A 72,089-nucleotide genomic window follows, 5' to 3' on the forward strand; every position below is an offset into this window, starting at 1 on the left:
GTTATGTATCCAACTTCTAGCTTTCAAAAGGGGATAAATAGTGATAAGAGTGTAGATAGTGGAAGACTAAGTTTAGCATTTCATAACATGATTCGTTATTCGATTGTATAAGACTCTAGTATGAAAGTATTTGATTGTCGTGACCTGACCCTGTATACTATAATGTTAATAGTTAGCTTGAATTTTTAATTATGATTGATTAATTGTTTTGATTTGTTACTAATGCCCATGACCCTAATCTGATGACGGAAAGGGGTTAGGGGTGTTACAATAAAAACTTACTAAAACATAATAAAAAATGCTTGTATTCAAGCTCCCCAAGTATGAAAACTAGTTTAATTTGCTACACAGAATCACGATAGATCATTAGAGTTGTACCAGCAACAAATTTACTCGTATTTTTTGTGAATATAATAGGGATTATAAACCCAATATTGCTAGTCTTCTAAAGATGAAAGTAAGTAGATGTAAAGCAGATAAAATCATTGCCAGTTTGGGTTTTCAGCATTCGCATAAAGTAGAGGTTGTTGGTTATTCGAAGGGTATTTGGCTTGGCTTGAAAGAGATTTTTTCAGTTGAGGTTATTCATAATCACCCCTAATTTATTGTCATTTGGATCTTTAAAGGGACTCAATCCCAGGCTATCATTATTTTTTTGTTTATGGGAGTCTAGACAGACAGAAAATTAGGAGTATCTAGGAGGGACTTAGTACGGTCATTCCATCTAGAGGTGTTCTTTGGGCCGCTATCAGTGATTTTAATGCCTTACTTTCATCTAGCAATAAAAAATGAGGTAGAAGAGTTAGAATATGGTGTCCTTTATTTGGAGAATTTCTTAAATTGAATAATTTGCAAGATTCAGGCTTTAGGGGACCAGCATTCACATGGCATCGAGGGGGAATTTCTGAGAGGCTTAATAGGGCGATTGGCAATGAAAATTGGGTTAGAGCTTTCCCCAGTTGCTCCGTCACGTATCTCCCTAGACTTAAATCTGACCATAAACCGTTGCTCCTTTCTCTCAAGTCTGTGGTTAATTTACTTAGTGGGTGCCCCTTTAGATTTCTGGTAGGTTGGGTGGAACATCCAAACTTTTCAAATTTTGTCAAAGATAATTGGGTTTTTAATGGTAACATGGTAGTGTCTTTTCATCAGTTTACTTTGAGTATTAAAAATTGGAATAAGGTTGTTTATGGTCTTATTGGCACCCGTTAAAGGTTTTTGACGCAGAAACTAGTTAGGATTCAAAAGGAAATGGACAGGTCGGCATCCAATGCCTTAAGCCAGTTAGAATTGAAGGTTAGGTAAGAGTTGGAAAATATACTATATCATGATGAGCTACTTTGGAAACAAAAAGCTTGTTGTGATCGGATGTAACTTGGGGACTTTAGTACTAAAATTTTCCATTCTCACACGATTTAGAGGATGAAACATAACCAAATTTCTACATTGAAGAATGAGAGAGGTGAATGGATTTATGATGAGGAGGAATTTCAATATGAGGCGTTTAATTTGTTCCAGAATTTGTATGGTTATCAATAAGTTAATTTGAAGAAGTTACCTCCTAGTTCCTTTTCGATTCTTGATTAGAATGATAACCTATTTTTGAAAAGAGAGGTTTCAACAAAAAAAATTAAGGTTTCCCTTTTTGACATGGCTCCTTTGAAAGCACCAAAGAGTGACGATTTTCACGCCCTCTTTTTCCAGAGTAAATGGGATTAGATTGGGGAAGACGTTTGCTATTGGGTTTGAAAAGTCTTTGATGTTCAACCTACAGACCAAGAACTCAATAATACCTTGATCATTCTTGTCCCTAAGATCCCAAATCCAAAAAGTTTTGCACAATTTCATCCTATTAGCTTATGTTTGATCTTTTATAAGATAGTCATGAAAAGTATTGCTAACGGTTTTAAACTGGTTTTTCCTAGAATTATTGGACATAAGCAAGCTGGATTCATCGCTGGGAGGAATATCACGAATGACATCATTCTAGCTCAAAAAGTGATACATTCCATGAGGAGCAAACATAATGGTAAGAGGTCGATGGCAATCAAGATTGATTTGGAGAAGGCATATGATAGAGTGCATTGGTATTTTATTAAAGCCTCAATTCAGACAGTTGGTATTCTTGAATTCTTTATGAAGGTTATTATGTCAACTATCACAAATATGTCTATGTAGATCTAGTGGAATGGAGTCCCGACTTAGAAGTTCAACCCAGTAAGGGGTATTAGACAAGGTTTTCCTTTATCACCATATCTATTTGTCCTTTTCATGGAAAGGGTTGGTCAGTGCATTCATTCTTCCATCAAATACAAGTAAGTGGAGTCTTATTCATTTGTTTAAGACAGGACCTGCACTTTCACATTTGTTTTTTGCATATGACCTAGTTATTGTTGACAAAGCTGACATGAAACAGGTGATATTGATCAAGAAGATTTTGGAAAAATTTCTGTGTTTTCTTTGGGCACTGGATTAATGCAAACAAGACAACAATCTATTTTTCAAAAGGAGTTGATGAAGATTATGAGAGGCATTTACGTGAAACTCGTAAATTCTGAAAGGTCTAAAATCTTGGATCCTATCTCAGTGTCCCACTTTTTCATAAGAGGATCACCAATAGTTCTTTGAGGTTTTTGGTTGAAAAGGTTAAGGCTAGACTACAACAATAAGATGTAAGGAAGTTGTCTGTTGCTGTCAGAGTTACTTTGGCTTAGTCGTTCTCCTCATAGTTCCTAACTATTTTACGCAAACCATGATGATTCCACAAAGTATATATGAGGAGATTGAACGTATTGTCAGATAATTCATTTGGGGGTATTCTGGGGGTATTAGAAAGATGACCCTTGTTAATTGGCAATTTGTTTGTCAACCCAAGGCATCTGGAGGATTAAGGATTCGGTAGTTGAAAGACCAAAACATTTCTTTCATGTTAAAATTGGGGTTTAACATTTTGACTAATACTGACTCCTTATGGGTTCGTGTTCTTAGGTTAAAGTATAAGGTAGAGGAAAGCTTACCTGCTAATATTAAGCAAGGGAAATGTTCTTTTCTTTAGAGAGCTCTTTCAAAGATCTAGCCCCTCCTTTGAGAAAATATTATTTGGACAGAGGCAATGACATCATAATATGTTGGAAGGATAGTTGGATTCCTAGGGTTGGCCTTTTATTGAATCATATTCCAGCACAAAACAACCTTGATGAAGGGTGTCTACTTTGTGATTTATTTCGTGTTTGTCTTCTGGATGAGGTCTTAAATCGTATTGTTAGTATTCCTTCCCCACACCCTTCTTTTGGAGTGGATAGAGTTTCTTGGATGGGTACCTCAACAGGTTCTTTCTCTATCAAGAGTGCTTACAAGACGATCAAGGAAAACTTGTGGAACTTGGGAGATGAAACTTGGAAAATATCATGGAAGTATTAAGTGTCATGCCTTTTAGGTTAACCAATGCTCTCGCGGTATTTATGGATTTAATGAACAGAATATTTCGGCCTTATCTGGATAAATTTGTTATAGTGTTTATTGATGACATATTGATTTATTCTCGTGATAAGACTGAACATGTTGAGCATTTAACGACGGTTTTGCAAACTTTGAGAGATAAGCTGTTATATGCTAAGTTTAGTAAAAGTGAATTTTGGCTTCGTGAAGTTGGGTTTTCAGGACATATTGTTTCAGGAGACGGTATTAGAGTTGACCCAAGTAAAATTTTATCCATTATTGATTGGAAATCATCGAGGAATGTGACAGAGGTCAGAAGCTTTTTAGGCTTGGCCGATTATTACAAATGGTTTGTCAAAGGGCTTTCAATGATTGCTACTCCAATGATGAAGCTATTACAAAAGGATGTTAAGTTCGAGTGGACAGAGAAGTGCCAACAGAGTTTTGAGAAACTAAAAGCGTTGTTAACTGAGGCTCCAATACTAGTTCAACCTGAGCCGGGAAAGGAGTTTGTGATTTTTAGTGATGCATCCTTGAATGGATTAAGGTGTGTACTTATGCAAGAAGGCAAAGTGATAGCCTATGCATCTAGACAATAGAAATTGCATGAGAAAAATTACCCGACACATGATTTGGAACTAGCTGCCATTGTGTTTGCATTGAAGATTTGGAGACACCATTTGTATGGTGAGACATGTCGAGTATTCACTAATCACAAGAGTTTGAAATATTTGATGACTCAAAGGGACTTAAATCTAAGGCAACGAAGATGGTTAGAGTTGATAAAAGATTATGAGTTAGTAATCGACTATCATCTGGGACAGGTGAATGTGATCGTCGATGCCCTAATTAGAAAATCCTTATTTGCTTTGAGAGCCATGGGTGCGCGGTTAGCTTTATTAGATGATGGTATGGTTGTAGCAGAGTTGAGAGCTAGGCTGATATTTCCCCAAGAGATTCGTGAAACTCAGAATAGTGATGAGGATTTACAAGCTAAAAGAGCCCAGTGCGAGTCAGGCACTGGATCTGATTTTCGGATTGGTTCCGATGGTTGCTTGATGTTCCGAGATAGGATTTTTGTTCTGAGGATACCGAGTTGATTCATAAGATTTTTCATGAGGCACACAATGGTCGTCTATCAGTACACCTCGGTAGTACTAAAATGTATAAATACTTGAAGAAAATATATTGATGGGATGGTATGAAAAGAGATATTTTCGAGTTTGTTGTGAGATGCCTAATTTGTTAGTAAGTGAAAGCTGAATACCAAGTACCTTCAGGATTGCTACAGCCTATCATGGTTCCCAAGTGGAAATGGGACCGAATTACCATGGATTTTATAACAGGTTTACCCTTGACGTTGAGTAAGAAAGATATGGTGTAGATCATTGTTGATTGATTGACGAATTTCGCTCATTTTATCTCGGTACATACTGACTACTTGCTAGATAGATTGGCTGAGTTGTATATTTCTGAAATTGTGAGACTTCATGAAGTACCATTGTCGATTATATCAGATAGATATCCGAGGTTTACCTCGCGATTTTGGAGAAATTTGAAGAAGCTTTGGGCACAAGACTAAATTTTAGTAACGCCTTTCACCCACAGACCGACGGTCAATCCGAGAGAGTGATTCAAACTTTAGAAGACATGTTGTGATGTTGTGTTTTAGAATTCCAAGGTAGTTGGGAAAAGTACTTACCTTGTATGGCCAGAAGTGTCGAACTCCCTTGTATTGGACAGAGCTCAAGGAAAATCAGATTCACGGGGTTGACTTGGTCAAAGAAATCGAAGACAAGGTAAAAGTAATTAGAGATTGTTTGAGGGCGGCATCGGATAGGTAAAGGTCTTACGCAAACTCAAAAAGAAAAGAAATTGAGTATCAAGTCGGCGATAAGGTATTTTTGAAAGTAACCCCATGGAAAAAAGTTCTGAGATTCGCCAGGAAAGGCAAGTTGAGTCCTCGTTTCATAGGACCTTATGAAATCACCGAAAGGATAGGACCGGTAGCTTATCGGTTGGCTTTGTCGTCTGAGTTGGAGAAGATCCGTGATGTATTCCATGTGTCTATGTTGTGCCATTATAGATCGGACCCCTCACATGTGATTTCACCGACAGAGGTTGAGATCCAACCGGATATGACTTATGGTGAAGAGCCGATCAAGATTTTGACTCGGGAAGTCAAACTGTTGAGAAAAAAGAATATTGCCTTAGTGAAAGTGTTATGGCATAGACATGGGTTAGAAGAGGCTACATGGGAGCCCGAGGAGGCCATGAGAAACCAATACCCGTACTTCTTTCCCAGTAAGATTTTCGAGGATGAAAATCCCTAAAGGGGAGAATAAGGAACTCATAACGACCATACCTCGTCTGAAATGCAGTTTTTGGTACATCTGACTCTTTAACCCGTAACTGATAGTAACCGGACCTCACGTCTATCTTTGAAAATACTGTGGGTCCCTTCAACTAATCAAATAGATCATCAATCCTTGGCAAAGGATACTTGTTCTTCACCTTGTTGAGTTTTCAATAATCTATACATAGCCTCATCGAACCATCTTTCTTCTTCACAAATAACACGGGAGCACCCCAAGGTGAAAAGCTCGATCTCGTAAAACCCTTATCATTCAATTCCTGTAACTGAACTTTCAACTCTTTTAATTCCGTCAGGGCCATCCTATACAGGGTAATCGAAATAGGTGCAGTGCCAGGAAGCAAATCAATGCCAAACTCTACTTCTCTAATAGGAGGTAACCTAGGCAATTCTTCCTGAAACACATCCGGATACTCACATACTACCGGTACCAACTCAATCTTTGATTCAGACTCTTCAGTGTTCAATACAAAAGCAAGGTAAGCTTCATTACCCTTCGTTATGCATCTCTGAGTAGACATGGAAAAAATCACTATAGGCATGCTAATTAATTCACCTGGTTCAACCCGAATAACATTACCATTCTCACATTTTAGTTCGATAATTTTTCTTCCACAATTCACTACGACATCATGAGCAGTCAACCAATCCATACCAAGAATTACATCAAATTCATCAAATGGTAATAGCATGAGATTAGCTGGAAAATAATGAGCCCTAATCATCAAAGGGCAATTTTTACACACTTTATCAACTAACACATACTTGCCTAATGGGTTTAACACTTTTATCATGAATTCAGTAGATTCAACAAGCTAGTTCATACCAAACACCAATTCATGCAAACACACGAATGGGTAGACCCCGGATCAATCAAAGAAACAATAGTAGTATCATAGATAGAAAATGTACCCATAATCACATCATAAAACGAGGCCTTTTCGCAAGCACGAATGGCATAAGTCATTGCAGGTGCCCTACCCTCGGGTCTCACAGTAGACTCCCTAGGTGCATCCTTACTACTCGTTCCACTACTCAGATTCTTCTAATGTCTCCCCTTATTAGTACTGCTATCTGATCTTATTCCTTGAAAATTTCCTCTTTTTGTCCTCTCGGGACAATCCCTAATAAAGTGGTCAGGGGAACCGCAATCCTATCACCCCTTCGGCACTCACCGGGGTGACGTCTCCCGCAGTTGGGACAATTAGGTCTATTGGGTCGGCCATTCCCAACACTAGCTATTAAAGTGGTTTAAGCTTTCGAAACTGTGCACTGTTTACCTCGATTCTTACTCGAATACCCAACAAAAGCATTAGATCAAGTACTGAACTCTCTCGACTTTTTGGATGAAGATTGAAAAGATTTACCCAGTTGCCTCTTCCTCGAGTCTCGGGACTCTAAATCAGCTTTTCGCTCTTCTTTAGTCAATTCTTCGGCCTTGCATGCTCTCTCAACCAACACCACAAACTCCTTTAACTTAAGGATACCAACCAACAATCGGACATCTTCGTTTAATAGATCTTCAAATATTTTACACATGATGGCCTTAGTAGGTACACATTCCTGAAGTATTTTCTAAGCCTCACAAACTCACACTCATATTCGGTAACTATCATCTTACCCTGCTTCAACTCAAGGAACTCCTTTCTCTTTTGGTCCATAAAACTTTGACTGATGTACTTCTTGCGAAATTCTTCTTGGAAAAACTCCCAAGTCACTTTCTCCTTTGGTACAACCAACACGAGGGTGTTCCACCATTGATAAGCTGAGTTCTTAAAAGTGATACAACATACTTCATACACTCTTTCGAGGTGCATGACAGCTCATTAAAGACCCAGATTGTATTATCGAGCCAAAACTCCACTCTTTTTGGATCATCATCTATATTAGCTCAGAACTCTTCAGCTCATTGCTTTCTAATTCGGTCAACCGGAGGCCTTTCCCTTCTCACCATTTCAACAACTTGGGGAGCTACAAGGGTAGGCTGAGGAATAGGCGGGGGTGGGGGAGGTTGAACACCCGGGTTCGTTCGAACAAACTCGATGTACTAGTCATTCATCATCTTTAGAAAGGCTTCTCTAGCCTCTCCTCCCAGACTAACAGTTTAAGGTCTACTATCGGAGGGTGTCACTCCTTGAACAGGAGCTGGCGCGTTACTCTCTACATCGTCAGCAATTGCTCGTTCGGGATACATTTACTATATATAAAACACAATTTGAATTGTCAAGAGTTGTCACACTATTATAATATACGTATGGCATGTATACCTAGACTCTTATACTCGCTATGTAATCCTAGAATTGACTAAACCGTAGCTTTGATACCAATAAATGTAACACCCCTTACCTGTATCCTACACCGGGACAAGATACGAGGCATTATCGATCTATAACATACACTTTAACGCAAACCGAACCATAAAAATTTTATCTGATCTTAAAAACATTCAAACATAAACACAATGTCCCATCTACCGGTCCACATAGCCCTTAACATACTTCAGGGATGGTTCGGAACTAAGTTGAGAGCTTCTAAAAAAAATTTACAACACTTAAAGAAATTTTCCAAGTTTGGAGAGTCACATGATACGTGATATTCATGACAGGTTTTAAAGATTTATGAAAGAATCGTTCTTGAGACTAACTTATTATCACGATTAAGGCAAGTGTACCTATCAAATAGTATTATAGTTGTAACACCCCGAATTTTGGGCCTAGATAAAATGGGCTTTGGGTCTCATAAAATTTTTAAGTGAGCAAGAAAAGGACAAATGACATGTTGGCTTTAAGGGTTTAAGGAATTTGAAATGTCTAGGTATGTTGGAGAAGTTCTGGGTTCGAGTTTTGTGGTGGAGGAATTTTAATTTGATTATTAAAGGAATTAGGGTTGAAGTAGTTGGGCTTTTAAATAAAGATAGGGGAAAATGGAACCAAAAAGGCCTTGTGGAGGAGTGGCTAAGTGACGCCACTTAGGGTGTCGGGAGGTGGCGTTAGTGGCTAGCAAAGGATCCAAGGTTCGAATCCTATCTTATTATTTTTAGGAGTTTAATTTTGGGCCTTCTAGAAAGTTGGAAGTGGTGTGAAGATGGACTCTAAGGGGAGTGTTCAGAAGAGAAAAGTTAGGAAATAGATTGGGGAGTTATTAGAGAGAAAAATAAAGAGATGAGAATAGGGAAGTGATGGAGTCGAAATGGGAATTTAACCATGAGGAATTCGGCTATAGGGGCTATAAATAGGTGCCAAATGCAAGGTTGTCAGGCTAATGCCGAAATCTTTGTCACCCTGTTACCGGAAACCCTTTTCTCTTCAAGATCCAAAAAAAGCCTAAAACCCTTGCTTCTTTCTTTCTCTTCTTGTGCCGATTTTCTATTCTTCTACTACTCAGGTTTTTTATTCATATTTTTTAGTTTAGCCTACTTCTGCTTTCTTGAAGCCGAATAACTCTCTTTTTCCATACAAATCGCAAGGGCAGAAACTTTCTTGGCTGAATACTCTTGGTGCCGCCAGTGCCCTTTCTAATCAGTCAAGCCTAGTGTAAATGCTTTGTTCTCATAATCGGTTTTGATAAGAATCTATTACGCTGTTCTTCCCTCACTCTTTCTAATCAACTTTGGTAGGAAATAAGTATCGAATCTCGGGTTTTAACTCTTTGCCGAATTGCTCCTTAGGTATTTTGCGGTTTTGGTAAGTATTCCTCTCTTCTTGACTAAGGTTGGCCGAATGATTTTAAGTGAGATAAGGGGGTGAATTATGTTGGATGCTAGTCCCCTACTATTTGGTTTTAATGAGTAAGATTAATGCAGATCTAAGGATTACGTGATCAAGGTAAAGCTATTAAGGATTGGTGTTCAAGGTAAGGTTAAGGTGAGGTTTCGATTTTTTGGGTAAAATATGTATTAAACATACGATTAATGGAAGGGTGATATCATTGTAGGTTGGTGACTAAGGGAATTGTTGCACGCTTGCGTACCAGGTTTGTACATACACTGCACACACACTATGAATCGGCAAAAGCTGAAATGCCGAAATGCCGAAATGCCACGCCGAAATGCCGAAAAGCTGAAAGTTTGGCTACGGTAGTCTTGCGAGTGCGCGAACACTTGTAAGGGGGAGACCAATAGGTTGCCTGAGACCCACGGGCGATTCCGTGGACTTGGGTTGTGATTTGGCCATACGAGCCAGAATGGGCTAAATGGGCCCAATGGGCTGTTGGGGCCATAATAGGCAAAAACTGAATATTGATGCTATGTGATAGGAATTTGTATGTGAGCATGAGTATGAATGTGACTGGGCCTAACGGGCCATATAAATGTGATTTGGGCCTAATGGGCCATATATAGGTGGTTTGGGCCTAATGGGCCATATGAATATGATTGGGCTTAATGGGCCAGATACAGGTATGTGAATTTGTTTGGGCATTGTAAGGGTTTTTGGGCCTAGTATATGATAACTACATAAGACTTAATTAATATATTGCGACCGTGGACAAGTTAAAGGGTTAAGGTATGGCAACGGGTATATGCATGTCTAGGACTAGATCTAGGGAGAGCTTGGTACTTAAGTGGTCTTAATGACCCACCTCCTCTTCTCTGGTATCCTACTTGGTGCATAGTATCTGTTCATCTTAGCTCGCGGGACTTGTTAACGGGTCCAAGTAAGTGAAAACCATAATTAAGGAAAAATTATCGAAATTCCCCTAAGGGTGAAAATGACCAAAATACCCCTAGATGTTGAATGTAAGTTTTATGGATGTGACATGCATACATATGATGTTCTGCTTAGGTTGCATATGGGGTGGGAACTATGGAACGGAGAAAGTATATGAGGATCACATGGTTTCCTGACAATCGTGGATCCACCAACGACTTTTAAAGCCCAATATGTAAATGAAGGTAGTTCTGCACCCGGGCTACCATTGATGTGTGGGCTGGGTGGGTCGATATTTATATCCTCACATAGTGTGATGGGGGACGGAGTTGGTATGTAACGGATGGATTATCGGGATGGGATTGCATTGCACGTTTGATGTATGATGATTTTTTAATGCTTGATTTTCATCGAGGGTTGTACACACTGAGTTTGTGAAAACACACCCCCTCTTTTATTTTATTTTCAGGTGATGCTCAGTAGAAGGTTCGATGTTTGGAGGAACTCTGGGTGGCCCGCTAGAAAGATAATGTGGACTTGTTTTCTTTCTAAAGCATATAAGTTTCTATGTTATTAAGTACTTTTCAAATCAGATTGTAATAGAGCTTCCATTTTATTATTATTTGGATTATTATTTTTATGTGGTGTAATTATAAGTAGTTGAACATGGTTTCTTAAACTATAGTATGTATTTTCTACATTTCTGCAACTAAATTTTAAAAAGTGACATATTGTCATCAAATCCTATGTTTTGAGCAAGTGATTGAAAAGAGTTTTTTTTTTGTTAATTAGGATTTTCTTTTATTTTAAGAAGGGTTTTCAATGAAAACACAACTTTCACTAAAACACTTCAATGTGACACGCTGAATTCAGCCTTAACGTCTGGGTCGGGTTTGGGGTGTTACAATAGTTTAGCAAGACCGGGTTGTCAAACCCAAAGGAACTATGAGTGCTAGTATTTACTTCCTTTTTATTATCTAGCCTAAAAATTAAGAGGTTTGGTTATCTAAACTAATTATTAACTAAGAATGCACAGAAAGAAAATTTGGAAAATACTTTTGGGAAAATTCGATTGATTAAGACAATACATAAGGAAAAATCCACCTAGACTTCACTTGTTATTTGACTCTGAATCAGACGATTTATTCATTTGAATTGATCCGTAGAAATCCCTAAGTTATATTATTATCTCTCTCGAGACTAATAATGTCTAACCCTAGGTTGAATAATTGAAATCTCTTTCTAATTAACACCCTAGAATTGCATTAACTCGATCTATGGATTCTCTTATTAGGTTTCACCCTAATCCGGCAAAATCTTATCAGCCTATCTCTAGGCATGCAATCAACTCCACTTAATTATAACAAATTTACTCTTAGACAGGGTCTATTCCTCTTCTGAATAAGAGCTTAACTTGAATCAATATCCTGGAATATCAAAACAAGAATTAAGAACACATAATTAAGAACAAGTCAAATATTTATCATACAATTCAGATAATAATAACAAGATCCGTCTTAGGTTTCATTCCCCTTAGCTATTTAGGGGGTTTAGTTCATACTTATGAAAGAAAACATCTCAAAAGCATAAAGATAACAAAACATAAGAAAACCCAAAACTCCTGAAGGAACTTGAAGGGAGATCTTCAGTCTTGATGATGAATCCGGCTTCTGAGATGGATCAATTGGCTTCCCTTGAGTAATTCATTGCTTCCTACTCTGTGTTCTCCTTCTAAGTGCCTCCTCAGGTGTTTAAATAGGCTTTAGAATGCCAAAGAGCCCCCAAAATTGGCCTTTTCCAAATAGGGTTATACTTGGGCTCGGCAGGGACACATCCATGTGCGATTACTCCAGCTCGTGGCCAAGGCTGTTGAACAGGCACGGGCATGTAGTATACCCGTGTAAGTCGTACTTCAATCCTGCCAAAGGGACATGACCATGTGACACGCCTGTGTGAGAAAGTCCAGGCCGTGTTGATTTCCCACGTGGGTCCATTTTTTCCGTTTTCGGCCCGTTTCTCACTCTTTTTACTCTCCTATGATCACCTAAGTATAAAACATGAAATTAAAGGATTAGGAGCATCAAATTCACCAATTTTAAGGAGAAACCATCCATTAATGTGCTAAGCATGGGATAAAAATATGTATAAATTACGGTTTATCAAATACCCCCACACTTAAGCATTTGCTTGTCCTCAAGCAAAAATCCTCAACTCATAATCAAAATAAATTCTTCTCAATTTATAATCCCTATCAATAATATCTCAAAATAATCCATAAGTACTCATACATTGAAAATTCAACTAAAACTACATCAAAGTTTCAAACGTTCCAAGTTGAGCATTTTATCACGAAAATATAGGTGTCTCCCCTCATCTAAGTGATTACCTTTGATCAAAATATCACAGAGTTTAACATCCTCACTAAAGATTCACTCAAATCACTCAAGGTGTTTAAAGACCTCAATACAAGCACTCATTAGTCAATATTAAAAGTTATTACCATAGGCTTGCTTGAATATCAAATCTCCACCACTATATATTGAGCTGATACATCAATCAAAAAGGTCTTTTTAGAGGGTTGTAACGTGGCTTTGGTTAGGGGGTGTGGCCACAAGCTGAAAGAAGATGTTAGAATCGAGATTAAATTGAAAAATTACCTAGCTAGAAAAATAACTAGTCATCAGTTGAATACAAGTGAGCTTCTTCTCAGAATATGGAAACTCAAGCTCAAAAACAACGAATTATTACTAATATGTATTGAAGTATCATTTTTTTTGAACAATTCAAATACATAGAAGAACAAAACATAGCTAAGAAATTATTTCAAATCAAATCTCGACAAAAATAGGGATCAAATTAGGTGATTTTAACAATAATGGGTTATGGGTTAATATTGAGGGTAAATCAATTAATGGTTTGTTAGACTCAAATGGGTTCACTAATGGTTAATTACGAAGGTAAGCTTTTATAGAGTGAGTGGGTTAAACCTAAGTGCCTTTATCATCTTGACATATCAAATCAAATGGTGTGGTCTTGACATGCATAATCAAACAAGTTCTAGAATAACAAATCAAAACTAACGCACTCATAATGAAAGTGAGCATGAAAGGAATAAAATATGCTCTAAAGGCTCAAGATCTCACAAAAATTATGGCTTTTTGATGTTCAAACTTGTGAATTTCAACTCAAGATAATGCCCAAGCTTAGGGAAACAACCTAAAAGTTTTTAATTCTTCAAAAATCAACTTATCATGCTTGATTCCCTAATGTCCTAAAGTTTAAACAATCAATGCATAAATACCTATGTTTTAATTCAAGACATATCAATAAAAATCATAAATTAATCAAAATTCATTCTAATAGTGATATGAGTGATTCACGTGAGAATAAGACAAAATTCAGGGATTTCTAATGATGATATGAAAGACCCCCACACTTAAGATGTACATTGCCCTCAAGGTACATTGCCCTCAATGTACAAAGAAAGATATATTGAAAAAGATAGATTTATAATCATAAGATAGGGAGAGAAGTGAAACTTCCTGAATGATGAATGGACTCTTTGAATTGGAGTTATGGAGAATAATCGACCAAGGCAATGATGAGAGTGGAGGAGGATACTCTGGCGGTGGTAGAGGTTTATTAGTCCATAAGTCCTGCACCGTTGGGGTTTTTAATTCCTGTTTGATGATGAGCTTTGGAGCTCTTTATGACTGTGATAAAATCAGGAACTCTTTATGAAATATAATGAAGCATTTTTACTTGTAATGAAATAGCCGAAAATAAAAATTGTAAAAACTCAAGATAAAATAGTATTATCAGGAAATAAAAAGTAATTTCAAAATATAAAGATAAAGCTAAAATAGATAATAGTTGTTTATAGAGAAATTGGGGCACACGAGCGTGCCCCACGATCGTATGCCTTCATTTCAACCCGTGCGTTTCATGATTTTCAAAATTGGGCGTATTGGTGTACACGGCCATGTTGCACGGCCGTGTCAATCTTCGATCGCTTCTCCCATGCCCGTTTTATTATGATAGTGTCGTCCACGGGGCTAGGCACGAGCTTGTCGAACGCCAGTGCTAAATTGACAGGTTTGCCCACGATTTCAAAACACGGGGTGTGTCGCACCCCTGTGTTATTTTGGCAGTTTCGCTCACGGCCATGTCACACAGTCGTGGCAACTTATCGCATCCCGTGTTGCGGAAAAATTTTTACCCTGTTTTCACACGAACGCAGAGCATGGCCGTGTTTCATCCCGTGGTATGTGCATGGCCTACGGCACGCCCATGTACCTGGCCGTGAGGTTTTGAAAATCCTGTGTTCAGTGACTCAGTTAGTGAATTTAATGTTAAAGACTAAAATTTAAAGAAGTTAGCACCGTTAGTGCTCGGGGTGGCTCTCGAGAAGTGCTTGTTTATAGTCTAAGCTCGACTTTACGTTGTGGGTGTATTTAGGTAACTTCATGGATCCATAGCTCCTCTTTATCGTCTTTGAAATTCTCATCGTTATACATTTTGAGACGATGTCCATTTACCTTAAAAGTGGCTTGTAATGGATGACTTACCTCTGCTGTACCATATGAAAATACAGTTTGAACTACAAAAGGACCTGACCATCATGATTTAATCTTTCCAGGAAACAATTTGAGCCTCGAGTTATATAACAGGACAAGATCTCTAACTTTAAATTGCCTTCGTTGCTTCAAACAGGCGTCGTGGCGGCGCTTCGTCGCTTCCTTATATAGGCGTGAATTTTCATATGATTGGCTCACTACTCATCTAATTCGTTCAACTGCATCAACCTGTTTTCACCTACAAGTTTGGGGTCAAGGTTTAGAAATTTTATAGCCTAGAATTCCTTGTGTTCCAACTCCCATAGTAGGTGACAACTTTTCCCATAAACAAGTCTGTAAGGTAATGTTCCTGTGGGAGTCTTAAAAGCAGTTTTATAAGCCCATAAAACATCATCTACTTTCGTCGCCCAATCCTTCATGTTTAATTCTACTATCTTTTCAAGGATACGTTTAAGCTCTCGGTTTGTTCCTTCGACTTAGCCACTAGTTTGAGGGTGATAAGGGGTAGCTGTTCTGTGATGAACTCCGTACTTTTGAGGGTCTTGTCAAATTGGGCGTTACAAAAATGAGTACCCCTATCACTGATAATTGCTCTAGGTGTACCAAATCGAAAGAAAAGTTTCTTAAGGAATCGTACTACTACTCTAGCATCATTAGTAGGTAAAGCTTGGGCTTCTACCCATTTGGACATATAATCAACAGCTACTAAAATGTATTTGTTCCCGAATGAACTAGGGAATGGACCCATGAAGTCGATACCCCAAACGTCAAATATTTCACTTGAGAGCATATATGTCTGAGGCATTTCATCACGTTTGGATATATTACCTGTCCTTTGACATTTGTCGCAAGAAGTAACATACCTGTTGGCGTCTTTGAATAAAGTGGGCCAATAAAAACCTGATTCAAGGACTTTATGTGAGGTCTTTTTTCCACCGTAATGTCTTCCAGCCGATCTTGAGTGGCAATGTTCCAAGATTTTCAATGCTTCTGTCCTTGTAAGGCATCTCCTAATGATTTGATCTGCACATTTATGGAAAAGAAAAGGGTCTTCCCAGAAGTAGTTTTTCACATCAGTAAGGAATCGCTTATTTTGTTGATGTGTCAACCCTTTTGGGATAATGGTAGCAGCTAAAAAATTTGCAATATCTACAAACCAAGGTACCTCAGAATCAGATATAGTAAAAAATTGTTCTTCAGGGAATGAATCATTTATTTCAAATTGTTCTTTAGGGAATGAATCATTTATTTCAATGTCATCTGGTTCTTTGGTACTTAAGTTTTCAAGCCTAAAGAGATAGTCAGCTGCAAGATTTTCAGCTCATTTCTTATCATTAATCTCCAAGTCAAATTCCTACAATAATAAGATCCATCGAATGAGTCGAGGTTTTGCATCAGTTTTAGTCAAAAGGTGGCCAAGAACGAAATGGTTAGTATAAACGACAAATTTAAACAATATTAAATATGGCCTAAATTTATCGAATGCAAAAACCATAGCTAGCAGATCTTTCTCCGTGGTGGTGTAGTTTTCTTGTGCGGTTGTCAAAGTTCTACTAACATAATAGATAGGTTGAAAATGTTTATCTCTTCGCTGTCCCAAAACTGCCCCTACTGTAAAATCACTCGCATCGCACATTAGTTCAAAAGGTGAATTCCAATTAGGTGCAATTATAATTGGAGCTTTAGTCAGTTTATCCTTTAAAGTATTAAATGCTCCTAAACACTCCTGATCGAAATTAAAAGGCATGATCAATAGAGTCGATAAAATAACATGAGTCATCCTGTTCTTTAGAAAATCTCATGACATCATAAATTTTAAAAATAATTTCTTTGTCACCTACTCTAAGTACCAATTTACCATCACCCACATCAATTACAGCTCTAGCAGTGGCTAAAAATGGTCGACCTAAAATTAAAGGCACCTCAACATCTTCATCCATGTCAAGCACAACGAAATCAACAGGGAATATAAATTTATCTACTTTTACAAGTACGTCCTTTATAATTCCCCTAGGATATTTAACAGATCTATCAGCTAATTGAGTACTCATCCTAGTGGGTTTGGGTTCCCCAAGACCAAGTTGTTTAAATGTTTTATATGGCATCAAATTAATGCTGGCGCCTAAATCAGCTAGTGTTTTATCAACATTCAAACTACCAATTAAACAGGGAATAGTAAAACTTCCTAAGTCTTTCAGTTTGGTTGGCAGTTTGTTTTAGAGTATGGCTGAGCACTTTTCATTAAGCTCCACTGTAGATAAGTCTTCAAACTTCCTTTTGTTTGTTAGAAGCTCCTTTAAGAATTTTGCATATGTAGGCATCTGCGATATAGCTTAATAAAAGGTAAGTTAATATCCAGTTGTTTAAAAAGTTTAAGAAATTTACCGAATTATACATCCATGCGGTCTTTCTTCAACTTTGCTGGGTATGACATTGGTGGTTTATATTCTTTTTGCATTAAGTTGTCATTATTTTCGGGTTCGACCTCCTTTCTGTCAGCTTCTTGTGGTAGCTTCTTTTTCTCTAACATTTTCCTACTCCTTAGTGTAACTACTTTCACATGCTCTTTTGGGTTGGGTTCAGTGTTACTTGGTAGGCTACCTTGTGGTCGTTTGGAAATCAACTTGGAGAGCTGTCCAATCTGAGTTTCGAGCCCCTGGATTGATGCTTGTTGATTTTTGAGTGCCGTCTCGGTATTCTAAAAATGAGTTTCTGACACCATGATAAATTTGGATAGCATCTCCTCAAGGTTCAGCTTTTTCTCCTACTGGGTGGAGGGGGTGTGGTCTTTGATTTCCTTGGCCTCCTCATGAAAAATTTGGGTGGTTCCTCCAACCTGTATTGCAAGTATTGCTATAAGGATTGTTTTGAGATCGAGGATTATTACCCATGTAATTTAATTGCTAGTTCTCCATGTTATGGCCATAAGGTGGGTATTCTAAACTGCTTGATCCACCTCCATTTGCTTCGCACTGCATTACTAGGTGAACCTGTGAAGAACTAAGAAAACCATCAATTTTCTTATTCAAGAGTTTTACCTGATTAGAGAGCATGGTGACCGAATCAACGTTATAAACGTCGGCTGCTTTCGTTGGCTTTGTCCTCATGACTTGCCACTGATAGTTATTTAGTGACATTTCCTCTATAAATTCATAGGTATCTTCAGGTGTCTTATTATTGATGGTTCCGTCAGCAGCTGCGTCAACCATTTGCCGAGACAAAAGGTTTCGGCCATTGTGAAATGTTTAGACCTGTAGCCAGAGTGGTAACCCATGGTGAGGGCATCTTCGCAAAAGGTCCTTGTATCTCTTCAATGCATCATAGAGTGCTTCTAAATCCATTTGCACAAAAGAAGAGATATCATTACGTAATTTAGCCGTTTTAGCCGGTGGAAAATATTTTAATAAAAACTTTTCGGTCATTTGTTCCCAAGTAGTGATTGACCCTCGTGGTAACGAATTCAACCACTGTTTAGCTTTTTTTTCTCAACAAAAAGGGAAACAACCGAAGGTGAATGGTGTCATCAGAAATGCCATTTATTTTAAAAGTGTCACAAAATTCTAAGAAATTTGCCAAGTGAGTGTTAGGATCTTCTTCCTGCAAACCATCAAACTGAACAAATTTTTGTATCATTTGAATGGTGTTAGGTTTTAGTTCAAAAGTATTTGCAGCTACAGCAGGTCTAACTATGCTCGATTCAGTTCCTGTTAAAGAAGGTTTAGCATAATCATACATAGTGCACGGAGCAGGATTCTGATTAACAGCAATCGTAGGAGGTAGCGGATTTTCTTGGTTTTCAATCATCTCCTCAGTTGTGGTTGAAGTATCTTCCTCTTGCTCTTCTGTGTATTGTAAGCTTCGCCTTATTTCTCTTCGGTTTATGCGAACTATGCGATCGAGCTCACTATCAAACAGTAATGGTCCCGACAGGTTTCTTCTGGTCATAAACTAGAAAAACCTGTCAGAAGAAAATAAATGAAGAATTAGAAAATAAAATAAAAATTTAAATTGCAATAAAAGTAAAATGGCTAAAGTAATAAAAATCGAGTGTTCCTAATATCCTAGTTCCCCGGCAATGGCACCAAAAACTTGATAGTGATATTTGTGACAGGTTTTAAAGATTTATGAAAGAATTGTTCTTGAGACTAACTTATTATCGAATAGTAGTATAGTTCAGCAAGACCGGATTGTCGAACCCAAAGGAACTACGAGTACTAGTATTTACTTCCTTTTTATTATCTAGCCTAAAAATTAAGAGGTTTGGTTATCTAAACTAATTATTAACTAAGAATGCACAGAAATAAAATTTGGGAAAATACTTTTGGGAAAATTCGATTGATTAAGACAATACCTAAGGAAAAATCCACCTAGACTTCACTTGTTATTTGACTCTGAATCAGACGATTTATTCATTTGACTTGATCTGTAGAAATCCCTAAGTTATATTATTATATCTCTCGAGACTAATAACGTCTAACCCTAGGTTGAATAATTGAAATCTCTTTCTAATTAACACCCTAGAATTGCATTAACTCAATCTATGGATTCCCTTATTAGGTTTCACCCTAATCTGGCAAAATCTTAACAGCCTATCTCTAGGCGTGCGATCAACTCCACTTAATTATGACAAATTTACTCTTAGATAGGGTCTATTCCTCCTATGAATAAGAGCTTAACTTGAATCAATATCCTGGAATATCAAAACAAGAATTAAGAACACATAATTAAGAACAAGTCAAATATTTATCATACAATTAAGATAATAATAACAAGAATCGCCTTAGGTTTCATTCCTCTTAGCTATTTAGGGGGTTTAGTTCATACTTATGAAAGAAAACATCTCAAAAGCATAAAGATAACAAAACATAAGAAAACCCAAAACTACGAAAGGAACTTGAAGGGAGATCTTCAGTCTTGATGATGAATCCAGCTCCTGAGATGGATCAATCGGGTTCCCTTGAGTAATTCCTTGCTTCCTACTCTGTGTTCCCCTTTTAAGTGCCTCTTCAGGTGTTTAAATAGGTTTTAAAATTCCTAAGATCCCACAAAATTGGCCTTTTTCAAATAGGATTATACTTGGGCTCGGTAGGGACACGCCCGTGTGCAATTACTCTAAGGCTATTGAACAGGCACGGGTGTGTAGTATACCTGTGTAAGTCGTGCTTCAATCCTCCCAAAGGGACACACCCGTGTGACACGCACGTGTGAGAAAGTCCAGGCCGTTTTGATTTCCCACGTCGGCCCATTTTCTCCGTTTTCAGCCCGTTTCTCGCTCTTTTTGCTCTCCTATGCTCACCTAAGTATAAAACATGAAATTAAAGGATTAGGAGCATCGAATTCACTAATTCTAAGGAGAAACCATCCATAGATGTGCTAAGCATGGGATAAAAATATGTATAAATTACGGTTTATCATCACACGCCCGTGTGGACAAGCCATGTGGCTTTCACATGCCCATGTGGATGGGACACACCCGTGTCCTTAACCCGTGTAACTCTCTGTTTATGACGTCAGCATTAATTATAAGTCACATGGCCAAGTCAGACGCCCGTGTGCTAGGTCGTGTGGTGAATTTAATTTTCGCATTTAGAGAGCAAACTTCATACGGCCTGGGCACACGCCCATATCCTGAGGCCGTATTTCCACACGGCTGAGACACACGGTCGTGTCTCTGCCCGTGTGTCTACCCGTATAGACAACTTTAAGGCTATTTTCCAAGCCCTTTTGTCACCCTCAGTAACACATGCACACTCTCATATGCCAATGGTGATTATCATGGCATAAATGGGTCACTTAAACATCCATAGTTTAACTCATGCATGACAATTACATGCAAAAGTATACATATTTAGGACTCCACAACTTACTAGGATCATTCAAAACATTTCTTTACTTTAAACCATGCTATAACCTAACCAAGTGACATCAATCATCCATCAAGCATAGATTCCATACTTTATCATTCATTGTCAACAACCAACTCATCACACACCTCAAGGGCATCAACACATCTCATGTATGCATCAATATCTAGGATTACAACTTAATAATCAATACGAGCCATACTTTATGGCCATATACAAAATGAATTAGTAAACCAATATGGGCCACCACTTTGGCCAACCAATATGACACGTATAAAAAAATAATAAATCCCCTATACATGCCATGCTTAAATGTATTAAACCAAATATACCCCAAAAGATTTGTTGATAGTATGACTTGAGCTCCGACATCCACGATCCCCGAGCTAGCTTGGCGATGCTAAGAAAAAGGGAAAAGAGAGAGGGGGTAAGCATAAGGCTTAGTAAGTTGTATGTAAATAATAAACAACATAGATCATGCAATTTCATGAGTTAAACATGCTACTAATTACCACCACATTATCAATTTACACACAATGGACATAATAAGAATTGACAATAAATGTCATTGAACTTCACAACTTATCTTACTCTTTCTTACTCATTCTAAATTTTCCATCATGAATCAAATTTCATACTCATGAGGTTTACGTACATACCTGCACTACTCATGGTTTATTCGTATTTCTCCATCTCTTAACCTTGATCTTGAATTGTCGGTTGAACCACTTGGAATATGGAAGGACGTTTAGGATTGTCATATACCAAATAGGGTGTCAAAGCCATGTCCCAGAGATGGTCTTACATGGAACGACACATTGATGCCATATCCTAAATATGGTTTTATACGAAGTCTCGAATCGGTGCCAACTCCATGTCCCGGACATGGTCTTATACGGGACCTCATATCGATGCCATACCCTAGACATGGTCTTATACGAAATCACTTATCGATGCTGAAGCCATATCCCTGATATGGTCTTACACGGGATCTCGTATCGATGCTGATGCCATACCCCAAACATGGTCTTACACGGGATCTCATTAATCATGGTGTCATGACATCCAAATCCTAAGTATTCCTTAGGGTCACCCAGGATTTGCGAGATACAAAGCTATCATTAAATTGTTATTGAATCATCTCAAGTCAAATTCCATAAGGGCATATACACACATTTCATATAACATCAAGCATTAAATACACGATAATAAAATTGTTGAATTACTTACACACAACTTACCTTGGTCCCAAAATATTGCTAACTTTACGTTTTAATCCAAAACATTGTTTTTCCCTCGGTTTAGGTCCGAACTCTGTTTTTCTTGATCTATAATACCAAATTAAACTTTTTTAATAACCAAATTGTTCAAATCGACCCTTAATTCATACTTTAGTAAAATTACCTTTTTATCCCTAACTTTTTACTTATTTATAATTTAGTCCCTAGGTTCATAAAATGAAATGCATGTGTTTTCTTTGTTATCCAAGCCTAGTCAAATTTTCCTTGTACTCATAAAAACCCATATTACTCATTAAAAATAGATTTTTATCACTCAATTTACACCTTTTTCAATTTAGTCCTTTTTAGGTGTTTTCATGCAAAATCACTTAGTAAAAGATGTTAAACACACATCAAGCTCATATATTCCTTCATTAAACATCAAAGAACATGCATGTAACACATGGGTAAATTTTTAAACATAAACCCTATGTAACGACCCAAAATTCGTGGGCACCGGGAAAGTGTGTTATCGAGCCTCTGTCTTAGTAAACCGAGTTAGTAAATAATTATTAGAAGTAATTATGAGTCTAATAGTGTGTTTAATTAGATTTTTATTTGGTTAATTTAGTTTAATTTAGGAAAAAGGATCAAATTGAATAAAGAGTGAAAGTCTAATTATATATTAAAAGAAAGTAAAAAGGGCTAAAATGGCAATTAAGCCATTTAGCATAGTTGAGGTGGCATAAAGGGAATAAAATCTAAGATTTTATTTGTTTTAATTATATAATTAATGATATTTAAATATAATTTATATTATATGAATTTATGATAATTAAATTATAATGATATTATATTATTAAATAAATCAAAATATGCCAATTGTATGAATATGATAAAATACATGTGTAATATATGTATTTGTACATTTGTAATATAATTGTATATATTTTCTTAAATTTTAAGTGAAAGATATTTATTAATTAAATTATTATATTATAAGATTTTTTTATTTGATAAAATAGTTAGATTAAGACAAATGTAAGGTTATGATATGGTACAAATGTATTAATTATACTTTATAATTATTAATTATATTTTATAATTATTAATTAACCTAAATATAAAATAAAGTAAATGAAATAAAAAGAAAAGAAAACATAAAACAAAATAAAACAAAGCTAAAAGTAACAGAGGCCATTTCGAAACAGAGCAGGAAAGAAAAAGGAAAGAAAGAAGAAAGGGAAAATTAAGGTTTTAAAGCTTGAAGTTTAATTGCTAATATTGAGCCTGAGGCATCGGCCCAAAAAGGAAAAGAAAATATCGTCGAGGATTAAATCCGAAGAGAATTCTGGTTTATACCACTATAATTCAAACTTTATCATTATTATGTGTTTAATTTACTAATTATGTGTGGTAAGTATTTTAAGGTAAGTGTTTAGTAAAATGATAAATTTATAATTGGGTACTGAAATTGAGACTGATACTGAACTGAATTGTGGAATACTGAATATTGTTTTGAGTACTGAATTGAATTGTAAAGTTACTGAATATTGTTATGCGTACTGCATTGAACTGTGAAATTACTGAAGTAATGAATTACTGCAATACTGTGAAACTGATTGAAATAAGGAATTATATTTGATACTTAACTGAGATGGAAATTGTACTGAAAAGTGAATTAAATACCCTATTAACTAGTCGGGTTAGTTGGATATAGTTGGCATGCCATAGGATATGGAAGAGTACGGGTTTTTTCTGGCTTACTGATCAGGCACTTATGTGCCGACTACTTACTGTTACTGCTACCAATCCGACACTTTGTGTGTTGAATACTGTTACTGTTACTGTTACTGTTACTGTTACAGATTCAGCACTTTGTATGTTGAATACTGTTACTGTTACTGTTACTGTTACTACTACCGTTATGATTACTGTTTACGTACTGTGTACCGTTAAGGCACAATGTGCCGTACTGGTGTGTTGGTTGGAATCCGTGTATCCGCTGAGTCCGAGTCAAGTTAATAGGGACAAGTTAAATAAATTTACTGATAAAACTAAATTTGAATGATATGGCATATGTGAAATGTGAGAATTGAAATAAATAAATAAGAATGGTGTATATATATAATCAAATGATAACATAAAAAGATTGAATTGTTCATTAAGTGATGATAATTGTAATGTAAAAGTATGTGTGTGATTTAATGTATTTAATTATAACTTGAATTATAGTGATACCACTGAGTATATGCATATTCAGCGTATAGTTGTTTCCGTGCGCAGGTTGTAGAAGTCAAGTACTAAACCAGCATCCAAAGCCAGACCAGACTTCAACAAACTTTTGGTGATGCATATTTTCTTTTGGTAATGTGGCATGTATATAGGATGTGTATAAAAGGTTATTATGTTTTGAATATAAATGGTTAAAATGTTAGTATTACAAGTCTAAGAATTATAATGAAAGAAGTTTATCCATTTCAATTTAATTAGTACATTGATATATTTAAATTTACATTATATTGATTGAGTTTGATTAGAAGGTATTTAGAATAGAAAATGAGTATGTGAAATGAGTTGGTTGAATTGGTTATGTTTGAAATAGATACGGTTTTAATTGCAGGGGGTTCTATGTAAAAATAAGCAGAAATGCTGTCGAAATTTATAATAAAAAAATTTGGAGTACTTGAACGAGTCCCTTTTCACTTTTAATACATGTTTTAGACTTCGAGAGTCCATTATATGGACTTAGTTATTAAATTATACTACCAATATTCTGCCACATTCGGGGCTACACTAGACACACCCCTAAAGATCTCCGCTCCGTTAGCCCGGAGTCGTTCAGAAATCGATCCTCGAATTTCATTGCCCGAACTTGCCCCGGCAACCCTTTCCAGAACTCGAAGCATTGCCTGCGACAGGGCGTCATCCCCGGCACCATGATCATGAGATTCCACTTTCGTTGCCGAAGGTACCGGTACTTCTGCCGTTGGCATATGTCCTGAAGACGAAGATCCCGCTCGAGCTCTTCCTCGGCCTCGTCCACGGCCTCTACCTCGAGCTGCTCGCGTACTCATATCGTATAATCTGATTACAAATTTTATGCATTAATTTTAGCATTCCAGTGATTATTACAGATGTTTTATGATTCAAATAGTAATTTAGAGATGATTTTCGTAGAATCGACTTCTAACTACAGTTTCAGTCTTTTAGCAAGCTTTTCTAGGGTTTCAGTAGCATCCTATCTAGAGTATTCTAGTAAAGTTTCAGTACAGACAGATAATTCAGAATATATTCAGAAAAATTCAGAATACTTACAGGTTTGGGCAGGAGATTCGGAATGCCACCTTCAGAAGTCCAGATTTAAAAATCGTTTTTTTTTTAAATCTTCGTTTTTGTAAACCCATTCCACAGCAGAGTTGTTGCAACTTGGCTCTGATACCACTAAATGTAACACCCCAAACCCGGCCTAGACATTATGACCGGATCCGATGCGCCACATCGATGCGTTCAAAACGTTCCGTTTTACTTAGTTTGGAAAACTTAGTTGGGGTTGTAAAAGATACTTTTTAAAGCAGGTTAAGGTGAATAGAAGCTGTGCACCAGGTAAGAAACCAGGAAGAAGAGGAGGTGAGTCCGTCGGACTGCTTAAGTACCAAGCTCCCTTCGGATCCAATCCTAGACATGCACACCACCATTGCCACACCTTAACGACTCATATAATTTTGAGAAAACCGTCTGGTTGTGTCTATCTTAAGAAAAGGATTAAGTTTGAAAACGTTTGCTTAGCGGAAGTCTTACTTGTAATCGTGTTATTTTGAAATCCCTTGATGTTTTTGAAAACGCGTCCTAAAGCTAATCCATTTTCCTTAGTTATCATAGTTTTTTTTCATCATAATAAAATAAAATAATAAAAGTAATTAAAAACATAAAAATAATTAAAAGGCCTTATTACACTTAAAACCCAAAACCATAGATGAAATTAAAAGGACGTCCAGTTCACCAGAAAGAAACCAGGTTTGTAGAAACATGTGGCCAGTCCAAATCGCTCACAGCTCCAAGCCCACTATGGTTGAGGATTACCTGCGAGGATAAAAATAAGGGGTGAGTTTTGGAAAACTCAGTGTGTAATTCAACCCAACCATAGCCTAAATCAGTTCAAACCACAGAGACAGAATAAGTTGGCCTCAGCCCAGAACAGATATCAGAATAAAGCCCGTAGGCCCAGAACAGACCAGAATAGATATATCATGCTTATGCAGAAACCCAACCATATCCAACCACATACACCCCCGTACCATCCTTTCACCATGTGGGGAGACTACTCGACCCACCCAACTGCTACACGTCACAGAAATATGCAGCATGGCTGCCAGATACAGAAAATGTGACAGAGTCACCAGATACAGATATTTTGTGGCAGTGCCACCAGAATAGATATACGTGGCAGGGCCACCAGAACAGATAATTTGTGGCATAGCCACCAGGACGCTTCCTCCATAATATAACCCATGTCCCCATGCAACAGATATACATTCATGGCATACATCATACAAATTTAATTCATCATGCTTTTCAAACAAAGTTAACCCTAGGGGTATAGAGGTCATTTTGCATACATAGGGGTATAATGGTAATTTTGCATACATAGGGGTATAATGGTAATTTTGTATACATAGGGGTACTCTAGTACATCTAACTATTTCTAAGGTTTTTATGCATATCGTAGCCATTACGTTTAGCCAGAAACACTTACCGAGTGTTCTTACCGAATTGGGCCCGTTGGCCCATTAACCAAGTTTTGGTGCATTAAGCCCAAAATATATCAAAACGCACGAAATCGCGCGTACTACAGTTTTATCACTTTCGATTACCAGTAATAATTACCCATACGTCTTACGAGCATTCGCACACTCGCAAGTGCCCAAAATACCGGCTTTTCGGCATTTCGGCATTTCGGCTTTTGCCAATCTAGCCTATGAGAGGGTGTCAGTTGCACACCTGTTTTCGGGATTTCCTCGTCGAGATCTACCCCTGAACTGCCTACAATTGAATCACTTACTATTACTCCAAACATCAAAAATACAATTGAGTATCTAGTCCCTTACCACATTCGGCCAAACATGCCAAAAACCCTTATTGCTCTTACCTTACTGCCGAAAGATGGTTAACTCCAAAGATCCGATCGTTCCACCTGTCCAAGCCCTTGATCAACCGCCTCTAAATCACGCTATTACCAAAACAAAATAGTTATTACGACCCCTCAAGGTTACAAGTCCAAATCGAAAACCTCCCTAACTTTTAGGGATTTCGGCTTTTCCTAAAATATGTAAGAAGACTAAGTTTTGGCGAAGACTTACCACCGATTCCTTAGTGACTGATTCCAATGAGTTTCCCACTCGATCCCAATGTAGATCTAAGCCCTCAAATGATAACAAAATTTGATATTTCAGTGACTTTAGTATTCGGCCAAGTCCCTTTTAATGTGGGGTTTTTTGGCTTTTTTTGCAACTTGTGTTTAGAAAGGTAAAACGAGAGGGTTTTGCTATGGTCTTGTCGTCAAAACTTGAGGTTTTAGAGGGCTGGTGAATCGGCCACAAATGATGAAGAGAAGAGATGTGGTTTTGGTTATAAGAAATCGGCACAAAAAGAATCAAGCTTTCGGGATTTCGGCTTTTTATGGCCAAAGGCTATGAAGGTTTTGAAATGGTTGAAGGAAAAAATGGAGATGAACAAGATGGTAGGAAGGTTCGGCAATGGAGGAAAGAAGAAGGAAGATAGATGGAGAGAAAAAGAAAAGAAAAGAAAGGAAAAGAAGGAAGAATGGTCATAAAAGAAAAAAAACGGCACAACACTTCCAAATGCCGAATTTATACCTAGCTTTTGACCTAGCCGAAATTTTCCCCCTAAAGAAACCCTTGGCCGGCCAACTTTTGCTCCTCAAGAGTCCACTATTCGGCCAACACCATCCTCCTTGATCAGCTCCTAAATCCTCTCCCTTATCCCCTCCTTACTCAATCTCCTGAGCAATTCAAACTCCTCCTGACAGACTTTTACTTCAGTTCCATTACTTACCTTTTCTGTTCATAAAAATTAATCCCTTGATTTGTTGTTATTGTGGCTTGAACCTGGGTCCTCCCTAGCTTCCACACGCCACTTACAGCCTTCCCTGTGGCGTCATATGCCACTTCACCACTTGCTTCCTTGTGATCTATTTTTCACAAATAATTCCTAAAAAGCCCAATTTATCAGAACCCCTTTCCCCTACAGATTTAAAATTAATTAAAACTACCGGGTTTTATCCTAAGCTTGGGCCTTCTAGAGGCCCACCAACATAATTAATCCTACACATAACAAACAAAACACAGAATTTTAAATTTTACAACCTTTACAGAATTCCCAAAAATTTAGGGCGTTACATTTTCCAAGAATCTGCATGAGTGGCTTATGTTTAATTTGTTAAATAGTAAAAAATTCACCTTCGGGGAGATTGATTGGCCAACTCTCTTTGGGCTTGTCATGTGGCTTATTTGGAAGAACAAGAATTTTCTTATTTTTTAAGAAGTCCCATGGAGTGTAGAAGAAATCATCAAAGACTTGTACAGTTAGGCAAAACTGTATGCGTCTCTTCCCAAGGTTAACTCTAATATGAGACAAAAGATGAGGGTAGAGCTTAATTGGACAGATAAATGGATGAGACTCAGAACTGATGGTTCGGTTAAATTAAAATCAGGTTATGCTGCTGCAGGGGGATATTGAGAGACAATCATGGGGAGTGGATCATTGGCTTTTGCTGACAATTGGGAAAATGCACAATACTTGATACTGAATTATGGGGTATTTTGGATGGTCTGTTGCTGGTGCAAGAAAAGTAAAGTAAGGAAGTGTTAATACAAACATATAGTGTTAGAATCGACCCGATTAAGCAACGAACAAGAAAAATAGCAGAATAAATTGAAAAATTGAACACACAAATTTAACGTGGAAAAACCCCTCCAAAGAGAATAAAAAACCACGGGCAAAGATAATTTTACTATAATGGCAAAAGAACGAAGAGTATAAAATATGGAGATAAAGACTAAACCCCGAAAACCCGAAAACAAAGAACCCTCAAAACGTAAATACAAAATTCTCTAAATGTGTTATGAGTTCTAATCTCTAATGGGTGTATTTTTCTAAAATTGTAAAAGAGCCTATTTATAGGCTAAATTCATAGGTCAAATAATAATAAAATAATCTAAACTAATCAGTGTTTGATTGAAACAAGTAAACAGAGTTTAACTGAAAGATTATTTTTTAATTTTGACTGAAAATAGGAGTTATATTTAATAAATCTCTACCTTGTCTCATATTTCCACAATGCCATCTTTGCCAAAGCCAGCCACGAGCCTATCTTGAACTATGCAAAGAATTAACTGAGTCGAATTTGTGCTTAGAAACCGGAAGACTTCTAGCCTTCGACTTGTACACTGTCAAATCAAAATTAACTCGGGTCTGATTTTCACGAACACAGTACCCTAACTTTTCAAAACCTACATCCAAAAGAGAACCTTTCTTCAACGAAACGGTCATACTTTTTTCCCTCCTATGACCAAGTTGCCTCCGCTCCAAATGAGTTGACTTCAACTCCGTAACAGACGAAAGATGTCCGATTTCACCTGTCACTGTAGAACCTTCCAGAATATAAAGACTCCTGGTTCTTTTACCTTTTAACAAAACGCGAGCTCCACGAGATACTTTAATGCCGCTTGACTCGATGTTAATTCTGTATCCTTTCAAGTCTAAAATACTCAAGGAGACGAGATTCTTTCGTAAATCAGGTACATACCTGACATCTGAGAGTGTCCTAATCGTCCTATCGTGTATCTTAATTTTAACAGTACCAATACCAATTACCTTACTAGATGAATTGTTTCCCATGCGCACAACTCCACCTTCAACCAAACTGTACGTGGAGAACCATTCTCTATTGGGACACATGTGGAAAGAACATTCTGAATCTAGGATACACTCAGACATGAGCTTGGAGTTATCGCTTGTTGACACTAATAAGAAATCATCACCATTTTCATCGGCCAAATTAGCACCAGCTACATCTTTCTCGTTACTCTCAGCAACTCTTTTATTTTGTAGTTTATAACAATCTGCTTTGACGTGACCTAAATTTTTGCAATAGCGACATCTTTTGTCTCGTTTCTTTGATGCTACCAAAACGGAAGCTTGCCTATCTGTCTTGCTATCCAAATGAAGGTCATTGTCGAGTTTGTCTCTACTCAACAAATGACCCTTCACATCTTCAAACGAGAGTTTGTCTCTGCCATAAATCAGGGTCTCCCTGAAAGACTTGTATGAAGGAGGTAAAGAGCATAATAATAGCATAGCTTAATCTTCATCTTAAATATGAACATCAACGTTCTTTAAATAATTTAAAAGAGTAATGAATTGACTAATGTGATCTCTAAGAAGCTCACCTTCGTTCATGCGAAACATAAATGGACGTTGTTTCAACACTAAACGGTTAGCCAGAGACTTAGTCGCATAAAGAGTTTCTAACCTTTTCCACAAGGCAGATGAGGTCTTTTCCATCAATACCTCCTGTAATACCGTATTCGTAAGGCATAACTGGATTGCAGACAAAGCCTTTTCATCAAGCTCTTCCCATTTTGTTTTATTTAGATTCTCAGGCTTTTTCCTGGTAACAACCTTTTTCAAACCGGATTGAACTAGAATTGCCATCATTCGAACTTGCCACATATTGAAATTTGTCTCACTATCGAACTTCTCAATTTCAAACCTTGTTGTTGACATCTCTGAATGAGCTGATCTATGAAAATTGAACTAGCTCTGATACCACTTGTTAAGATCGACCTGATTAAGCAATGAACAAGAAAAATAGTGGAATAAATTGAGAAATTGAACACACAAATTTAACGTGGAAAAACCCCTCTAAAGAGGATAAAAAACATGAGCAAAGATAATTTTACTATAATGGCAAAAGAACGAAGAGTATAAAAGATGGACATAAGTACTAAACCCCGAAAACCAGAAAACAAAGAACCCTCAAAACATAAACACAAAATTCTCTAAATGTGTTATGAGTTCTAATCTCTAATTGGTGTATTTTTTTAATATTGTAAAATAGCCTATTTATAGGCTAAATTTATAGGTCAAATAATAATAAAATAATCTCAAAACTAATCAGTGTTTGATTGAAACAAGTAAATAGAGTTTAACTGAAAGATTATTTTTCAAATTTGACTGAAAATAAGAGTCATATTTAACATATAGTTTGAAAGCTATTGAAGTTATCCAAGTTTCAATATCAACGACCTCTATATCAACGATAATCAGACACATACACCACCTCTTGAAGAATGTCGGAAGCTGGGCATTGGAATACTTCCCTAGTGAAGAAAACGTAGAAGCAAATCGAATGACTAAAATAGCTTTTAATAGAGAGAGGAATTGCAATTGTTTACAAATAATCCATTTATTTTAGATTAATTAGTTGTGTCTTTTCTTCTTTTTCAAAATAAAATAATAATAAAAATAAACAAACAAATGTATGTGATTGTCGAAGCTCAATCCATTTTACTCATTTTTCTAATTAAGAAAGGTCGCTTTTCCTATTCTATCAAAGAGAAAAATCGCTTTTCCTATTATAATTCTACATAGACCGCTATGACATGTTGAAATGTCGTGTCAAGTTAGTTTATTTTAGGTAAAATTTTATTCCTAGGCCTTGTAGTATGTATAAATTGTAAATTTAATCTTTATATTTTTTGAATTAGTTTAACTTTACTTTTTTGTATTTTTCGAATTTAGAATAGCAATTAATTCCATTCGGTTAAGTTCTGCTATTAGTTCTATACTATACATAAAGTTGTAAAGTAATTCATATTCTTCAATTTGATCAATTTTAATCTCTATACTTTACAAATTTTAAAATTTCAATTTTAACACGAAACAACAATCATTAGATTCATTAATTAGGTTTTGTTAATAATTTGGAAATAACATGTTATAATATATTGTGAAAAAAATATCAAATTAAAGTGTAGGACTTAAATCCTTAGCTTTTACATATTAGAGGGACTAAGAGCAAATTTTGACCCTAAACATTATACAAAAAAATTCGTTTAATTTATTTTTCATTTTTGTACATAACAGAAAAAATCAAAGTTTCAAGTTATTGTTTTCTTTTGCTCCCAGTTATTTTTCTTCTCTCTTTACTCATTTGGTATTTTTCCATCACCATGAAGATAAAAACCTGATTCCCAAAGGAGAATATGGCGGAGAAGCAGCTAATCGTGGCCGTTGAAGGCACTGCAGCCATGGGTCCCTACTGGCATATCGTCGTCTCTGATTACCTCGACAAGATCATCAGGTCTCGACCTCTTTCCTTAAATTTACCATTTCCATTACTCGATTTGGTTTTTTAGTTTAATTCTATTGTTACAATCGACGGGAATGTTGCAAATTTTGATGAAAAAAAAAGAAATATTTTTTGAACTTCCGTTATTGTATGTCAATATATTTGTTAGCCTTTGCGGAAAACTCTTGTCTAAATTTAAAGATGACCCTTTTTCTTATTTATGTTATGCGCTTCGCATTTTCGTTTTCTTTTTATGGCCACATTTGCGGAAAACTCGCTTACAATCTAGAGAGTAGTTTATATATATATATATATCATCATTGAGCTGTTTTCCCGTTGGGTAATAGTGTTTGTTGTATAATGTTTCTTTCTGCTTTGAGTTACACTGTTCTTTTAATCTGCTGTGAATTTAATGGAATTTCCTCGTTTTATAAATGTACATCATAAAATTTAATTGTTGTGTTTTGCTTGTGTGCTTGAATGAGAATGTTTGCTTCAGCTTCAGTTTCAATTAAGTGGTTTGGTTCATAGGGGAGAACCAGGCTCTGTTTCTCTTTACCCTGCATTGTGTTTATGGCTGTTAACCTTTGTTAAATATTTGTGTGAATATATATTTTATGTATGTTTGCCATCTCTTATAGATTCTGGTAATCCTGCAGGTGTTTCTGTAGTAGTGAGTTGACGGGGCAGGTAAAAGGGCCTTTCTCCTCAATCTTTCTTCCATTCTGATGAGCTACTTCTCTAAATCTATGGTCACCATTGCGTTTTACAGCATTAACTGTTACTATGCTGTTGAGGTTTCAGTCTGTTACTACTTGGTACATGATATAAGATGACAAGTTGAATATTTATTGTATATAATCTAGCAAAAGACTATCAATTTTGACCATTATATTAACAACTAAAGGATTGTTAGACAATGATTATGGGCAATCCAGTGAAGGCCTCTGAATTCACCTGAGGGAATTAGTTTTCATTTGTGTGAATTTAAGGAGCCATTTAAATTTCAATTTTTTTCTCCAGTCAGTTTAAGATATCTGGTTTGCTTAATAGTGATATGTAAATACATTAATTCTGTTGACTTGTTTAAATACAGAAGAACTCTACATCTAATGTTGAGTTTTCATTGGTCACATTCAACACTCATGGATCATATTGTGGTATGCTGTTTGCTCTATTTTTTTCAACCTCAAGTGGGTTATTAGTAGCGAAACTAAATTATTTGGAAACTGTGATGCTATATGCAGCTTGCCTAGTACAGCGTAGCGGGTGGACAAAAGATGTTGATATTTTCTTACAATGGCTGTCGGCCATACCTTTTTCTGGTGGTGGTTTCAATGATGCTGCAATTGCCGAAGGGCTGTCTGAAGCACTGATGGTATGGAGAGTCATGTGATTTTAAATATTTTAACTGCATTTGTTTTATGCTTTCCGATTGATAACTACTGATGGTATGGAGGCACATTATACCTCATTCATTTTCTCTAGATTTAAATTTGACCCAAAAGTCGTTTTGCTTGAATATATTACTTTACTGTAAGGATTCTCTATAACTCGCATATTGTTACAAATACCTTCAAATTTTTAGGAGATATTGGCCATAAACCCCTCATTACTGTCTCCATTTCAACAGCAAAGAGGGAAGAAAATGCATGGTGGATGTTGCATAATATTATCCTGTCACAGAACCATGATACGCCAGTTTAATGTATTTCAGAAGTCCGTGATTTAAAATTTTAGGTTTTTATGCATTGCTTTATGATAAGTGAAATGCATTTGCTTTTCAAAATATAGACTAGAAGAGATGGCAACTAGAAGTAGAAACTATTTGAGTAAATTGCATCAAGCATCCTTAACCTATTAAGTGGGTTAAATTATCTAACTTTTATATTGTTTCAATTGAATCCACAATTTTATTAAAAATGCTATCAATATGGTCCTTCTATCTGTTTAATTAAAATCGGCAAATTTTGTCTATGTATGGCTGATATCTTAGTACATTTCACATGACATTTATTCTTTTTCATCTGATGTGCTGCTCAGATGTTTCCTATTGCTTCAAACGGAAACCAAACACCACAAAATGTGGATGGGCAAAGACATTGCATTCTTGTTGCTGCCAGTAATCCCTATCCCTTGCCTACACCAGTCTATAGACCTCAAATTCAAAATTTGGAGCAAGTCGAAAATTCTGAAGCCCAGACAGAGAGTCGTCTGTCTGATGCTGAAACAGTAGCTAGATCATTTGCTCAGGTAGGTCAACACCATTTTGCTTCTCTTGTCCACTACTTCCAGTACCTTTTTAGGAGGAGGTTAACTGACCTTAAGTTTTCATTGCAGTGTTCTGTTTCTTTATCTGTGATATGTCCGAAGCAGCTTGCAAAGCTAAAAGCAATCTACAGTGCTGTAAGGATTATAACTATAACATTTCTAATTCCGTTTCTCTTGCGACTCATTTGGGTGTTTTCTCTCTAGCATTAGATGTACTGGCTATGTCTTGCAACACCAACTAGTCTCCTCTCTTGAACATTTGGTAAAAGTATTTTTAAGGGATGTCTGCTATGTAACCTGCTTGCTGATGGTGATGGTTCCATCGCACTTTATGGAATTTGTTCCTTATAAATATGATGCACTATCTAAAGAAAGGATGAGCTTTGGAAGAATAAACATCTGGAAAGCTATTTAATTAGTAGATTTTTGCTACAGTTTATCCTAGATTCTGTTTTCTTTGCTTAGCCACTAATATTTTCTGCTTGCTAAAAGCTAAGTATTCTGACTGCATTTTCACAAATACAGGGAAAGCAGAACCCCCGTGCAGCAGATCCACCAGTTGATAATGTTAAAAACTCTCAGTTTCTTGTTCTGATTTCAGAGAACTTTATGGAGGGCCGTGCTGCTTTAAGTCGCTCTGGACTTCCAAGTTTGGCAACCAATCAGAGTCCTGTGAAAATGGACATGGCTTCTGTCACTTCAGTTACAGGACCACCTCCATCATCAGGTGGTTTATGCAGAATCTGTTGATCTCTTCTGTAGAATGCTGCTTTTAACTGGATACTGATTGTTGCATTTGACTGACTAATTTGTGTGCTTATTCATATTCATGGCTCTGCTCTATTAAGCACATTAGCAAATAGAAAAGCAGGGAACTAATGTACATTATGCTGGATGCTAAGCCTTTCCACTTGTAACCTTGATTTTAATATCTTAGTTCTGTCAGGTCTGACTTCATTATGCGAGATTCTCGAGATCATCTTTTCAGTTTTCATCACTAAAGAAGGCTTCTTAGTGATTACCTTGTAACATAAGCTCTTTGTCTCTTATTGATTGATATGTTTCTTCTTCAGCATCAAAGAAGTAAAAGAACAATTATCTAAACAGCCTAGACATATCCCTTTCCATTGCAGAATTTAATAATGGAAACAAAAGACCTGTTCTGCATCTGTTAACTTGCTGTGCACCTCATTCATTTATTAATTTTAGTCTGTAGATAGTACAGTAGATACAGATTCCCACACCACTTGGAAAAATAAAAATTGAGCATTGGAGAAATAAACAGATTTGACTTGCTGTGAAGTTGTTATTTATGCTGTGACCAATTCTTGCGTAAGACTTTCTTTTAATCTCTTTTTTAGTGAATGGATCTATGGTGGGCAGGCTACCTGTTTCTGTTGGAAATGTTGCCACTGCTACTGTAAAAGTTGTAAGTCTCATTTACTTTAGTCAATGAAAATTTGTTTCTGTGTTTTTTGGATATTTAAGCATATTTTGTTATTCAGGAGCCCACAACGATAACATCCATGGCAACTGGACCTGCATTTTCACATGTTCCCTCTGTTCCACGTGCGCCTTCTCAAGCAATCCCGACCTTGCAAACCTCTTCGCCATTGACAAATACACTGGAGGGGATGACAAGTGGTGACAACATGCAAGAACTAAAACCTTCTGTAAGTGGCATGACACAACCTTCACGTCCTGTGCCTCCAGCTGCTGCAAATGTGAACATACTAAACAATCTTTCTCAAGCACGGGTTATGAGCTCTGCTGCTCTCACTGGAGGAACTTCTATAGGACTTCAATCAATGGTTCAAACACCAGTGGCCATGCATATGTCCAATATGATATCTAGTGGAATGGCATCCTCTGTGCCTCCAGCTCATACTGTATTATCATCTGGGCAACCTACTATGACTTCATTAACTGGCTCAGGAGCTCTTACGGGGGCTGCACAGGTCCTACCAAACTCAGGTCTTAGTTCATTTTCTTCTGCAACTTCAAATGTGGCTGGGAATTCAAACATTGGAATTTCACAGCCAATGGGCAATGTTCAAGGAGCAGTGAATATAGGCCAATCAGTACCTGGCATGAGCCAAGGAAACCATTCAGGCACCCAAATGATGCAAAGTGGAGTTGGCATGAGCCAGAACATGAGTGCCCTTGGTCAATCAACTGTCTCTTCTGGAAATGGCACAATGATTCCTACTCCAGGCATGTCTCAACAAGTACAGTCTGGAATGCAGGCACTTGGAGTGAGCAACAGTTCAGCTGCCAGTATGCCACTATCACAACAGACGTCAAGTGCTTTGCAATCAGCACAATCCAAATATGTTAAAGTCTGGGAGGTAATCTAGTGCATGATTTTAGACGATAGTGATGATAAATATATGAACCTCCTTGCATTGAGTAAATGTAGAAACTTCTGGGTGAATTCCTTCTAACTTTAGTGGCAGTTCATTTTTTTAATTATTTTTTTTACGTATATCATGGTAGAAGGTACTTTAATACTTTTGGCTCTTTCATTCTTGTGTGATTATAAATCTTCCAATAAACCATATTTCCTGAGAGCTATTCTTTTGCTTGGGGGAGACATGCTGTGTACAATCTCTTAGGAACAGTCTTGCTTGAAAGTTTGCCATTATATCACTTATTTTCCCTATAATCTTCTGGTCCCTTCTTGGATCAACTGGGGGTACTCTCGGTCATGACGAGTGGAATTTCTTGTTGAAGGAAGAGGAATTGGAATGTTGATGCTTCTGTGAAATCATTCCATGCTTTGCAATTTACTTGAGGGGTCCTGTGCACCTTTGTTGTCTCCTCCATAAAACACTGCCTTCACCTAAATTAGTAATAAAAATAGAGGTTTTGTTGGTTCCGAAAAAGTAGTGCCTGAGAAGGTGAGCAAGATAATAAAACCTGTAATGCTTCTGGCTTCAGTTTTCTCCTTGTATATCTTTCATTTCTCGTTAATTCCTTGAAATATTGTTGTGATTTGTATGTGTATAATAAATCTTTTTGTATTATTTTCCTCTTTATTTGTTGTATATTTTCTTGTGGGATGTCTAATTCTCTTGAATGATCAATAAATTCAGGGAAATTTATCTGGCCAGAGACAAGGGCAGCCAGTCTTTATCACCAGATTGGAAGTATGTTTACCGAACATCTGTTGATGATGTTACTTCAAATACAGCACACTTCCTTTTTTTTTCTTTTTTCTTTTTTTTTTATTCTTTTTAATGCCTTGCGTAATCTGCTTCAACCATGCTTTTGACTTCGGAGCTATTTGTTGCAGGGTTATCGGAGTGCCTCAGCTTCTGAGACGTAAGTCAATGGTTAATGTGTAACTTCTTTTTCTCTTTTTCAGTCCCTAGTGGGGATAATATAATGATAAAAATACTCATTCTATTTCTTTTAGACGTGGCTTTCATTTTTCTTACAGGATTTTAGGTTCTTTGATGACTATTATTTTTATATATATTTAAAGCCAATCTAGGTTAATAGAACGTGAGGATTCTGGTTTTTGTTTCTTCAGACTTGCAGCACATTGGCCACAAACCATGCAAATAGTTCGTCTTATATCTCAGGATCACATGAATAACAAGTAAGTTCTAGTTTGTGAAAACATTGTTCTTTATCTTTCAATTTTCTCAATAATTTTGTTTTATTCAACATCAGGCAATATGTTGGGAAGGCAGATTTTTAGTTTTCAGGGCAATGAATCAGCATGGATTTCTTGGACAGCTACAAGAGAAGAAGCTTGTAAGTGGTTGAGGATAATTTTACATTTGAAGCAATGCTGAATTTCAATTTGAATGTCTTCCAGTACTCATGTAGACCCCCATATAAGCAAACTTACTGCTCAGATTCTTGTTGATGCTTACAGCTGAAGCTTGAGACTTTGTAATTGTATCTGTATCTCCTGGAGTGTTTCTAGGAGTCATGTCAAGCTTTGAATTTCTCTAAATTATCCTATCAATCATTTTTAATTTGAAATTGCGGATTATTCTGACCTAATTTCCCACTTCTCATTCCTGCAGTGTGCTGTAATTCAGTTGCCACAACAGACATTGCTGCTTTCAGTTTCTGACAAAGCCTGCCGCTTGATAGGAATGCTTTTCCCTGGGGTGAGAATGTTTTAACTTTGAGTCCAAGCTTTAGTTTGTCATGTGTGGATTATTATTGTTATATTCTGGTGCCTTTTCTAATCTGAATAACAATAACCTGTACTTATTCCCAGCTACACAGTTCCAACACGCCACCGGGCCTCCACCCCTCTCTAGACAAACCAAAAAAATTAAACGAAATGGTAAAAGCTGCAAACTAGATGAGTAGCCTGTAGCTTTATATGAATTTTCTGTAGCCTCCATTTACTTCTTGCTTTTGCTTACAATGCAAAATGAAATTTGATTAACATGTAATCACTGAAATGCTATACTGGTCGTAACATATCTATTTTATATGAAAGTAGTACTTTTTAGTTTTCCAAAAAAAAGGGAACAATTCCACTCATCCAAAAATATTTCTTGCTTTTTGCTCCAAAATTGAAAAGAAAATAGTGAAATCAGCAATGACATGGACTCTTAATTTTGTTCTTTCATTATCTTATTGCTTTAGATTTATTTGAACTAAGCCCTTTATGGAGTCAGGATATGGTTGTCTTTAAACCACAAATGTCCAGCCAACAACAGCTGCAATTGCAGCAGCAGCAGATGCAGCCCCAGTTACAGCAGCAGCAACAGCAGCAGAATCCACAGCTGCAACAACAGCAGCTTCCGCACTTGCAGCAGCAACAACTCCCTCAGCTACAACAACAACAACAGCAGCAGCAGCTACCACAGCTGCAACAGCAGCAGCTTTCCCAGCTGCAGCAGCAACAACAACAACAGAAGCAGCAGCAGCAGCAGCAGCAACAGTCGCAACACCCTCAGATGCAGCAACAGCAACTTTCTCAGCAACAACAAATGGTTGGTTCAGGAATGGGTCCTGCTTACGTTCAAGGTCCAGGATGATCACAATTAGTTTCTCAGGGGCAAGTTTCATCACAGGCCCCACCTAATATGCCAGGAGGGGGATTTATGAGTTAAATCAGCAAAACCTTGGAATCTACTGGCCTAATTAGAAATAACTAGTCTTTATCAGTGACTTTAGTGGCTAAGCATGAGGAGAAAGTCATGTAGTATCATCTGGGATGAAGTAATTTTTTTATGTACTGATGATAACGTCTAACATGGTACATTCATAATGTGCCATCATTCATGTGTCTAGAGTAACTAATGAGGTGGGAGGAAGCAAGGGTTTTGCTGATGAATTTCATTGCTTGTATTTCAAAGAGATTAGCTGGTACGGAATTTCGATATAAAAGTTAATTCCTCTTCATCTTATCATGCAAACCTGTGTGAACTAGTTAATAATATAAGGCTAGGCTACATTAATTCATTTTGTATAGGATCCGATTTCGAATGTCATGCAGTAACTAAGCCATAAGTTGTTTTGATTATGGATTTTGGAATACCAACTTTCATGGATTATAGTAGAAATGCTTAGCATCAATCCATGCTCAAGTCTCTAAGACTGATTGATGTTTACTCTTGGCACACCTTGAACATAAAAGTGGTAAAAAAACCATAGCATTCAAGAATTTTTAATCACTACAGCACATCACTGAAAGCTTTATCCCATCCTCTGAGAAGAGAACAGAATTGAAACAGCATACCTTTTGTCTCTCTATATTAATGTTTAAAGTTTAAAAGCCCCCTCCACACAAGGTGGGAAAAAACAAAAGGTCAATGTCCACTGAGGTAGACACTGAATAAGAAGCCAGAAAGCTTAAACTACACATACAATACAAAATTGTTGGAAAGTTACTGCAAGGGATCAGACCAGCCTATATGAAGAAAAAGCAACTTCCCTGTAGATTGAACCATTAGAAAAGATCTAGTCTAGATTCATTTGGATCACTATGATGTCAAAATGACGACAATGTTGAATGAAAGATTAGTGAAAATATTTATGTTATCATTGAAATTTTGTTTGCATTCAGCTTCCGGCCTCCAATGGCAGAGGGGGGGGGGGAGTGGGGACACCTCAAAATAAAGACAGTGACCCGTACCAAACTTTCCCATAAACAAGCAGCCTCCTTGCTTTAATCATTATTTCAGAACCTATGGCCTTAATTTCTACCATAAAGCTACATAGAAAGAAAGTATAATGATTTTGGGATTGATCCAAAGCACCAACCAATAAAACTTCCCGTCATTGGCTTAGGGTCCAAAAGCTCGTAAAAAATGCAGAAAAGCCAACGATGTCCTTTTGCTAAAGTATAGGAAGTTTCTAGTAGGGCTTCGTGTTGCTACTTGCCAGCCATTAAAAAGTCCTTTTATTCCTTAACTTGCATCATGGTGGAGTAGAATAATTCAGTCTCTGTCGCCATAAGTCCAAAGCTGTCACTTCTCATTCCACTTCTCATTCCTTGGGTCTCTAACTTTATTTGTTTTTGTTATGAGATACCTTGTTAAGTTAACCACTTTGATCGGATAAAAAAAACTCCCCATCTGATGTAATTTATTATATGCTTACTACGCAAACCAAACTTTTTATTACCTCCATCATAATTTTATTATCAACTCTCCACGATACGGTGAAATTACATTTTATCATATCTATGACACTATCACCAACCCCAAGTAGTTGGACATGTGTTCAAGGATCCACATCCTCATAAGTCTTTAATAATCTACTTTACATACTAATATTGTGTCAAAATCTTATCAGAACCTTCCATTTTCTTCCAAACTCTCCGGAACCATTGCTAGCAACTCTCTACACACTATATGAACCGCTTCCAACCTCCAACATCACATATTATATCAAAATATACATACTTTTGAGAACAAAAGAAATTAAGAATCAGAGTTTGAAAATTTCTTTCCAATAACAAAAATGCTAGAGCCACTTGCTTATTATCAAAATAGAATTTATTTGGTACTATATGACTGTGGAACTTGCAGATGAATCATATCATTCTATTGTAATCATTTGATAAATTGTGACTCCAGTAAAACCAAGGATCCTGTTAGTTTCCCATTCATATTTTCCCAACTAATTAATTATTTTTGGAGAGTGCTAAATACACATAAATTGTATGCATCGGTTTTTCCTTCAATTTTATTAGGGGCTTTTAAGGGCGTGTAGGAGAGGGTCTTGAGAGATGGAAAAAGATATTCGTTTCAGAAAAGGAAAAGGGTTAAATAAACAATTGCGTTACTTTGTTATAAGATTAAGATGCTGTTTTAACAAGTTGGGATAAAAGGTTTTGAGGGAAATGGCAGAAGAAATATCACAAAAAGAGAAAAAGAGCTAACCAAAGTAAATGGGATGTCATTTTCTTAACTTTATTCCATGAAGCAAAGTAAATCATGTACCACTAACAAGTCCCAAGTCCTCTACTTAAACACATGGTGACGATAACCCAACTCCTTACATTCAGGAGATATCTCAATCTTCCAATTCAATACTTTTTGCAAAGAATGGTTTCAACATCTCCTCCAAAGGTGAGAACATGATGAGTTAGCTTGTATTACCTGGCCAATGGCCAACACTAATTGACTACTTTTCCATTTTGATTCTAACAGGAAGTTCAATCCATCAGGAAATGGGCAGAAGGTGATCCTACTCGCAGAGCCAAATGGTGGTACTCCACTTTTCACACTGTCACGGCCATGATAGGTGCAGGTGTCCTCAGCTTGCCCTATGCCATGGCCTATCTAGGATGGTATGCAATGCTGGAACTTAAAACTCAATTCAACAAAAAGGCTTAGTTGAGACAAGTTGGGAAATTTTTTACTAACCTTCTGTTTTCTGATCTTAGGGGTCCAGGAACAATGGTTCTGGTATTATCATGGTGCATGACCTTGAATACAATGTGGCAGATGATACAACTGCATGAGTGTGTCCCTGGAACTCGATTCGATCGATACATTGACCTCGGGCGATATGCTTTTGGACCGAAACTCGGAGGATGGGTAGTGTTGCCTCAGCAGCTGATTGTTCAAGTTGGATGTGACATTGTGTACATGGTTACAGGAGGGAAATGCCTCAAAAAGTTCATGGAGATTGCCTGCACCAGCTGCACACAGCTCAGGCAGTCCTACTGGATCTTGATTTTTGGTGGTACCCATTTCTTCCTGTCTCAGCTTCCCAATTTCAATTCAGTTGCTGCTGTTTCATTAGCTGCAGCAGTTATGTCTCTGAGTTATTCAACCATAGCCTGGGCAGGTTCCTTGAGTCACGGTCAGATCGATGGTGTGAGCTATGATTATAAGAGCACAAGTCCGACTGACTTCATGTTTCGAGTGTTCAATGCACTAGGCCAAATTTCATTTGCATTTGCTGGTCATGCAGTTGCCCTTGAAATTCAGGCCACAATTCCATCAACCCCAGAAAGGCCTTCGAAAATACCGATGTGGAAAGGTGCACTCGGAGCCTATTTCATAAATGCCATATGCTACTTTCCAGTAGCCATGATAGGATACTGGGCATTCGGTCAAGATGTCGATGATAATGTACTTATGGCACTCAAGAAACCTGCATGGCTCATAGCCTGTGCTAACTTGATGGTGGTTGTTCATGTCATTGGAAGCTACCAGGTTTATGCTATGCCTGTGTTTGACCTGCTGGAGAACATGATGATCAAAAGGCTCAACTTCCCACCAGGGATTGCTCTCAGGCTCATAACTCGATCTACTTATGTAGGTGAGGTTTCCTCTATTTGAACCAACTTTACTTACACGACCGTCCGTAAGTTATAAAATGAGTTAGATATTTTAGTTAATTATAAGAACAATGGATATTGGATGTTTGCAGCATTTACCCTGTTCATAGGAGTCACTTTCCCTTTCTTTGGAGATCTTCTGGGTTTCTTTGGTGGATTTGGCTTTGCTCCCACTTCATATTTTGTAAGCAACACACACACACACACATATAAACATATATAACTGATTTCAATTCAGTATTGCTATCTGCAACTCACTTAAATTTATATCTGTCATCAAAATTTTTGGCTTACAGCTTCCCAGCATAATGTGGTTGGTGATCAAGAAACCAAAAAGGTTCAGCCTCAATTGGTTCATCAATTGGGTAATGGATTTTTCATTACATATATATATATATAAATACATATACGTAAATTTGCTGATAATAATGGGTGTTTTCTTCTATATGTAAATATATTTCAGGGGTGCATATTTGTAGGAGTGTTCATTATGATGGCATCAACAATTGGAGGTTTAAGGAATATCATAGCAGATGCTTCAACATACAGTTTTTATACATGAATGAATGAGCATTGCATGTTGTTTCAGATGGATGTATTAATGTGAATCCACTGATCAAATACTTGCTTTACCTTCAAGCCACTCAATGTCCTAGTGATTTTATATAAATTGAGCAAGTTTTATATATATATAGCATAAAGTGGTTAAAACTTATAAATCCAAAGACAGTTTACCTAATTTATTTTTTTCATTTGAATGTAAACAAAGAAATTGATTGAAGAAAAGGACTGATCATTTACCATTCATCAAAACCCTGGCTGAGACTTTGCAACATTCGTATACACACACTCACTAACATTTCAACTTATCATTGGCTAGCTTTTAGTTTTAGTTTATTTTTTTGGTACATTATCAAGGAAGAGCATTTATGGCAAGGAGAAACTAATGCAAGCTCTCAAAGCACATGTTGCCCATTTCACTGTTTCTCTTCTTAGTATGTGGTTGCCCTCTAGTTTCTGACTAATGGTGACAAATTGGAAGAGATTTTGGACATCTTTGAATGGTGGTTCAAGTTTCCACACTGTTTTGGTGCATCCAAGAATAATGTTGGTTCATTTTTTGTCTCTGTCCAGCAACCTACAAGAAGAAATATTGTGAGACTTAAGGGACAAAAGAACAGCGTAGAGGATAAAAATTCTAGCCTGAAGTTTGGTAGCAAATTTGAAGCTATGAATGGACAACAGTTGGAATCCATTTGAGTTTTGAACGATGGCCGCTCTTCCAGTCATATCATTTTGTCGATTTTTAATAATGCTTAACGATAAGAACCATTGGGAGAAGTGTTTACCAAGTCTAAGAGAAGGCTGAGTCCTTAATTGAATAGTCTGAGAAATATTAGCAGGAAAGGAGTTGAGTATCGAATGGTAGAGATAAAAAATTCTTTTAATAGCACCTATAGGACAGGGACTAGATCCTTAGAAGATGAGTTCATTTCTCAATTGTCATATAATCCAAAGGGCATAGACCGTAACAATGTAGAAGTTTCTTGAATCCAGAGAGTTGATACAACTTCTCTAGAGCCAGTAGGATCCAGCTGGAGATGAATAAGTAAGAGAGTTGAAGTGGAGTGCAAGAGGGGAACCAAACTAAACGGCCCTTGCAAAATTACAATTTAAGGAGGGATGCATAGGGGGTTTCCCTATCTTCATTGTAGAGAAGATAGAGATTATCATTAGTAGAGAGTTTTCTCGATTCTTTAGTGGGGAGGCAATTATTTCAAATCTTCCATATAAAAATAATGATTTTGAAAGGAATTGATTAACTCAGGCAACTTGCTGAGATTGAGAGTGTGTTGGGTTTTGAATCGAGTTAAACAACAAAGAATTATTTAAATAATAATGTCGATTCAAACAACAAAAGAATCGAGTCAATCAACAAAACAATCTGTTCAAAGTGGCTACAATGCTTTTGCTTCTTAAACAAAGAAAGAAGAGAGCAAAAACGAAAATGAGCCAAAGAATGCAGCTTAAGAAATCTGCAAACTGATCTGCACTATCTACTTTGTCTCTCAATTTTTTAGTCATAAAAAGATTACAATATAAGTCATTTGTTTTCACTAAACACACCTAACCCCACTAATCTGCCTAGTAACAAGTGAAACATAACTTGTAGACATGCTGATTTATCTAAATCAGTACCTAAACACCTGAAGTAATTTACCAACTTAGCTCATTTACAACTAAATAACAGAACAAAAGAACTAGTAATGAAACTAAAAGCTAAGCAGCATACACACGTGCTGCATGCATGTGTGCAAACTATGACAGTTACATGCAAACACCAGAAAAAACAACCAGCTGCATGGATGGTCATCTTCAACACTCCTCATTGGCCTCCATGTTGCTCACACCATTCATCTTCCTTAAATATTCAAACCTGACCTTTCCAAATGGCTTGGTCAGTATATCAGCCAGTTTGCATCTTGGCCAGCTCGCAAGCTTATACTTTGATGAGCTCGCACTTTTGCAGCTCGCATTTCATTCAACTTGCAGCTTGCACTTTGCACAGTTCGCACATTTTTCAACTCGCACTTTTGCTGAGTTCAAAACTTGCATTTTGGTGAGCTCGCACTTCACCCTGTTGCTTGCTACTGCATGATTGGCCAACTTGCAACACTCCTTCTTGACCATTTTACAGCAAGCACCAATGTTGTTTTCTTGTGCAACTTTTTTAAAAATTGCAGGCTGCAACACTACTAAGTCACATCTGTGATAAGTTTCAACAATAGGCCTGATGCCTTTAACAGGAAGGTCATCAAAGTCTTCATCTTCAGCTTCATCTTCAACTTTAGTCATATCCTCAATCAAATTTGACTTGAACATCTGACTGATATGTGATTCATCCACTGAACTGGTATAGGCCGCCCTCGATGCCACAAAGTTCCAATCCAACTCAAAGCTTCTATTATTCATTGAGACTATCATAACTTCCTATCCCAATGAATCAAATACAATGCAGCATCTATCTTTAAGAATAACAGAGTATTTCTTCTCAAGCAATTGACCAATGCTAAGGAGATTATGATCTAACTCAGGCACTTAAAATACGTCTGGATTACTTTAGCACCTATTGGGGTGCTGATTAGGACAACACCTTTTCCTTTAGCCTCAATAAACTAGTCATTTCCAATTCTGACTTTTGAAGCAAAACTAGTGTCAATCTTCCTGAAAATGCTCTCATCAGAGGTCATGTGGTTTGTACAGCCACTGTCAATTAACCAACTCTTATTGACTTTGCTGCTTGAAACAAAACAAGAGGCAGTGAACAGATGCTCCTCCAGAGCTTGGTTTCCATCAGCAGCCTGAGCTTGAACATGGTTCTGCTATTACTGCCCTTTATTTTTGCACACATTTTCCATGTGTCTAAATTGTTTGCAGCTTCTACATTGAATATTAGATCTGAACCAGCAATAACTCTCCAGGTGATTAGTCTTCTTGTAGCGAGAGCATGCTGGATTTTTCTCCTTTCCACTATCTCTCCAACTCTTCTCTTTCTTCTTTGTCCAGCCTTTCTTTTCTTCATTGCTTGAGGAGCTTCAGCCTTCTCTGTTTCTGGCCTGAAAGGCTCCTTCAGTGTGCTCCTCTTGCTTACTTGTCCTTCTCTGCTCTTAAGCATACAAAGCATTAATCAACTCTGAAAAGGAGATTGCTGATAGGTCCCTCGAGTCTCAAAGAGAGGAAATTTTTGACTCACACCTCCCAGGAAGTGTGTTTATGACCTTTTCAACCACCCTTCTATCACTAAATTGATCTCTAAGTAGCTTGATGCTATTGACCATTGCCATGGTCTTATCTGCATATTGTTTCATTATTTCAGCCTCTCTCTTCTTCAAATTCTCAAAATCTCTCATGAGATTAATGAGTTGTTGCTGTCTGGTTTTGTCTGACCCTTGAAACTCCTCCTTTAGCTTATCCCAAGCTTGTTTTGGAGTCTCACAGGCCATGATTCTTGTCAATATCACATCAAAAACTCCATTCTGCAGCCAACACATTACCTTGAACTTTTTGGCACAATCATCACTATGTTGTCTGATCTGTGCTATAGTTGGATTGGCCCTCAATGGTGGTGGTTCAATATCAGCATTCATAACTTCCCACAAGTCAAAAGCTTGAATGTAAGTCTTCATTTTAACCACCCAGATACTATATTTTTAACCATTGAAAACAGGTGGTGGAGGAGGTGAAAAACTAGTTGAAGATACTTTGACAGAAACAACAAGGAAAATGACCCTCAAATATTAATGGCTCTTGATACCACTGTTGGGTTTTGAATCAAGTTAAACAACAAAGAATTGATTCAAACAATAATGAATCGATTCAAATAGCAAAAGAATCAAGTCAATCAACAAAACAATATATTCAAAGTGGCTACAATGATTTTGATGCTTAAGCAAAGAAAGAAGAGAGCAAAAACGAAAATGAGCCAAAGAATGCAACTTAACAAAATTTGCAAACTAATCTGCACTATCGGTTCCATCTCTCAATTTTTCATTCATCAAAAGATTACAATAGAAGTCATTTGTTTTCATCAAACACACGTAACCCCACTAATCTGCCTCGTAACAAGTGAAACATAACTTGTATACATGTTGATTTGTCTAATTTACCAACTTAGTTCATTTACAACTAAACACCATAACAAAAGAACTAGTAATGAAACTAAAAGCTAAGCAGCATACACACTTGCTGCATACATGTGTGCAAACTGTGACAGTTACATGCAAACACCAAAAAACAATCAGCTACATGGATGATCATCTTCAAAAAAGAGTGGTAGAGGGGATCTTTTGGAAAAGGAGGGAATAAACATTTTTAACCGTAAAAACCACATTGTGATTGGCTTTCCAGACTATTTTGTCATCTCCTTCCTATATGGAAAGTGTTCTACTAAGGAGATCTGAAGCTCTGTTGATATCAAAAGATCTAAGGGACTTATTTTGATCCCAACTATTGAGATGAGGATAGAGATAAGTTTGAACTTGAAAGTTGGAAGCATACAGTTCAACAATGTCAATAAGGGGTTGGTTAGAGTTAGTGCAGATCCAGCTGTTTCTTCCACCCCAAAGTTGAACATCCTTCCATCTTTTGCAAATATCCCTACCAACAAGAATGCCTTTCTAGACCCAAAATTTGGAAGGTTTTGGGTCAACAGATTCAAAGGGGGTATGACTGCAATACTTAGCTCTTAGGACTTTTGAGAGCATGCAGTTTTGGTCTGTCATTATTCACCAGGTGACTTTCGATAGGAGAGTTCCGTTGAAGAGTTTAGTCTTACTAATTCCCAATCCCCCTTGTGAGATGGGAGCACAGAGTTTATCTCATTTACAATGATGAAATTTCGTAGTGTTTGTGTTATGACCCCATCAGAAGGCACTAATTACTTTATCAATTTCATCACAAATGTTCGTGGGGCCTTTGAAAGCTGAAAGAAAATAGAGGGGAAGCGAAGTCAGAGTGGATTTAATAAGAGTGAATCTTCCACCCGGCAACAAACATTTTGTCTTCCAGGGAGCAAGTTTGTTGTTAACTTTGTCTAATAAGTTATTAAACAACTCTTTCTTCTTTTGCAATTTCCCCAGTTCAAACCTCGAATTCTTGCCAGGAAGGTAAACTCTTTTGGCATTAAAAATGGCAATAAACCATCTCTTTACATGTTGCTTACTAGAAAGACTAAGAAAAGCTTAGACTTAGCAAAATTAATTTGGAGACCCGAAAGAGAGCAAAATTTCATAACCTTGAGAGATCTGCATGTCTGCATAGAAGCATTAAAAAAGATGTAGCAAACTAGCAATCATTCGCAAAGAGAAAATGATTAATAGAAGGCAATCTTAAAAATCTTAATTCCATGAATGGATCCATTCACTTCAGCTTTATGAAGCATGAGTGAGAGGATGTTCATGCACAAAACAAAAAAAATAAGGGAAAAAGGATCCCCTTAGCACAAACCTTGAAAAGGGTGAAGTCTTTCAAAAGAGAGCCATTAATAAGGACCTAGTAAGAGATAGTGGAGATACACTGATGAATTAAATTGATCCATTCACGTTCAAATCCCATATGCTTCATGACAATAAGAATGAAATCCTAATTGATCTTGTCAAAGGTTTTTCTCATATCAATTTTAAAAGCAGCGAGACACTCTTTACCTCTCATTTCTCTCTTGATGGAGTTGTCCTTTGAATGGAGTGGATAAATTCACTTGGAGAATAATACCACATGAGATAAGGCGTCTAGGGACAAAAGCATTTTATATTTAAAATTGAGATTTTTGAGATTTTTTTATAAAAAAACATCAAAATTGTTTTTTTTCTGGTTGAGATATGTTGTTAATTCTTATAATTTGACAAAAATTTAATATTTAATTCTTGTACTTAAAAAGTTAAAAATTAAGTCCTTTTATTTTTTATTTCAAACTCTCAGTTCAATCATTAAGGTCGTAAGTATTTTTTGTCAAAATTTGTCAACTTAAAATTTTAATTAGGTTATCCTTACATTACATGAAATACGATTAACAAAAAATAAATATGTTAAATTGATAAATTTTGACAACCTATCAACAACAATAATCATTGGGCTATAATTTTTAAATTGAAAAAAATAAGAAAATTATATTTTTAACTTTTAAAGTATGGTGGCTAAATCTCAAATTCTATAATAGTGTAAGGATTAATAGCACATTTTCACTTTTTTATAATAAAAGTGTGGATTAATATATCTTTTTCCCTTGTACTTTAATTTTTTCGTGCTCGTTTCAAGCTTGAAGTACCATTTGTACAAATAAGAATCCCCTTTGTTACATGATTTCTTCCTCATATAGATAGATATAGGATCTAAGGGGCAATTACTTAGAAGTACATTTTGTACAATAACCCTTCCTAATTGATAGAAAAGGATCCCATGATCATGAACCGATCTTACTTGGGATCGCAAATCCCAAGTTTGTCTATGAAGAGCAGATCTGATTGTATTAGTGTTTATAATTGATTTCTTTTATGTAATACTAATCGACAGGGCCTTATTGGTAAGTGCTACAAGATCTCATGCATTAGAACCCACGGCTATGGACCCGAATCCATTAGTATGAAACATTTTCTTTTCCAAGTGAAATCCCTTAGTATATAAAAAAGTGAAAAAAATTCTTTCGTTGTTATGGAATAAGAAGCCTTCATATCTTAATACATGTATTTATTTTGTTTAGGGCTATTAGAGTGGGATCTACTTTCTAGGGAATATGAGTTGAAGCAGTAATAAGAATATTTCTAGTGAAACATCTTTCACAATCTTTGGAGAGATAGTTCACTAATAGACCGAGGGATAAGTAATTCGCCTCATTCACATCCAGATCATGAATGTTTGGAATCCATATTATGCAAGGAGACATTGCTTTTGCTAGTTCGAATTGAAGGGTAATATAAAATCGATCTATTTCTGACATTATATCCATAGTTAACGCATTCATCATTGTTAGAAGCTCCAGCTCCCTATTAAGGTCACGATCAATAGCGTCACTATCATCAATATCGTCACTAGCATCAATATCGACATCATCAATAAAAAAAACCTTTAAGCTTGTTATCTAGGAACTTGTTTTAAAATACTGTAATGAAAGGAACATAGGAGTTTGCTGCAAGGTATTTGAACAAATAAGATCGTCCGGTTCCTATAGAACCTATCACTAAAATACCCCTAGAGGGAGATAGGGCTAAGTGGAGCGAAAAGGGTTTTCCACTAGACGGGAAATAAAAACTATTAGCCTTACACAAATTTTGTGAATAAGTGGTTGTCTAATAATAAGTAAGGAATATCCGCCTTTCTGCTAAACAGGATGTATTGAACTCATAATTCATTAGATAATTTTTATGAATGTCAACTAAGTATTGTAAGTAAATTGGTCTCGGTTGTTCAATCATTTGATAACTAGAGTCATTCTATGATAAATGATCACTATGAATCAGACTTAATAGAATTTGATCAATCCTTTTTTCTATCGTTAAGGTGGAGAACTGAACCAAGAATTCTCTTTCTTTATCATCAATCGAATCACTATTCGCGACCCAAGATTCTATTTTATTATCAATCCAATCACCGCTCACATTTTTTGTTTTTCTTATCAATAAATAAATCTTTTTACTTGTATGACTTAGATGTATCGTATTTCTCGAAAAAATGATTCGACTGATGGGATTTGGTATAATACTTATGAGATTGACCATTTATACCTAATTAGCACCTATATAAATTTTTAGCACTTAATTGGCATAAGGAATGAATCTGAACAAATAATTATCCAAGTTCATTGGAGCTTGAACAACAATTTATCCAAATTCTTTATAAACATGTTCTTTTAGTAATTTTATATATTTTTAATTTTTCATAAATTATCATAATTTTATAACATTATTAAATTTAAAATACATAAAATTTGATATTTTATATAAAAATATAATATTTATTAAAAATAAAAATATATAAATTACTTTAAAAATGTTTGGATGAATCTAGATAACTATTTGTTCAAGTTCATTCTTTTAATTGTAAAAAAAATTATAATTTTAATGATTTTTAAATAACATTTTTAGTTTTTAATTTTTGTCACTTATCAAATATTGGGCTAGCACATGTCTTCAGTGCTATTAGCCGTCAATATCACATTAGCATAGTTACTTTTACTTTTAGGGTATTAAAGTGTGATAGAATTAAGTTTAAAAGTACCGGTTAAGTCCAAAAATAATTTTATCTACCAATTAAATACAAATGACTAAATTTTTATAGAAAAAGATATATGAAAAATAAAAATGAAAAATAAAAAAATTTAGGCAAATACAAACAATTAAATTAAAGTAAAGTCGAGTAAAACTTGATTTGATTTAGAAAAAAAAATTGAATTGTAAATTAATTGAAACGAGTTTTGAGTTTTGATTGAGTTAAATTTTACAATTTAAATAACTCAAATAATTCAAATAATAAATTTGTATAAATATATTTTTGTTCTTTGTCAATTTTAAAAATGAATAAATTTATCTCTCAACAAAAATTATAAAAAAAATCAAAATAATTTTTAAATATTTTAAATAATTTTTAAAATCTAAAATATTTATAAAAATTTCAAAATTTATATTTAAAAAGGGTTATATTTTTTCCAAAAAAAATCGAATAAAATTAAATTATAAAATGTACTCCTGAACTCAATCAACTCAAACTACCTAATGTTTTTAACTTTCAGATTTTGGATTGTTTAGCCACCAAAAAAAATATTGAAAATAAAAAAAAAATCGAAAACTGAAAGAAGAATAAGTGGTTGAAACCCATTTTCGTTTAGACGGAAGGGAGGAGAGACTGTGTGGAAATATAGAGTCAGAGAGGCATGGAGACTGCCATACGTGGTAGATTATCTCTCTCACCAATCACCGTCTTTAATCCTAAACCAGGTTCTTCCTTCTCTTCACTTTCTTCTTTTTTGGGTTTTTAATTTTGGGTTATAAGTGAAGTTTGTAAATTTTCTTGATTTATTACGAATAAACCATAAAACGCATCTAGGTATCGCAGCCACTTTGTTTAGCTGGCTATTATCGGTTATGTTCTGCTTAGTTCCTCCAAATTATTCATCCAATAATCCAAGTTATAGATACAGAAGTGCTTTTATTAACTATGCGGATTAAAAAGGATGGAGCTTTATGGGGATTCATTTTCTGGGATGGCTACTCTCTTTCAGAAAGTTTTTATTAAGTTGAGACTGTGGTTTGTGAAGAATGCTTAGGAATAAGAAATATATACAAACATACATATTTTAATTACAAAGTTCCTTTTGCTGGTATTATTTGAAAATATTTGAGATTTGACCTTGTACTTCTTAGAGGGCTAGAGCTTTGCTGGCAGTTACTGGTTTAGGAATGAAGATGGCAACTGTTATAAAATATCTCAGTTTCATCCAAGTTATTGAGGATGTTTTGTTTTTGTCCTAAAAGGGTAACATTATTGATGTATGGTCAACTTAGTTTTTTGCTAGTTGTTAGTGGGAAAGAGATCTAGATTCTCTGCCTTTTAGCTCACTCACCATTAGCCAGGGACATTTTTTTTTTCTGACAAAAAGCCAGAGACTTTTTTGTTGTATAGTTTTGAGGGTATGAATTTGGTTATAGATGATTGGATCCATTTATATAGCTACTTACTTCTTCATCCAAGAAAATGAGGGAAGAAAAAGAGAAAGTTTTCCATCTTTAGATCTATCGAGAATAGCTCTGAAATCTGAAAATGGTCGTTTAAATCTTATTTGTTGACTTGTTGCAAAATATATTGAACACCTGAGAATAGTACATTTTCCTTATTGATGGCCGGAAAATTGAATATTAGTTATGCTAGTCTTGCGTTGTTTGCTAATCTCATTTGCTTTCCTACAGACAGTAATTTAATGAGTCACTTGAGTCTTGATTTCCAATTACCAATTATTTTTTTGACCGGATATGGTGAACCTGCATTGCTTTGAGCTTCTTGAGCTAATGAAATGAATGATATTAACTATTAATCTTTTCAAAAGCTATAATTGTGGTGTTCTGTTTCAATAACCAAAAACTGTCCTCCGTTCCTTGTTGGTTGTCAAAATTAGATTGGCATCAGTAGAGCGCTTAATACTAATGGTTCCATGCTTTCTATCAATGTGTGTTAAATTGAAACTATGCAAAACAGGAGAGAAACGGTCACTGTGCAGAGGACCATGCATCAATCGTGGCATTCTCATGGCTATATCGACCACAGGACCAAGTAAAGGAGGAGGAATCTTGGAGAAGCCAGTTATAGAGAGAACCACTCCTGGTCGTGAATCTGAGTTTGATCTGAGGTGCGTCCCCAAATTCAAATGTATTCTTGTACCTTTTAATATGTTGATGTGAAATACTCATTATTGATATTGTTTTGTTACGAGCATTCTTATCGTAAATTTGCTGGTTACCCTCCTTTTTTTAGTTGGTCATTCAAAACAAAATTGCTCTCCCTATAAAAATGATTTCACAATCCAGAAACCAACTACAAACAGGGGAGATCTCCAATTTCACACCCTGTATCTATTTTGTGTCCACACTTGTTACTTGTGATGTTAAATTGGTGTCCTTAACTTTTCATGTATTGGCACGCATGCACATGCTATATCTGTTATCTAGTATTGCTTTCTTCATAGAACCTTCTTTTAACACTTATGGTTTTAACTTGCTCAGGAAGTCAAGAAAAATAGCCCCACCTTATCGGGTCATGCTGCACAATGACAACTACAATAAACGGGAAGATGTTGTCCAAGTATTGATGAAAGTGATCCCGGGGATGACCCTAGACAATGCAGTTAATATAATGCAAGAAGCACACTACAATGGGTTGGCAGTGGTGATTATTTGTGCACAGGCTGATGCTGAAGAACACTGCATGCAGCTAAGGGGGAATGGGCTTCTGAGTTCAATTGAACCAGCAAGTGGTGGTTGCTGAAGAGTAGATCCATTTTGGCTTTTACCACTGTTAATGTATATACATACAGTGTTGTATGATCCCTGGACCTGGACATTTTGTATGGTCAAATTATAGACAAGAGGATGGATGTTAGGTACTAATTGTGAGTAAAGTTGGCTCCATTGATGTCTCTGTCTTTTCATTTGCTAAACAATTTGGGATGAGTGACACCTTAAAATATCAAGGGGAAAAAAGAACAAAAATGAACCCGAAGAACGACCAAATTAACACGTCTCACATTGTTCCAAACCAAGGAAGGGACCGATAGCTTTATTCTCAGTGTTGTTTTCACGTTTTAATTAATGTCCACAAATGGCCTAAGGTCGGTAGCGTCTAGGAAAATGTTTAAAAAAAATTGAGAGGCTGAATATAAAGAATGAAAAAGAATATTTACTTCGTTGGAATAACACTAAAGATGGAAAAAAAGGTCAATTTAATCTTCAAAAAGCGTAAACCTAATAAACCATATGCTTGATAATAAGGACATTGTATGAGCCAATGGCATTAACCTGACTGCTTTTCCTATAACTGTTGCGTTTCAATTTTCACTGCTGAACTGTAAACCCAAATTTTGTTAAGAAAAAAAAAAAGAATGTAATCATGAATCAAAACAGAACGCCCAATATTGGCATTACCAGTGGTGATGCTTTCACATTTTGAATATATTATTAACGGATTATATTTCATTTTTGATTTACTCAGGTCAAACATGTAAAGTTTGTGATTGTAGATGCTTGTTTTCGGTTAATTGTTCTATTAATAGTAGTTGTAGGAAATATTTCTCTCTAAGAGCACTTTTGGGATCAACTCCCTTATGGAATAATGACAGGTTGGTGTGATTTTTGGATTGTTCCACTTTTGGAATGTTTCAGAATGTATGATTTGGAGGCTTAGATACAGATGTTGAACTTCTTAATTTTTATTTGGAATATAAATGCTTCCTTCTTATTTCTTCATTGAATAGACAATGCATTTGCATTAAAAACCCTTCTTGCTAAAATATTTTAAGTGGGTGTAACTTTCATGTAATCATCTTTATATCCATTATTCATATAACTTACCTTCCATTATCCATGTTCAAGTGTCATGAGACTAGAACTTTACTCTGGCAAACCGCATGACCTTAGGCAATTTTTTGGATTCAAATCCTACCTAAGTCAACCTACTGTCGGGAAATGAGAATTCTTTCATAAATTCTCTAAAGCACCAAAGCAAATTGGTAGCAAACTCAAAGAGAAAGAAGCAATGAAAAACAAAAAAGCCATAGAGAAAAATAGCGCACATTAAGTGCTTGAGTAAATGCTCTCAAAATAATTCTATTACTTTGAAGGTTTACAACTGAGTGATTACAAATGAGGGGGAATACCTCTATCTATAGTTGCACTCCCCTAAATTCAATGGTACAGATCGAATTACATTAACGACTAATATCAATGACTATCTACAAGATGAGAGTCATAAGAGATTTAAATTCTATACATCTTTATCTCTTAGGATTTACATGAATTACCCTAGTAACTCTAGTTTTAATAGTGTGTTTCACTAGGCTACTAAAACTTCAATCGGATAGGTTTCTTCATATCTTCCACGAGTTGGGTCAGTAATAATAATAATAATAATAATAATAATAATAATAATAATAATAATAGTAATAGTAATAGTAATAGTAATAATAATAATAATAGTAATAGTAATAGTAATAATAATAATAATAGTAATAGTAATAGTAATAATAATAATAATAGTAGTAATAATAATAATAATAATAGTAATAATAATAATAGTAATAATAATAATAATAATAATAGTAATAATAATAATAGTAATAATAATAATAATAGTAATAATAATAATAATAATAGTAATAATAATAATAGTAATAATAATAATAATAGTAATAATAATAATAATAATAGTAATAATAATAATAGTAATAATAATAATAGTAATAATAATAATAATAATAGTAATAATAATAATAATAATATAATAATAATATAATAATAATAATAGTAATAATAATAATAGTAATAATAATAATAATAAAATAGTAATAATAATAATAATAAAATAGTAATAATAATAATAATAATAGTAATAATAGTAGTAATAATAATAATAATAATAATAGTAGTAATAATAATAATAATAGTAGTAATAATAATAATAATAATAATAGTAATAATAATAATAATAGTAGTAATAATAGTAATAATAATAATAATAATAATAATAATAGGAAAGTTGAAAGAGATGATAGCATGCAAAAAGAAAGAAAGAAAGAAAGAAATAGGATAACGCACGGCCTAGGGACCTTAGGGTTCAAACTCAAATTGGTTAATGTAATTTAGTCATTTTTTTGTAATTTTTATATTTTTGGAATCCTAGTACCTAGAGCTACTCGACCTATGTTGCAATTTTTAGTATTGTTTAAGATTTTAGATGTTGCTATTGTTGAATAGTTTAAGTATTACAGATTAAATAAATAGATTTTTAAGTTAGAAATAGAAAATGACTAAATTGTGAAATTAATTGTTGATTTTGAGTAATACGGATTAAATTGAGAAAAATCAAAATTAAGGGGTCGAATTGGAAAAGAGGGAGCTAAATTTAGTTTAGAGTGAAATTACTATAAAAATATAAAGTTAAATGTGAAGGTTAAAAAATAGTCTTGGTTTAGGGACTAAATTGCAGTTTAAGAAATATAGTGTAAAATTTGAAATTTAATGTAAAATTGAGTTGTGTAATATTAATGTAATTTAATTGTTTTATCCCGTAGCTAACGTAGTACCGGAATCCTCGAGTAAAAAGGGGAGGGATAAAATTAACATCGAATAGCTCAGAATTCACAGTTTGTGTTTCTATAATCCGAATTAAATAGTAGTGTAACGACCCAAAATTTACGGGTATCAAAAATTTAAATTTTCGTGTCATAATTTCCGCAAAATGAATTCGTAAATATTTACTAGAAATATTTATGAAGTTATTAGTGTGGTTAATTAGATTTTGGTCAAGTGAATTAGTTTGAATTAAGACTAAGTTAGTGAAAGGACTAGATTGAATATAGGGTAAAAGTTTAATTATAAACTACAGAAAAGTCATGGGACTAAATTAGCAAATAAGCCTTATGTGACTAGTGTGTGGTATGTATAAGTAGATTTGCATTACTTTGATTGGTACAAATGTATGTATAAATAAGTATTTACTTATTATTTAAAAAAAAATAATTATAATTTTAAATATAATAATATAATAGTTATAATAAATAAAAGAAATAAAAACATAAAGAAAAAAGAAAAGGAAAGGCACGAATAGTAGGGAAAGAAAGAAGAAAAAAAAACGAAAGAAAAGGAAAAGAAAAATTTAGGGTCTTGGAGTTTCAAGCTTAATTGGTAAGTCAATTTGATCCTTTTTTTTGTAATTTTGGTGTTTATGGAATCCTAAGAAGAAATACTACTTGAGTTATGTTGAAATTTAGAAAGTTAATGAATTTTTTGATGTTGATTAAGTTGTATGAATTGATGAATTATTGGTTTAATTGATAGAAATTCAAGTTAAAAGTGGGAAAATGATTGATTTGTAAAGACAGATAAAAGTTTTGTTATAGTAGGGATTAAATTATTTAAATTGTAGAATTGATATTTTATATTGAATATTAAGAGTTGAAACTTGTTAAAAGTAGGTATAAAATGAAATTTATAAGGTTATTTGAAGAAAAAGAATGGTTTTGGTGGTAGGACCTAATTGGAAATATAGTAAAAGTTACATGGAAATTAAAGAGTGTGTTATTAAATAATATAAATTGATAACTTTAAATGTTAAATTTTATGTAGCCAACGTAGCACCGGAAACGTCATTGAAAAAAGGAAAGGAGAAAGTGAATGAGGATATCGAATAAACTTGAGAATTTCGGTTTGTATTTCTATAAACTATGCTTAATAATTTAATAAATGTAATTGTTATTTCTTTTTAATTGATTAGTATGTATGATAAATACTGTGATAGAAAATTGTTACTGTTTCTGTATAAAAATGAAATGATTTGAATACCCTATTAACAGTGTCAGGCTAGATGGATATAGTTGGCATGCCATAGGATTGGAAGTACTCTGGGATATTCCAACTGTGTGTCGATGAGACACTATAAGTGTCGACTACTGTTACTGTTCCGGATTCGTTCCGAAGAGGTACTCTGTACCTGACTGTTATTGTTACTGTTACTGTTACCCTTACGGTGTATTCCGGCTTCGGCCGATGAAGCACTGTATGATATCCCGGTGTGTGGGTTGGATCCGTGTATCCATCTAGGTCCGAGTTTTGTTAATAGGGGTATATGAAAGTACTGAAGACCGACTGCTATTGATTATGTGTTTTTGATTGTTATATGATTATTAAAAGGCATCGAAGGATATGAAATTTATATAAAGAATTGTTTAATTACATTTAAGAGCTATAAGATGAAGACAAGAGATTAAGCTATTAAGGTTATGAAAGTAAATTATTTGAGTTATAATACATATATACGGCTTATTATTGTTCTAAGCATTAGTTTATAGAAATACCACTGAGTGTATACTCAGTGTACGGTTTGTTTTCCGTGCGCAAGATTAGGTAAGAGAGAAAGTTAATGACTCAGCATCCAAGCCAATCCCGGACTCAAAGTGGTGAATACTTTTCTTTTGGTAAAATGGCATGTACCTAGGTTGTTAAGGTGTTATTTTGTACATGATAATGAATAAACATGAAAGTTGTTGATGCATGGTATGAAATATGCATATTTTGGAAGTTAAACTTACATGAGTTTGACTAGTTTGATAATGTTGTATAATTTTCATATGAATGATATTTGATTTAAGAACTATTAGTAAATGCTTGGGCATGAATTAGATGTGTTTAGCATGTGAAAATAGCTTTAAAATGGTCAAAAATCATAATTTCACATGGCCAAGTCACATGGGCGTGTGCTCCGGCCGTGTGGCTCTCTGTTTATGTCACACGGGTTGTTTCCACGGCCATGTGTGCAAGTCAGATCTGCCCACGACGTGGCCCCACGGCCATGGGAGCCCCATGGGCTAGCCACACGGGCATGTGCCCCTATCTTCAAGGCAAAATTTCCAAAGTTGCCAGTTTAGTCCCGAATCACTTCTAAAGCACGTATTGGGCCCCGTAGGACCATATTAGGGACTTTATGGTTAAATTTGAAAGGTTTTGAGTTGGAATGCAAATTTATGAATCAGTTTTGTATAAATGTTAGTGTACAAGATTAGTAATGCCTCGTAATCGTATTCCAGTGACGGTTTGGGATTAGGGGGTGTTACAAGTAGATTTTTGCATATTTAATTGTTGGCATATGGTAAGCATTTGAGGTGAGTACTTTGGTACTTTGGGATTGAATTGGATTCATAGTGGATTTGAAAGGTATTGATTTTGTGTATTATGAAATATGTTGATTATATCAATATTGAATTGACTATATGTGATAATGTGTATATATGTGAAATTGAGACATTGGTTGTATTGAAAAGTGAAATGAAGCCCTATTAACTGTATCGAGCTGAGTCGGATATAGATGGCGTCCCATAGGATAGGAAGAGCTCAGGGATTTCTTTGACCTCGAGTCGACGAGGCACTAGGTGCCAATTTGCTTCGGTTTAACCGATAAGACACTAGGTGTCAATTTATATAGCGCTGGGCACAGCTATTTCTTCGGATTTATCCTATGAGGCACTAGTTGCCAAACTAGTGTGTTGGTTGGATTTGTGTATCCATTCGAGTCTGAGTCATGTTAATAAGGGAAACTAAATGATAAATTTATATGTTTGATATTGTGATGGAAAAGTTGAGAAATGAATATGAGATGAGAAATGAAATATGAAATGATGAAATGATATGTGAATCTTGAAATGAATTCAAGTACTGATCAAAAAGATAAATCATGCCATTGCATGAGTTGGATTACCAAATGCTATATATATATGGAATACCATTGATACGTGCTTGAACATGTGAAATATTATTGCCATGTGCCAAAATTTTTGAACTCTATTGAATGTGAATAAAGGAGTAAATTGACATTACTGATTAACTGACATTACTGATTTGATACATATGTTTTACAACATCACTTATTGCATCCTTATATCCTATCTATTCATATCAAGCTTAAATTGTTTGGATTATAGAAATACCACTGAGTTATACTCTGTAACACCCCTAACCCGTATCCGTCGTCAGACTAGGGTTATGAGGCATTACTGAACAAAAACAAAATTCCAAACATTCACATATTCATACAAGTCATACTCATACGTAAATTAAGCACATGCCTAATTAAATATTTAACATACTTTATTTATCATATTGCATTTACGAATCATACCTCAAAATTAAACCGAATCTATACCTTTCAAATAATCACATTTTCATTAACAAATATAAAAATACGCATATACTTTCATTATATATCCAAACCATCATTCGCATTAACAATCAAAGTACATGTATATATGTGCACCTAATTATCAATTTTTCAAAAATACATATAATGCTCATGGTGTACTATTACATAAAATCAATATTCAAATGGTCATTTATCAATGTCTCACTTACAAGCATTATTAAACAATATAATCTCAATAATTCACCATTAATAAACTTATAACTAATTATAGTACTTATACATTTTTCCATGCAAACCGATAACCTTTGTATATTCGAATATAGGCATGCCTCATATCATGCATTTCTAATATACTTAAATCATGCTAAAACTTGAGCTCACATTTATAAATGAATAAACATACATCAAAATCAAATCATCAAACCATATTTATTTATATTTATACATATCAAAACCGAGTGACCAACCACAGCCAATTCCACCTATCATCTCTAGCTATTACCAACACATATAATACCATTCACATTTACTTTTCATTCACTTCACATATCATTATAATCAAATAGAATAAACCATTACCAAACATAACCGAAATCAAGCTTTAAAGCTAAGCCATTTTCGCATGGTTCAATATATACATATTCAAAGTTGAACATAATATGTATTAGCCTATACATGCCAAAAGTTTGAAAATAAACTTTTAAGAGTACCGAAAGTTGACGATAGTGTGGATGACTTTGTTAATGATCCCCGAGCTCGTAACTTACAACCAAAATCTATAAAACAGAGTAACAAAAACACACAGAGTAAGCTAACTTAGCTTAGTAAGCCTTAAGCAAATTAAACAACTCAATGAATAATTAAAACATTCAAACTAAACAAATTATATCATAATATTATACTTTTACACAATAAGATACCTTGGCCGAATGTTCAATATCAAATACATATCACCACATAAATAGTTCCTATATAACCGATTATACAACATCAAATATATCATCACATAGATACTTACATGTATGGCTGAATATAGAAGTTAAATAAAACATCACATGTAACCTATAGTTCAACTTCAATAGAACATCACAAATGGCCGAATATGCACATTCAAAATAACTTCACATAAAACCAAATATATAAGTTCAATATAATTCACATGTAATCGAATAATCAAGTTCAATATAAGCTTACATATACTTACCTATGTGGCTGAACATATACAATGTCATTTAGCTCAATTATACTTGCTCAATATCCACAATAACTTGAACTCTTATAATCATGAACTTGAAAGCAAATCACCGGTATAAAACCTGCTAGGCATAAGCCTGAATTTCATACCGACACAAGACTTGCTAGACTCAAAGTCTGATATTTATTCATCGGCACTAAGCCTACTAGGCACAAATCGCGATCAAAGTCACCAGCACGAGGCTTGCTAGGCTCAAGGCCCGAATATCACAAACATAAAATCATTCCACAATATTTCATATATCGAATCATATAATATTCCATGTAACACATACACACTTTCAAAGACTTTGATATTATTCAAATACAACTAGATCACATTAATTCATTGATAATTCTCATTCGGCTAACATACTAATACATTATAAAATTTGAATCATCATAGGAAATCATTCTATGTTCAAAATAAACCATGTTTAATTACTTAAAGACTTACCTCGGATATCGACGGACATTACAAATCGGCTATTCGACTATTTTTGTTTTTCCCCGATCCAAGTCTGATTTCCTTTGTCCTTGATCTATATAATTTCAAATTAACCTCATTGAAATAAAATTTCATTCAATTTAATCCAACAACACATAAATGGGAAAATTACCATTTTACCCCTAATATTTCATACTTTTACAATTTAGTCCAAATTGCACAAAACACAAAATACACCAAATCTCACAACAACATAGTTGAGCCGAATTTTTAACATACTCATACTAGTCCATATATTTCATTTATTTTCTAATTTAGTCCTTCAATTTATTTTTTTGCAATTTAGTCCTATTAACTCTAAATCATCAAAAACTTCAATACAAAACTTGTTAATCTAAAACATATTTTTGATATTTCATCATCAATCATCACAAAACACAAATATTCATCAATGTAATAACACAAAATATTTCCCAAAATAAAAAATTCAAGCATGGGTCAGGTAGTATTCGAAGCAACGATCTCAAAAATGTAAAAATTATCAAAAATCGAAGTAAAAACATACCTTGATTTAGCTTGAGAAGTAACCGAATGCCTAACTCTTTTCTTTTATTTTTATTTTACTAGTTTCGGTCATGCAAAGATAAAAGAACCATGGCTTTTAATTTTTTTATATTTTGTAATATAATACCTTTTAATTCAATTACAAATTTAACATTTATTAATTAATATAAAACCATCATATTACATAGTCACTACCGTCCATATAATTAAACATGGTCAAATTACCACTTAAATACTTCAACTTACAAAGCCATCAACAATTTGACCCTTATGCTTTTAACTATAAAGTTTTCATTTTACACGATTAAGCCCTTTTATTTAATTAAGCACACAAACAATCAAATTTTCATACGAAACTTTCACACATGCTAATTCACATATAATAAACACGAAAAATAATATTTAAATATTTTTTGACTCAAATTCATGGTCCTGAAACCACCTTTCGATTAGGGTCTAAATCAGGCTGTTACATACTCAACGTGCAGTTTTGTTTTCCGTGCGTTCGACCTAACACTGACTCAACATCAAACAACAAATCCCAAGCTCAAGTGTGGTGATATCTTATTTTGTAATGGCATGTACCTTGGAAGTCTTTTGTTGGTGTTGTTCATAAGGTGTTGATATTGTGGTTTGCTAGTAAAATGATGATTAATTGTATATATGGTTGTGGTGAGGCTATGTTGGTATGTTAGCCCAGCTTATAGATTAGTATGTGTTTAGCTTAAAATTTTGGGTAGCCAAGTAGCTAAATATTAGTCCAATTATGGCAAAATTGGTATGAAGGAAAGCTTGAATGGTTGATGCTTTGCTAGTGTATTGATGATATAAAATGTGGTACCAGTGAGGGTTCATTGGTTAGGCATTTAAAATGGATTGTTTTGGCTCATTGTAAGCATGCTTAATCGTGTTTTGAATTGGTTAGATGGTTGGTAATTGAGTTGCTTAGTGCCCAAGTAAATATGAAATTGTAAACTTGAGTTTTAAGGAACATTTAGGTGCACAGGGTCAGCCACACGGCCATGTGCCACACACGGGTATGCTGAAAAATAGTATAGGTGTAGTTTTCACACGGGCTAGGACACGTTCGTGTGACCCAATACAATGAGTTACACGGGCAGAGACACAGGCTAAGATATGACCGTGTGTTCCAAATTCAAGAGTCACACAGTTTGAGGCTTTCACACGGCTTGGAGGTGTGTCCCCTGTTTTAAGAAATTTTTGAAAATGGCATTAACTTTTAGAATTGTTCCAAATTAGTCCCTACATATTTTTAAACTATTTTTAGAGTCCCATGGACTCAAAATAGGGGCTATAAGAGTAATTTTTACTTTAAATTGGAAAGACTTAGCAAACCTAAATTAAATGCATTCTACTAACATCATCGAAGGTAATAATTGTTGGTGTATAAATTAATACTCTGATGCTAATAATTAGAATAGTCTTGTTATGTATCTAACTTCTAGCATTCAAGAAGGGATAAATAGTGATAAGAGTGTAGACAGTGGAAGACCAAGTTTAGCACTGCATAGCATGATGCACTATTTGATTATATAAGACACTACTGTGCAAGTATTGGATGGACATGGTGTGCCCCTGTATATTATGACAAATATTAGTTAGCTTATACTACTGCTAACAATGTAATTAAATGTTTTGATTGGTTAGTAATGCCTATGACCCTAATCTGATGATAGAAAGGGGTTAGGGGTGTTACACTTGTTGCGTAAACTGATGCAACTTCACCCAAGCCTCCTTCTCGGCATATTGCAGGTAAAACAACTTATTCAGTTCCTTTTGGAACTCTTCCTAAGATCCAATTGCAGTCCCACATCGTTTCTCATCTGTAGACTTACGACACCATCATAAAATAATGACATGAATAACATAAATTGCAACAGTGTTTACCTTAGTGGCATTATCCTCAATGCCCATCGTATGGAAGTATTGTTCCATCCCTTAGAGAAAATTGTCCATATCTTTTGTGGACCTCATCCCCTTAAACTCTTCCGGCTTGGGGACATTCATTCTAGGTTGCTTAGGAACTGAAGACAGCATCCCATTTCCCACAAAAACTCTACACACAACAAGCTCTCTCTTAAGCTCCTCAATTTTTACGGTCATGGCCTTAGTTTTCTCCTTCAAAGCCATGACCATCGCTTCGAGAGAATTTGTAACACCCCTAAATCGTGTCCATCACCAGAATAGGGTTATAGAGTATTACCGAACTTATTTCTTAAAAAAATATACAATTCTCGTACATTTTTCATAACCAAATACAAGTCATTCACAATCAATCATATTGTCCCTAATACAAGACTACGAGGCCCAAATCTTGCATTAAAGTAGTTTGGGACTAAACCAAAACTTAGAAAACATTTTGGGAAACATAGAAAATTTTCAAAATACAGGGCACACACACCTGTGTGGCCCAGCCGTGTGTCTCACACGGCCAAAGACATGCCCGTGTCACAGACCATGTGGACATTCGAAATGGGATCACATGGCCGTGTCTCAGCCCATGTCTGACCCCGTGTAACTCTCTGACTTGGGTCACACAACCAACCACATGTCCGTGTGACTAGCTCGTGTACCCTTCGAAATGGCCTCATACGTTCATGTGCTAGACCGTGTGCTACATCGTGCCAGAATTGTAAGGTATACTGACTTATGCCACACAGCCAAGTCACACGCCCGTGTGTTGGGCCGTGTGGAGCATACTGACTTGATTTCTAAATAGTACCAGGGGACATGTGGCCATGTCACCTAACCATGTGTCACACACGGCTGAGACACACGCCTGCGTCTCTGCCCATGTGGAAAAAATAGGCTATTTACCAAGCCATCTTTCTCACCCAAATTTACATCCACCTAAACATGTCAAATAGCATATACAATAGCATCAATAGGCATTCAAACCAATCTCAACCAAGCCTAAATCATGCTATACCAATATCAAAAACCATAATGCTCATAAGATCATGTTTTTCCAATTCAAAACATATCAAGTTCACATTCACAATTCACCTAAATGGTCATTTTCAAATTTGCATTATTCGCCTAATGCTTAGTTTGCTAATTCATCCTTAAATTCAATCATTTTCTACTTTCATTACCAATTCTTAACATGGCATTCACAAAGCAAATATAAACCACATATCAAAGACTATTTGCACATATATATACACAACCAAGTATACCAAAACAAGCCAAATCACATGGCTATACACATAACCAAAACATTCACCATTTACAAGCCAAATCAATTGGCTAAATACATTACCAATATAGGCTATATTAACCACAACTCCTATACATGCCATATAACCAAGTAAATAAGTTCAAAAGTACCAAAATGGCAGCTGGATAGTGTGATGAGATCTCCAACAACTCCTAAATCCGAGCAAGCTTCAAAAACACTATAAAACACGGAAAAATAAACAGAGTAAGCTATAAAGCTTAGTAAGCTCGTATGGTTAATAAATATAACTTACCATTCATTCACAAATTAAGTTATCTATCATAAAACACTACAATTTAATTTAATCATAAGGTTAATACATGTTCATTCACATACTAGATCATGTAACTCACAAACTTCATAGATTCAATGCTTATACAGTTTACATACACACCTGCACTGATACGTATCAATCTCTTACCCTTTCATATCTTCAATATACCCATTGAACCATTTGGAATAATATCAGATACTCGAGAATCTCGCACCCTAAGTGCCAATACAAGGCCAAAGCCATCTCAATCTCATATCTCATATAATGTTCACTCTCGAGCTATCAACGGGTCTGCTCACACAAGCTGACGATCAGACGTAACAACTCGGTGCTACTCACACAAGCTGACGAGATCCACAACACATGCCGAAAAACTCAGCCAACTGTAGAACGTACGGACCAGCACCCAAAACACAATAACCCCTAATGACATGTCATTTGCATCCTAATCTATTCCAAGGTTCAACTGGATTTCACACATAGCTAATTCCTCGTCGAACATATCCGTAAGGTCGTATTCACAATTAATTCAATAATAAACATTTAAAACACAATTGTATTAATGCTTATTAACATACGAACTTACCTCGGATTTATACAAGGAGAAACGAGATATCAATCCACTATTTTGTTTTTCCCCCGATCTCATTCCGAACATCGCTTTTCTTGATCTATATATAATCAAATTTAACTTATTTAATTATCATTCTACTCAATTTAATCCAAATTTCATATTATGGAAATTTTACACTTTTCCCTTTAAATTTTGAATTCTTTACAATTTAGTCCCTAGCTCATAAAAATGCAAATTCATGCAATTAAGTCCATACCCATGCTAGTCGAATTTCTCTATACTCATAGTAGCCCATACTTTTCATTATTTCACACATTTACCACACAATTTATAGGAGCCCATACTTTTCATTATTTCACACATTTATCACACAATTTATTACATTTTGCAAATAAATCCCTAATTTGCAATTTTAACCAAAATCACTTAACAAATATTGTTTATCTATCAATAACTATTCATTTGCTATCATCAGACATCAAAATAAACACATATTCATCAATGGTAAAACCCTAGACCTTTAAGAATTTTGCAAATTAGTCATTGGGCTAGCTAAATTAAGCTACAACGACTCCGAAAACATAGAAATCATTAAAAACCGAGTAAAAAAGCACTTACATGCAAGGAGTCTATAGCCGAACCTTCAAGAGCTCAACAATGGTGTATTTTCTTCCTTATTTTCGACTCATGAAGAAGAAAAAAAGGTGATACCTTTCTTTTACTTTAATTTAATTTATGTTGTTTTATCCATTTACAAATTAACCTTATTCATTAACTTAAAATTCACGTATTTAATGTCCAAATTTGTCCACTTATACTATTAATGGTCTAATTAGAACATAAGGACCTCTACTTTAAGGTTCCATAGCTATTAGACACCTTTAATTATTAGAACACCACTTTTGCATTTTATGCGATTTACTCCTTTTATCGAATTGAGCATTCAAACGATAAAATAATAATAAAATAATTATTTTGACATCAAATTTGTGGTCCCGAAACTACTATTCTCATTTGACTAAAAACGGGCTGTTATAGAATCATTATTCTTTGTTTAATCACCTTTGGTGGCTGTAACCTCCTAACCCATCTCTGTCGCTAGATTAGGGTTACAGAGCATTACCGCACAAAACAGAACATTTAACTTCAAAATAGAAAAAAATCATATGAATTAAATACTAACATTTAATAACTTATTTTATGAATTAAATACTAACATTTAATAACTTAGTTTAAATATAGCAAAAATTGTGAAAGAGTTAAAAAGTGCTTTCGTTGTTGTGGAATAAGAAGCCTTTGTATCTTAATACATGTATTTAATTTATTCGGGGCTATTAGAGTGGGAGCCACTATTTGGGGAATATGATTTGAAGCAATAACAAGAATATTTCTAGTGGAACATCTTTCACAATCCTTGGAGAGATAGTTTACCTTTTAATGGAAAAATCAAATTCAATGAGGATTTGGTTCATCCTATACACACACGTCACGGGCATCCCGCTTTTTTATGTTATCTAGACTTGTATTTAATTATTCAAAGCGAAGATATTATAAATAAGGTGACTGTTCCACCAAAAAGTTTTCTTTTAGTTCAAAACGATCAATATGTAAAATCAGAACAAGTGATTGCTGAGATTCACGTGGGAACATACACTTTAAATTTGAAGAAGAGGGTTCGAAAGCATATTTATTCTGTCCGAGGGGAAAATGCATTGGAGTACCGATGTGTACCATTCACCCGAATTTACATATAGTAATATCCATCTCTTACCAAAAACAAGCCATTTGTGGATATTATCAGGGGGTTCGTACAAATTCAATGTAGTTCTTTTTTCGCTCCACAAGGATCAAGATCAAATAAACATTCATTATCTTTTTGCCAAACGAAGTTATATTTCTAGATTTTTAGTGAATAATGATCAAGTGAGACATAACTTATTTAGTTTGAATTTTTCAGATAAAAAAGAACATAGGATTTACGATTATTTAGAATTAAATCAGACGATAGGATTTTTTAGAGAATGCTGATTTATTGGCAAAGAGACGAAGAAATAGATTTATTATTCCATTTCAATTGATTCAAGACCAAGAGAAAAAACTAATGTTGCATTCCATTTCGGTATCTCGGTGGAAACACCCATAAATGGTATTTTCCATAGAAAAAGTATTCTTGCTTCTTCTTTTTTACGATCCTCGATATAGAAGAAAGAGTTCAGGAATTACTAAATATGGGACTCTAGGGGCGCATTCATTCGTCAAAAGGGAGGATGTGATTAAGTATTGAGGAGTCAAAAAGGTTAAGCCAAGATACCAAATGAAAATAGATCGATTTTTTTCATTCCCGAGGAAGTGTATATTTTATCCAAATCTTCTTCCATAATTGTATGGAACAATAGTATCATTGGAGTAGATACCCAAATCACTTTAAATACAAGAAGCCAAATGGGTAGATTGGTTCGAGTGGAGAGAAAAAAAAAAGAATTGAACTGAAATTTTTTTTGGGTAATATTTATTTTCTCGGAGAAAGAGATAAGATATCTCGTCATAGTGGCATCTTGATACCATTAGGAATAGGTAAAACAAACTCTAAGGAACCAAAAAATTTGAAAAATTGGATCTATGTCCAAGGGTAAACAAGCCTACGAGGCCCTAAATATGGGTTGGGAACATTCAGGGATCAATTTGAAAAAATAGAAAGTTTTGGAAAAACTTGAAAATTTTGGAAACAAGGGTCACACGACCTTGTGTCTAGACCGTGTGACATAGCCCAAACTGTGTGGACAATCGAAATATGGACACACGACTGTGTCCCAGCCCATGTGGGTATTCGAAATAGGGCCACACAGCCGTGTTGCAAACCGTGTGCCAAGTCATGTGTGGATTTGAAATATGGCCACGCAGCCATGTCATAGGTCGTCTGCGAGGCCGTATCACATATGGACTTGAGACATACGGTCGTGTCTGAGACCGTGTCAAACCTGTACCTAAAATAATAATGACACAGGACTATGTAGGGTGGTTGTGTGGGGCACACGGCCGTGTGACAGCCTATGTCTTAGGCTTTGTGCTGCACAAGTTGCGCCTAATACAAGCCAAATCAAGCCTAAATTCTTGCACACCAAACACACCATATCTAACCTATTTCACATGGTTAAAAGGACATTCAAAACACCAGAAACATGCCAAATTTTCATCCATCCTAGATCTAACCAATAGTCATCAAAAGGCACCACAAACATACACCAAAATCTATCATAGCAACAACTCAAGTTCTTTCTTTAAACACAAATAAATATACCAAAATCATTTCACATATATGTATATATGATTCAACCATGATTTGCCTATAGTCATATAACATGCATAAGTGTTCAATAACACAACTATTTACACCATTATTTACAACTTTCAAGTAAGAACATTAAAGAATAATTAAGCTTAGCATATCTCAAAACATACCAAATGTCCACATTAACATCAAGCCCTATTACACTTAAACCCTATACATGTCATTTATAACCACTTGCCAAAACAAATAAAAACTACTAAAATGATGTCTGGATAGTGTGATCGTGCTCCGATGTGATTCCAACCGATTGAGCTTTTTGACGATCTACAAGAAAAAGAAATCAACTATATAAACAACTAATACTTAGTAAGCTCATATAAAGGAAACTTAAACTTACCAAATGAATAAATAAGTACACAATTAAACCATTCAAACATTGCTCATTACCATATAAACACATTTCTTTCTAATCACACTACTTCAAAAGTTAGTAATTATATATATGTAAGAACATATTAATCATAAAAACATATAACATATCATGAATAAGATTTCAATACTTAAATCATCAATCACATATTCAATCATCATCCTTTTCATTTCAAATGAACATAACAATTCCATTTTACATAACAAACAATTCCATTTCACATAACAAACTTTTACTTAATAATTCATTCTAATGATACCCTTTTCAAGTATCATCCTTTTCATTTGATATCATTTTCAACCTTTTCATTGATTTGGGAATACCAAATATAATTCCATGGTATCTTTCAACCATGGTCTTTTCCTTTTCGAGTATAATACCATGATTGATTTCAATCACGGGCTTTTCCTTTTCCCAAATCAAGACAACCCCAAACACCATTTCATATATACATAAATAAAGATATCAATTAATCTTATAAATTCAAATGTAATACTTTAAAATGAAATACAAACTTACCTCGACTAATATGGTGGTAAAAGTAGAGTCGAT

General features: G+C 35.2%; 2 protein-coding genes, 1 long non-coding RNA gene, 1 other non-coding gene and 1 pseudogene across 7 annotated transcripts; 4 read left to right on the plus strand and 1 right to left on the minus strand.

The window, feature by feature from the left end:
- Positions 1-18,302: 18,302 nt before the first annotated feature.
- Positions 18,303-18,409, plus strand: LOC121212827 (small nucleolar RNA R71). Its single transcript, XR_005908201.1, has one exon. It is a non-coding gene; the product is annotated as a small nucleolar RNA R71 (small nucleolar RNA).
- A 13,874-nt stretch (positions 18,410-32,283) lies between these two features.
- LOC107932391 (mediator of RNA polymerase II transcription subunit 25-like) lies at positions 32,284-40,149 on the plus strand (annotated as a pseudogene).
- A 1,937-nt stretch (positions 40,150-42,086) lies between these two features.
- Positions 42,087-44,277, plus strand: LOC107922424 (lysine histidine transporter-like 6). Of its 4 annotated transcripts, none has more exons than XM_041084865.1 (7): positions 42,087-42,318; positions 42,400-42,539; positions 42,636-42,937; positions 43,034-43,519; positions 43,631-43,722; positions 43,835-43,903; positions 44,002-44,277. In XM_041084865.1, exons 1-7 carry the CDS (start codon positions 42,223-42,225, stop codon positions 44,098-44,100), a joined length of 1,284 nt encoding a protein of 427 aa, XP_040940799.1. In that variant the 5' UTR covers positions 42,087-42,222; the 3' UTR covers positions 44,101-44,277. The 4 variants fall into 4 exon arrangements, with proteins under 4 accessions (XP_040940799.1, XP_040940800.1, XP_016707945.1 ...); XM_041084866.1 differs by having other exon boundaries at positions 43,043-43,519; XM_016852456.2 differs by having other exon boundaries at positions 42,636-43,519.
- Positions 44,278-44,314: 37 nt separating this feature from the next.
- LOC107932400 (uncharacterized) lies at positions 44,315-49,818 on the minus strand. Its single transcript, XR_005907465.1, has 2 exons — positions 49,545-49,818; positions 44,315-44,676 (listed from the first exon to the last, which is right to left on the minus strand). It is a non-coding gene; the product is annotated as an uncharacterized lncRNA (long non-coding RNA).
- Positions 49,819-52,726: 2,908 nt separating this feature from the next.
- Positions 52,727-55,207, plus strand: LOC107932379 (ATP-dependent Clp protease adapter protein CLPS1, chloroplastic). Its single transcript, XM_016864350.2, has 3 exons — positions 52,727-53,023; positions 54,279-54,429; positions 54,803-55,207. The coding sequence occupies exons 1-3, from the start codon at positions 52,960-52,962 to the stop codon at positions 55,062-55,064; spliced, it is 477 nt and encodes a 158-aa protein (XP_016719839.2). The 5' UTR covers positions 52,727-52,959; the 3' UTR covers positions 55,065-55,207.
- Positions 55,208-72,089: the final 16,882 nt, after the last annotated feature.

The sequence above is a fragment of the Gossypium hirsutum genome, chromosome A13 (assembly GCF_007990345.1).
Source record: "Gossypium hirsutum isolate 1008001.06 chromosome A13, Gossypium_hirsutum_v2.1, whole genome shotgun sequence".
Taxonomy (NCBI): domain Eukaryota; kingdom Viridiplantae; phylum Streptophyta; class Magnoliopsida; order Malvales; family Malvaceae; genus Gossypium; species Gossypium hirsutum.

Excerpts from the sequence above, each read along its gene's own strand:
- LOC107922424 (XM_016852456.2), top strand. The coding sequence starts at position 42,223 with ATGGTGACGATAACCCAACTCCTTACATTCAGGAGATATCTCAATCTT. Across the intron at positions 43,520-43,630 it reads AACTCGATCTACTTATGTAG|CATTTACCCTGTTCATAGGA; the intron begins GTGAGGTTTCCT and ends GGATGTTTGCAG. Across the intron at positions 43,723-43,834 it reads TTGCTCCCACTTCATATTTT|CTTCCCAGCATAATGTGGTT; the intron begins GTAAGCAACACA and ends TTTGGCTTACAG.
- LOC107932379 (XM_016864350.2), top strand. The coding sequence starts at position 52,960 with ATGGAGACTGCCATACGTGGTAGATTATCTCTCTCACCAATCACCGTC. Across the intron at positions 53,024-54,278 it reads CGTCTTTAATCCTAAACCAG|GAGAGAAACGGTCACTGTGC; the intron begins GTTCTTCCTTCT and ends TATGCAAAACAG. Across the intron at positions 54,430-54,802 it reads GAATCTGAGTTTGATCTGAG|GAAGTCAAGAAAAATAGCCC; the intron begins GTGCGTCCCCAA and ends TAACTTGCTCAG.